This window comes from Stylophora pistillata, chromosome 5 (genome assembly GCF_964205215.1).
Source record: "Stylophora pistillata chromosome 5, jaStyPist1.2, whole genome shotgun sequence".
Lineage (NCBI taxonomy): Eukaryota > Metazoa > Cnidaria > Anthozoa > Scleractinia > Pocilloporidae > Stylophora > Stylophora pistillata.
Window position 1 is genome coordinate 17,904,708 of NC_142523.1, and position 72,089 is coordinate 17,976,796.

The window sequence follows — 72,089 nt, forward strand, 5'->3', positions numbered from 1 at the left end:
TCTTTCCAGCAACATTTGGACAGAGAGTAAAAATTTGCCAAGTCTTGCTCAACTTAAGCTGAAAAGACACTTTTCCACAATGTATCTACGAACAAGCCAAATCCAATTGTTTTGACCAGATTGTAATGAAATCTATAACAAAAAACTAGAGTTTAGTTTAAACACGATGTTTCCTGCGAAATGTGGCCACAGTGAGAAATGGGTTGAGTCTTCTTCAACTCAGGCTAAGAACTCGGATTTGCAAAAGGTATCTGCAAACTTGCCAAAACCAATTGTTTTCAATAGAACATTACAAAACATGTAAGAAAACACTAACATTAGGGTTTAGCGTTAGGGTCAGGGTTTAGGGTTAGGAATATGGATGGCATTTTCCTACATGCTACCTTCAGAGTCTAACCGGGTTCTGTTGGGGCAGCATGCCAGGAAATGGCACGGGGTAGTTGTACGCGGAAAAGACGTGGCTACATAGAGTTTTGTCTGCGTTGGGCAAAATAAGAGAGAAGGCCCGATGGCTGAGCGACCTTTGATGGGGACGCCTTGACGGGGCAGCAACGAGCCAAGGCGCGATCTTTTGGTGGCCATTCGCTGTCTGAGCGTTCGAAAGAACGGAGGGTGCGGCATCGTCCGTTGGTGAGAGAGGCTTGTGGCCGGAGTTTGGGTTGTTTTATTGGCGACTGCCTCCGATATGGGATAGCTACCTCGTGTATCCTACCAGTAGTCATATGTTGGTCTCAAAGATTAAGCCATGCATGTGTAAGTATAAGCACTAGTACTGTGAAACTTCGAATGGCTCATTAAATCAGTTATCGTTTATTTGATTGTACCCTTACTACTTGGATAACCGTGGTAATTCTAGTGGTTACAGTTGCGAAAAGTCCCGACCGTCTTCGGAAGGGATGTATTTATTAGAGTAAAAACCAATGCAGATTTTTCCCGGTGTTGTGGTGAATCAAAGTAACTAATGGAATCGCACGGCCTTTGCGCTGGCGATGTTTCATTGAAATATCTACCCCATCAACTGTCGATGGTAAGGTAGTGGCTTACCATGGTTGCAACGGGTGACACAGAATTAGCGTTCGATTCCAGAGAGGGAGCCTGAGAAACGGCTACCACACCCAAGGAAGGCAGCAGGCGCGCAAATTACCCAATCCTGACTTAGGGAGGTAGTGACAAGAAATAACAATACAAGGCTTTACAATACAACGATTTATATGTTTCCTCCCACTTTCATCATTACATATGCAACCTTCCTTCCATCCCCAAATCCTCATTAACAAAATGGTTACCTTTTTTTCTGAAGCTTATAACTTCATTAAAATAGAAGATTAAGACATGAAATTTATACACAATATAGCCAATTTCATATGGTTTATGCCGCGTGAATTTGTTGTGATTTTATTAAATATTTTTTGTTTTATTAATATTTATCTCTCAACTTTCAGAAAATGAGACGTGAAGATCATGACAAATGTCCAATTATTTTGCCAACATTTTATCAAACTACAACAACTTATATACCATAATAAATATCTAAGTAAGTGGAATACATTGGTGTATTTATGTTCTCTAAAGGTTTGAATCCACATGTGCTGGAGACGCTAACAGATTGAAAGATTTAGGTAGTTACCCACTAGCCATTATGCCAAAAAAAACTCATTAAAAAGTTAGGTTTTAAGTAAAGAAGCCGCTCTTTCACGTATGTATAGACCTGATTACTTACTTTATTTGTACAAGGTTTCGTATCATTTCATATAAAATTTTAGAAGTTATTGCAGTTAAAGTTAAATTTAAGGTAACAACGTTAAAAATGATGCCAAAACAATTCATAAAAAAATTAGGTTTTAAGTAAAGAAGCCGCATTTTCACGTATGTGCAGACAGGTTTACTTACTATATTTATACAAGGTTTTATATCATTTGGTTAAAAAGTGTAGAAATTATCGCAGTTAGGGCTAAATTTTGGGTAACCACCTTAACATCTGTGGAGAATCAGGCTAGAAATATCTCAAAGAAGCCCAAATTTGGTGTGTACATAGTTTGCACCATTCCCCATTCAGTGATTTTAACTAACGTCCATTCCCTCTAATTTTAAAAATCTGACCGAAAGCAAAAACACCTTGGTATAGGTATATACCCTACACAAGGCTTGACACGAAACTCAACCTTGAAACTAGGGCTAGATCGCAAAACTGCTAAAACCTTTATTCTTGGGAGTTGAGAGCTGAAATTTTCAGAGGATGCTTATAGCATACTTTCCATCACGTGCACCAAGTGTCAAGTCATTTCAATCAATAGTTTGGATTTTTTAGCCCATTTTCGTCAAATTTGCATATTTTGAGAAAAGTGAGTGTTAGGGCTTAAGGGCTTTTCGCGTTTTTTTAAGCACCATCTCATTGAATGTAGACAAGTTATACATCGTTGGAGGGTTCGTGTTAAGGACTACAACTTGATGTATTCAAAAGTATTGAAATCATTACTGCGCATGCGCTGGAGACCAAAAAAGCTCGGAAAAAAGGGTTTTTTGAGTCTGTTTTTGCAGGGCTAAGAAACCTTAAAAATCAAACGAAATTGACACAACATGATATACACATGATTGTCCATTTCGTGAACAATTGTTTGCTGTAATTGGTTTAAAAAAGGACTGATTTGAGATGTTTTTATGAATTTTCTTGTAACACGAGTCTCATATGTACGCTGTGCGGACCTATGTTTTTGTCTTTTAAAAATTCGTAAAAAACTCATTTTTTATCGGTTTTTCATGAAACTTACACCGATGTCATTGCAATTAAAAGTATTTTTGATTAAAATTAAAAAATGATTGATTTCTCCAAACTTTTTCGTCTTCTTCTACACGCCATAAATCTTAAGCGTTTCTATCCATTCACCTAATACTTACACATACAATGGAACAGTTTCCGTACTTAATGGATGCTAAGTTTGAAGGCCGGAACAATGAGGGCTTTTGAGTAACAGTAGATTTAATGAGTGCCTGTCCATTTCACCATTACGCTATTTTCGCCTAACTCCTGACGTTTGAAAAATTCTAAAAAATTAACAAAACATTAACTGTACCTTATTTGACCAGCATAAGATAGAACATAAAACGACGTTATCTACCATGTTAAATTTTGTTTAAAATTTTAAAATTAAATATTTGCTGTGATTGACAGAGGTCAACCTTAATTGACAGGTAGCAATCAACCTAATTTGCCTAAATGAAGAACACCATAAGAAAATCAAATGTCTCATCTCTTATGCCTGTAGGTTTGAAGTTGTTCAACAATAAGGTTATTGAGTTACAGTAGAATGAATGAATGCTATCCTTGGCCAAAAAATCCAAGATGGCGGACATCAAATAGGATGCCCTCATGGGTACTGCTCTAACTCCTCAACCTGTGATGCTCTTCACTTGCAATTTATGAGAGTACTACAAGAGGTATAGAACTAGTCACACACCCAATATAAATATATTTCTTCAAGAGAATGGAGTTACGTTAGTTGGAAGATTGACTAGCAAAACATCAAAAATGGGCTAAGGGGTAAAAGTGAGAAAAACTCAGTCTTAAGGTCTGGAGACCACTCAGAAAGCGCTAGAGATTTTTGTTGGGGATCATTGAGCGTATAGCAGGAGTTTCAAAGAAATTCAAAATTTTGACCAAAATGGCCATTTTGTGGCCCTTTGCCAAAACATCCAAGATGGCGGACATCAAATGGGATGCCCTCATGGGAACTGCTCTAATTCCTTAACCTGTCATGCTCTTGACTTGCAATTTAAGAGAGTACTACATGAGGTATAGAACTAGTCACTTACCAAATATGAATACATTTCTTGAAGAGACAATGGAGTTACGCTAGTTTGAAGATTGACTAACAAAATGCTGCCCCAACAAAACCCGGTTAAACTCTCAAGGTAGCATGTAGGAGAATGCTATCCATATTCCTAACCTTAGACCTAACCCTAATTATTCTCGACCTCTACTTTACCCTACCCTTAACCGTTATTTATTCCTTACCCTAACCCTAACCCTAAACCTAACTCTAAACCCTAATGTTAGTGTTATCTTACATATTTTGTAATGATCTATTGAAAAAAATTGGTTTTGGCAAGTTTGCAGATACCTTTTGCAAATCCGAGTTCTTAGCCTGAGTTGAACAAGACTTGCCCCATTTCTCACTGTGGCCATATTTCGCAGGAACCATGGTAAGCCACTACCTTACCATCGACAGTTGATGGGGTACATATTTCAATGAAACATCGCCAGCGCAAAGGCCGTGCGATTCCATTAGTTACTATGATTCACCACAACACCGGGCAAAATCTGCATTGGTTTTTACTCTAATAAATACATCCCTTCCGAAGACAGTCGGGACTTTTCGCAACTGTAACATCTAGAATTACCACGGTTATCCAAGTAGTAAGGGTACAATCAAATAAACGATAACTGATTTAATGAGCCATTCGAAGTTTCACAGTACTAGTGCTTATACTTACACATGCATGGCTTAATCTTTGAGACCAGCATATGACTACTGGCAGGATACACGAGGTAGCTATCCCATATCGGAGGCAGTCGCCAATAAAACAACCCAAACTCCGGCCACAAGCCTCTCTCACCAACGGACGATGCCGCACCCTCCGTTCTTTTGAACGCTCAGACAGCGAACGGCCACCAAAAGATCGCGCCTTGGCTCGTTGCTGCCCCGTCAAGGCGTCCCCATCAAAGGTCGCTCAGCCATCGGGCCTTCTCTCTTATTTTGCCCAACGCAGACAAAACTCTATGTAGCCACGTCTTTTCCGCGTACAACTACCCCGTGCCATGTCCTGGCATGCTGCCCCAACAGAACCCGGTTAGACTCTGAAGGTAGCATGTAGGAAAATGCCATCCATATTCCTAACCCTAAACCCTGACCCTAACGCTAAACCCTAATGTTAGTGTTTTCTTACATGTTTGGTAATGATCTATTGAAAACAATTGGTTTGGGCAAGTTTGCAGATACCTTTTGCAAATCCGAGTTCTTAGCCTGAGTTGAAGAAGACTCAGCCCATTTCTCACTGTGGCCACATTTCGCAGGAAACATCGTGTTTAAACTAAATTCTAGTTTTTTCTTATAGATTTCATTACAATCTGGTCAAAAAAATTGGATTTGGCTTGTTCGTAGATACATTGTGGAAAACTATCTTTTCAGCTTGAGTTGAGCAAGACTTGCCAAATTTTTACTCTCTGTCCAAATGTTGCTGGAAAGATCGGGTATCATCCAAATTTTAGCGTTGTCTTTCAGATTTCGATGGAATCTAGTCAAAAAATTTGTTTTGGCTTTACAGATAGTTTTTGCAAAACCGCGTTTTCGGCGTGAGATGAGCAAGTCTTGACTTATTTCACTGTCTGGCCAAGTTTTGCGGGAAACACCGGGTGTTAAACAAATTTTTGTGTTTTGTTACAGATTGCCATGCAATCTAGTAAAAAAAGTGCTTCTGGGTTGTTTGCAAATACTTTTTGCAAAAGCGTGTTTTCAGAGTGAGCTGAGCAAGACTTCACCCATTTTACTCTCTGGCCAAGTTTTGGAGGAAACACCAGGTATGAAGGAGATTTTAGTGGTTTCTTACAGAGTTCAATAAAATCTAGTCAAACAAATTACTTTTTGGTTGTTTGCAGATACTTTTTGCAAACGCCTGTTGTCAGAGTGAGTTCAGCAAGACTTGACCCATTTCACTCTCTGGCTAAATATCCCAGGAGACATAAAGTATCAACCACATTTTGTTTTTTTAGAAATTTGAACACAATGTCTTCAAAAAACTTGGTTTTGACGTGTTTGCAGATACTTTCTTGCTAAACCGAGTTCTCAGCGAGATTTGAAAAAGACGACCTATTCCACTCTGTGGCCACATTTCGCAGGAAAGAACGTGTTTCATCCAAATTTTAGTGTTTTCTTATAGATTTTAATACAATCTGATAAAAACAGTTGGATTTTGCCTGTTCGTAGATACTTTATCGTAAAGCCGTGGTTTGAGCCACAGCTGAGCAAAATTTGGCACATATCACTCTCTGGCCAAATTTTGCAGGAAAGATCGGGTCTCAACCAAATTTTCGCGATTTCGATGCAATATAGTCAAGAAGATTGCTTTTGGCTTCTTTGCAAATAAATTTTGCAAAATCGTGCTTTTAGGGTGAGTTGAACAAGACTTGACCCTTTTCACTCTCTAACCAAGTTTTGCAGGAAAACCGAGTGTTAAGCAAAGTTTAGTATTTTCTTACAGATTTCAATGCAATCTAGTAAAATAAACTGCTTTTGGGTTGTCTTCGAATACCTTTTGCATAACCGTGTTTTCAGCGTAAACTGAGCAAGACTTGACCCATTTCACTCTCTGGCCAAATTTCCAAGGAAACATCAAGTATCAACCACATTTGATTGTTTCCTTTGAGACTGCCTGACCGACTGGTTGACTGTTTTTGGCCGACAGGTGAGTTACTTGCAAAACAAAGGTGACTGAGTGGCTGACTGACTGGTTGACATACTAGCTGGTATTAGACTGGCTGACTACCTACCGGTTGCTGAGTGACGAGTGAGTCTCTGACTGATTGGTTGAATCAGTGTGTTGAAGCTGACTGGCTGTGACTCGTTACCTAACTTCGTAACAGATTCGTGAATGAGTGTCTAATTGCCTTGTTGACTGCCTACATGACTGAAACGTTGACTGCTCTATGGTACTTGACTGGCCATCTGACTGGGTAACTGACCGGGCTAACGACTGGTGACTGAAGGTCGCAAATAATAGACTGATGACTGACTGGCCGACTGGCCGGTTTACTGACTCGGTTAATGACACTTGACAGGCTAGCTTAATTGCTGACCGACTAGTGACTGAGTGGCTAATTGACTGGTGACTGACTGGCTGACTGGCTGGTTGACTAGTTGAGTGACTAAGAAGTTGTCTGACCCAGTTGTACTTGACTGGCTATCTGACTGGTTGTCTGACCTGCGAAGCGAATGGTGAACGAATGGCTCATTGAATGCTGGATAACTGGCTGACTGCCTGATTGACTGACTGGCCGACTGAAAGGTTGATGGACTTAATGGTGTTGGACTGGATATTTGACTGGCTAACTGACTTGCTGAACAACTGGTGACTGATCCGCTAGTTGACTAATGAGCGAGTGAATCATTGACTGAGTGGCTGATTCAAAGACTGAGTTACTCAATGGTACTTGACTAGCTATCTGTCTGGTTGGTCGACTTGCTGCCCAATTGGTCGCGAATAATAGACTGATGACTGACTGGCCGACTGGCTAGTTTACTGACTCGGTTAATGAATGGTTGACTCGCTCAGGGGCACTTGACTTGCTATCTGACTGACCGACTGGTGATTGAGTGGCTAATTGACTGGTGACTGACTGGCAGACTGGCTGGTTGACTAACCGACTGACTAAGAAGTTGTCTGACCCAGTGGTACTTGAATGGCTATCTGACTGGTTGTCTGACCTGCGAAGCGAATGGTGAACGAATGGCTCATTGAATGCTGGATAACTGGCTGACTGCCTGATTGACTGACTGGCCGACTGAAAGGTTGACGGACTTAATGGTTTTGGACTGGATATTTGACTGTTTAACTGACTTGCTGAACAACTGGTGACTGATCCGCTAGTTGACTAATGAGTAAGTGAATCATTCACTGAGTGGCTGATTGAAAGACTGAGTTACTCAATGGTACTTGACTAGCTATATGCCTGGTTGGTCGACTTGCTGCCCAATTGGTCGCGAGTAATAGACTGATGACTGACTGGCCGACTGGCTGGTTTACTGACTCGGTTAATTAATGGTTGACTCGCTCAGGAGAACTTGACTTGCTATCTGACTGGTTAACTAACTTGGTGACTGACTTGTGACGAAGTGCCTAGTTAAATGGTGATTGAGATTCTGACTGGCTGGTTTACTCAGTGAATGACTGAATGGTTGAATGACTCTATGGTATTTGCTTGGGTATCTAACCGGTTAACTAACTTGCTGACCAACTGCTGACTGAGTATCTAACCGACTAACCTGGTGACTAACTGGCTGTGTCCTGTGGACTCACTGGATAACTCAATGGTACTTAACTGGCTGTCTTACCTGAGTTGCTGATCGACTGGGCACCAAGTGCTCAGCTGAATGGTGATCAAGATGGTGACTGGCAGGTTGACTGAGTAAGTGACTGAGTGATCGGATGACTCAGTGGCACTTGACTATCTGACCATTTACCTGACTTGCTTATCGACTGGTGACTAACGGTCTTGTTGACTGACCGGCTAAAAGAAAGTTTGACTAAACGATTGGGACTTGACAGGCTAACTGACTTGCTCACCGACAGGTGACTGAGTGGCTAATTGACTGGTGACTGACTGGCTGCCTGGCTTGTTGACTGACCGACTGACTGAGAAGTTGTCTGACCCAGTGGTACTTGACTGGCTATCTGATTGGCTGTCTGACTTGCGAACCGACTGGTGAGCGAGTGGGTCATTGATTGCTGACTGACTGGCTGAATGCCTGATTGACTGACTGGTCGACTGAAAGGCTGACTGACTTAATATTACTGGACTGGATATCTGACTGGTTAACTGACTTGGTGTACAACTGGTGACTGGTCAGCTAATTGACTGTTGACTAAGTGACTCGTTGACTGAGTGATTGATTAAAAGAGCGAGTGACTCAATGGTACTTGACTGGCTATCTGTCTGATTAGTCGACTTGCTGATCAAATGAGGACTATGTATGGAATAATTGACTACTGACTGACTGGCCGACTGGCTGGTTGACTGACTCGATTAATGAATGGTTGAGTGGCTCAGTGGCACTTCACTTGCTATCTGACTGGTTAACCAACTTGGTGACCGACTTGTGACTAAGTGCCTAGTTGAATGGTGATTGAGATCCTGACTGGCTGGTTGACTGAGTCACTGACTGAATGGTTGGCTGACTTAGTGGTTCTTGCTTGGCTATCTAACCCGTTCACTAACTTGCTGACCGACTGCTGACTGAGTGACTAACTGCCTGGTGACTAATTGGCTGAGTGTCTTGTGGACTTACTGCATGACACAGTGGTACTTGACGGGCTGTCTGACTAGTTACCTGAGTTGCTGACCGACTGGCGACTAAGTGCCTAGCTGAATGGTGATTGAGATGGTGACTGGCAGGTTGACTGAGTGAGTGACTGAATGGTCGGCTGACTCAGTGGCACTTGACTGGCTATCTGACCATTTACCTGACTTGCTGATCGACTGGTGACTAACTGGCTGAGTGCCTGTTGGACGGACTGGATGACTGAATGGTTGACTTACTTAGTGGTACTTGACTGGTTATCGGACTGGTTAACTGACTTGCTGCCTGAGTGCGATGTTAACCGAGTGGCAACTGAATGGTTACTGACTGATGGTTAACTGGGTGATTGTTAACTTGCTGACTGACTTGTACCTCAACGGCTTACTAACTGGCTAACTGATTGGTTTTGTAACTGCATGAGTGACTGGTTGAGTAAGTGGTTTTCCGACTCACTGAGTTAATGGTTACTGACGGGTAAACTAACTCACCGTCTGAGTGACTGGTTCACTGACTCAGTGGTGCCTCACTAGTTAGATAGCTGGTCTAATATCATTCAGCATGTCAACCTCTCAGTCAGCGAGTTAATCAGCACTCAATTAGCCACACATTCACCAGTCGGTAACTAAGTTAGTTAACTAGTCACATAACAAGTCAGGTACGATTGGGGTAGTCAACCCTTTATTTAGCCAGTAAGACAACCAAGCAGTCAGCCAGTCAGTAACCATTCAATTAGCCACTCAGTAATGAATCGCTCAGCAGGTCAATTAACCAGACAAATATCACTTTAACAGTCTCCCATTCAGAGAGTAAACTGGTCAATCGACCAGTCAGACCGTCAATCACCTGTCAATTGGCCACTCAATCACAAGTCGGCAAGCAAATCAGTTGACCAGTCAGTTAACCACTAAAGGTGGACTGGGTCACTCAAACATTCAGACAACGAGTGAGTAAACCAGCCAGTCATCTGGTAAGTTACGACGAAAAAGGCGACGCAGTCGCGAGTCGTTCGGTAAGTTGGTTAACGAGTCAAGTACCACTTAGTCATTCAACCATTCAGTCATCCAGTCAGTCCACCAGCCATTCACCCAGCCACCCAGTCTCAAGTCGGTAAGCAAGTCAGTCAAACCATAAGTCAACAAATGACATGAGCGTCAGGAACCAATGAGTCAGTCAGCTAGTCAGTCATTTGGTAAGGTACTACTGACGAGGTCCACCAGTCAGTCAGCCAGTCAGCCAGTCACAACTTTGTTAGCTAGTCAGTCACAAGTCGATTATTAAGTCAGTCACCAGTCAATTAGCAAGGTGGTAAACCAATCAGTAAGCTGCTCACTTGTAAGTAAGTCAGATAGTCACTAAGCCGTGCATTCATTAATGGGTCCGCAATCCAGTCAACCATTGAGATACACAGTTGGGTATACCAGTAGTTCACTCAACCAATTGGAGTACCAGTCAATAAGCCAGTCAATCACCTAAGGGTCAGCCAGGTAGCGTAATAGTTTGTCAGCCCATCAAGTACTAGCAAGTCTGTCACTCAGTCTGTCACTCAGCCACTCAGTGAGCAGTTTCCTAACCACTCAGTTAGTCAAACCATTACTAGTCGTTCAGTAAGGTAGTCAACAAGTCAGTCGGTCAGGTACCAGTGATTAGTTCAAACCATTAGACGGTCAGGCAGTGATCACACACCAATAAGTCTGTCAGCAAGTCAACCAAGCAGCCAATCAATTAGTCATTTAACCCGTCAGTTAATCAGTCGCTCAACCAGGAAGTCAGTAGTGAACAATCAGCCAGTAAACCATCTGTCACTAACCCGTCGGTTGCCACTCGGCTAACATCGCACTTAGGGAGCAAGTCAATTAACCAATCTGATAACCAGTCAAGTACGACTAAGAAAATCAACTACTCAGTCATCCAGTCAGTCCGCCAGGCACTTAACCAGCTATTCACAAGTGGGTCAGCAAGTCAGGTAACTGTTCAGATAGCCAGTCGATTGCCACTGAGTAAGCCCACAATTTAGTCACTCACTCAACCTGCAAGTCAGCATCTCAATCACCATTAAGCTAGGCACTTAGTTGCCAGTCAGTCAGCAACTCAGCTAACTAGTCAGACAGCCAGTCAAGTACCATTGAGTCATGCAGTCAGTCCACAAGACACAGCCAGTTAGTCACCCGGCAGTTAGTCACTCAGTCAGCAGTCGGTCAGCAAGTTAGTTAACCGGTTAGATAGCCAAGCAAGGACCACTGAGTCAGCCAAGCGTTCAGTCAGTTACTCAGTTAACCAGCCAGTCAGCATCTGAATTACCATTCAACTAGGCACTTAGTCACAAGTCGGTCACGAACCTAGTTAACCAGTCAGATAACAGGTCAAGTGCCTCTGAGCAAGTCAACCATTCATTAATCGGGTCAGTCAACCAGCCAGTCGACCAGTCAGTCAGTAGTAATTTATTAGTGACGTAAGGTTCATTTAATCAGCACTTCGACTAACCAAACACATAGCCAGTCAATTATTATTGACTTAGTCTTTTAATCAGCTGCTTGGTCAGTGAGTCGCTTAGTCACCAGTGAATTAGCCGACCAGTCACCAGTTGTACACCAAGTCAGTTAACCAGGCAGATATACAGTCCAGTACCATTAAGACAGTTTACCTTTCAGTCCGTCGGTAAGTCAATCAAGCAGTGAGCCAGTCAGTCAGTGCGATGTTAGCCGAGTGGCAACTGACTAGTTACTGACTGATGGTTTACTGACTGATTGTTAACTACTTTAACGGCTGACTAACTGGCTAACTAATTGGTTATTTAGGTGCTTGAGTAACTGCTTGATAGAGAGGTTGTCCGACTGACTGAGTTAATGGTTACTGACTAATTCACGGGTAAACTAACTCACTAATACCGGACTGGCTGACTGACTAGTTGAGTGACTCGCTCGTGCCTCACTAGCCCTCTGACTCTTTGACTAACATGGTGACCGACTACCCAGAAACTAATTGGCTGGTGCTGAAATTCTGATTTAACTAGTTGGTAACTCAGCGAGTTAATAAATGTTTAACTGACTGAATGAGTTAAAGGTTCCTGAGCCTATTTACTGATTAACTGACTTACTAAATGGTAGCTGACTGGCCATTTGACCTCTTGACGGACGCACCGACTGAGAAATGATTGGCTAGGGTCACTCAACCATTCAGACAGAGAGTCAGTAAACCAGCCAATCAGCTGGTCAGTCACGACTAAAAAGCGACGCAGTCGCCAGTCGGTCGTCGAGTCGGTTAACCAGACCGATAACCAGTCAAGTACCACTGAGTCAGTCAACCCTTCAGTCATCCAGGCAGTCCACCAGCCACCAATAACCAGTCACATCAGTCACCAGTCGGAAAGCAAGTCAGTCAACCCATCAGTCAACTAGTCAGATAGGCGTCAGGAACCAATGAGTCAGTCAACTAGTCCGTCAGCTTGTCAGGTACCACTGACGAGGTCGACCAGTCAGTCAGCCAGTCAGCCAGTCACCACTTTGTTAGCTAGTCGGTCACTAGTCGCTTATCCAGTCAGTCACCAGTCCGTTAGCAAGGTGGTAAACCAATCAGTCAACTGGTCACTTTCAGTAAGTCGGATAGTCACTTAGCCGTGCATTTATTAATGGTCCGCAACCCAGTAAACCATTGAGATACAAAGAAGGATACCAGTAATCTACTCAACCACTCAGTAAACTAGTCACTAAGCCAGTCAATCAACTATGGGTCAGCCAGGTAGCGTAACAGTTTGTCAGCCGGTCAAGTACTAGCAAGTCTGTCACTCGGTCAGTCACTCCGCCACTCAGTGAGGAAGTCAGTAACCACTCAGTTCGTCAGTCTATTACCAGTCGCTCAGTAAGGAAGTCAACGAGTCAGTTAGTCGGTCAGGTACCAGTGATTAGGTCAACCCATTAAACGGTCAGATAGTAATCACCCACCAATAAGTCTGTCACCAAGTCAATCACCTAGCCATTCAACCAGTCATTTAACCAGTCAGTCAATAGGTCGCTCAACCAGGAAGTCACCGAGTTAAGTACCAATGAATGAGTCACCAGTCGGTCAGTAAGGCAGTCAACACCTCAGGATTCCAGTTAAGTAACTGTACGTCAGTCAAGCAGTCAGTCAGCCGGCGAGTCATCATTCAGTCAACTAGTTAGTAAACCAGGCAGTCAGTTAGTCAGGTACTAGTGGGTTATTCAATTAGTCAGTGAGCCTATTACTCAATCGTCAGTTAGACAGTCCGTCAGTAGTCGGCCACGAAAAACTTAATTAACAAGTCAGACAGTCACTGAATCAGTCAGTTGCCAGTCAGTAATCTTTAAGTCTTTCAGTCAGTCAACCAGTTAGGGACCCAGTTAGTCAGCCGTTCATGAACCAGTGTGTCAGTCAACCAGTTAGCCAGCGGATCAGGTACCAGTGAATAGTAAACCAAGTAGAACCAGTAAATAGGCTGTGAGTCAGTCAACCATTTAACCAGTCAGTTACCAGTCAATTAGCCAATCGTTTCTCAGTCAGTGCGTCAGTCAACATGTCAGATTGCCAGTCAGCTACCAGTGAGTCAGTCAATCAGTCAGCCACTCGGCTCAGGAACCTTTAACTCAGTCAGTCAGTTAAACATTCAGCAACCCGCTAAGGTAGCAGCCAGTTAGTTCACAAGTCCGTCACCAGTCAATTAGCCCGTCGGTAGTCGGTCACCATGTCGGTCAACAAGTCGGAGGGCTAGTGAGGCACCAACGGGTCACTCAACCAGTCAGTCAGTCCGTCAGAAACCAGTGAGTTAGTTTACCCGTCAATCAGTCAGTAACCATTAACTCAGTCAGTCGGAAAAGCACTCCCTCAACCAGTCACTCAAGCAGTTAGATAATCAATGAGTTAGCCAGTTAGTAAGCCGTTGAGGTACAAGTCAGTCAACAAGTTAACAATCAGCCAGTCAACCATCAGTCAGTAACCAGTCAGTTGCCACTCGGTTAACATCGCACTCAGGCAGCAAGTCAGTTAACCAGTCCGAACACCATTCAAGTACCACTAAGTCAACCATTCAGTCATCTAGTCAGTCCACCAGGCACTCAGCCAGTTAGTCACCAGTCGATCGGCAAGTCAGGTAAATGGTCAGATAGCCAGTCAAGTGCTACTGAGTCAACCGACCATTCAGTCACTCACTCAGTCAACCTGCCAGTCACCATCTCAATCACCATTCAGCTAGGCACTTAGTCGCCAGTCGGTCAGCAACTCAGGTAACTAGTCAGACAGCCAGTCAAGTACCATTGAGTCATGCACTAAGTCCACAAGACACTCAGCCAGTTAGTCACCAGACAGTTAGTCACTCAGTCAGCAGTCGGTCAGAGAGTTAGTTAACTGGTTAGATAGTCAAGCAAGTACAACTGAGTCAGCCAAACATTCAGTCAGTGACTCAGTCAACCAGCCAGTCAGCATCTCAATCACCATTCAACTAGGCACTTAGTCACAAGTCGGTCACCAAGTTCGTTAACCAGTCAGATAGCAAGTGAAGTGCCACTGAGCCAGTCAACCATTCTTTAATCGAGTCAGTCAACCAGCCAGTCGGCCAGTCAGTCAGTAGGCAATTATTCGCGACATAGTCCCCATTTGATCAGGAAGTCGACTAATCAGACAGATAGCCAGTCAAGTACCATTGAGTCACTCGCTCTTTCAATCAGCCACTCAGTCAACGAGTCACTTAGCCACCCGCCAATTAGCTGACCAGTCACAAGTTGTACACCAAGTCAGTTGACCATTCAGATATCCAGTCCAGTAATATTAAGTCAGTCAACCTTTCAGTCTACAAGTCAGTCCATCACGCAGTCAGCCAGTCGGTCAGCAATCAATCACCCACTCGCTCACCCCTCGGTTCGCAAGTCAGACAGCCAATCAGATAGCCAGTCTAGTACCACTGAGTCAGACAACTTTTCAGTCAGTCGGTCAGTCAACAAGCCAGACAGCCAGTCACTCACCAGTCAATTAGCCACTCAGTCACCAGTCGGTCAGCAAGTCACTTAACCTGTCAAGTCCCAATAGTTCGGTCAACCTTTTTGTTAGCCGGTCAGTCAACAAGACGGTTAGTCACCAGTCGATAAGCAAGTCAGGTAAATGGTCAGATAGTCAAGTGCCACTGAGTCAGCCGACCATTCAGTCACTTACTCAGTCAACCTGCCAGTCACCATCTCGATCACCATTCAGCTAAACACTTGGTGGCCAGTCGATCACCAAGTCAGGTAACTAGTCAGACAGCCAGTTAAGTACCATTGAGTCATCCAGTCAGTCCACAAGACACAGCCAGTTAGTCACCAGGTTAGTCGGTTAGATACTCAGTCAGCAGTTGGTCAGCAAGTTAGTTAACCGATTAGATAGCCAAGGAAATACCATTGAGTCATTCAAGCATTCAGTCATTCACTGAGTCAACCAGCCAGTCAGAATCTCAATCACCTTTCAACTAGGCACTTAGTCACGAGTCAGTCACAAAGTTAGTTAACCAGTCAGATAGCAAGTCAAGTACCACTGAGCGAGTCAACCATTCATGAACCAAGTCAGTCAACCAGCCAGTCGGCCAGTCAGTCAGCAGTCTATTATTCGCGACCAATTGGGCAGCAAGTCGACCAACCAGACAGATAGCTAGTCAAGTACCATTGAGTAATTCAGTCTTTCAATCAGCCACTCAGTCAATGATTCACTTACTCATTAGTCAACTAGCGGATAAGTCACCAGTTGTTCAGCAAGTCAGTTAACCAGTCAAATATCCAGTCCAACACCATTGAGTCCGTCAACCTTTGAGTCGGCCAGTCAGTTAATCAGGCAGTCAGCCAGTTATCCAGCATTCAATGAGCCATTCGCTCACCATTCGATTCGCAGGTCAGACAACCAGTCAAGTACCACTGGGTCAGACAACTTCTTAGTCAGTGGGCTAGTCAACCAGCCAGTCAGCAAGTCAGTCGGTCAGCAATTAAGCTAGCCTGTCAAGTGCCAATGGTTCAGTCAACCTCTTCGTTAGTCGGTCAGTCAACAAGCCAGTAACCAGTGAATAATCCCTCAGTCATCAGTCGGTAAGGCGGTCACTTACCCAGTCAGATGGCCAAACTAGTACCATAGAGCAGTCAACGTTTCAGTCATCTAGGCAGTCAACAAGGCAAATAGACACTCATTCACGAATCTGTCACGAAGTTAGGTAACGAGTCACAGCCAGTCAGCTTCAACACACTGATTCAACCAATCAGTCTTAGAGTCACTCGTCACTCAGCAACCGAAAGGTGGTCACCCAGTCTAATACCAGCTAGTATGTCAACCAGTCAGTCAGCCAACCTTTGTTTTGCCAGTCACTCACCTGTCGGCCAACAACTTAGTAAAAAACAGTCAACCAGTCGGTCAAGCAGTCTCTAAGGAAACAATCAAATGTGGTTGATACTTGATGTTTCCTTGGGAATTTGGCCAGAGAGTGAAATGGGTCAAGTCTTGCTCAGTTCACGCTGAAAACACGGTTATGCAAAAGGTATCCGCAGACAACCCAAAAGCAGTTTATTTTACTAGACTGCATTGAAATCTGTAAAAAAATACTAAACTTTGCTTAACACTCGGTTTTCCTGCAAAACTTGGTTAGAGAGTGAAAAGGGTCAAGTCTTGTGTAACTCACCCTTGAAGCACTGTTTTGCAAAATTTATTTCTAAAGAAGCCAAAAGCAATCTTCTTGACCACATTGCATCGAAATCTAAGAGAAAACGCCAAAGTTTGGTTGAGACTCGATCTTTCCTGCAAAATTTGGCCTGAGAGTGATATCTGCCAAATTTTGCTCACCTGTGGCTCAAACCACGGTTTTACGATAAAGTATCTACGAACAAGCCAAATCCAACTGTTTTTATCAAATTGTATGAAAATCTATAAGAAAACACTAATATTTGGATGAAACACGATGTTTCCTTTGAAATATAGCCACAGAGTGGAATAGGTCGTCTTTCTCAAATCTCACTGAGAACTCGGTTTTGCAAAAAAGTATCTGCAAACACGTCAAAACCAATTTTTTTTGGAAAGATTGTGTTCAAATTTCTAAAAAAACAAAGTCTGGTTGATAATTTATGTTTTCTGGGATATTTAGCCAGAGAGTGAAATGGGTCAAGTCTTGCTGAACTCACTCTGACAACAGGCGTTTGCAAAAAGTATCTGCAAACAACCAAAAAGTAATTTATTTGACTAGATTGCATTGAACGCTATAAGAAACCACTAAAACTTCCTTCATACCTGGTGTTTTCTGCAAAACTTGGCCAGAGAGTAAAATGGGTGAAGTCTTGCTCAACTCACTCTGAAAACACGCTTTTGCAAAAAGCATTTGCAAACAACCCAGAAGCACTTTTTTTACTAGATTGCATTGAAATCTGTAACAAAACACAAAAATTTGCTTAACACCCGGTGTTTCCTGCAAAACTTGGCCAGACAGTGAAATAAGTCAAGACTTGCTCATCTCACGCCGAAAACGCGGTTTTGCAAAATTATCCGTAAAGCCAAAAATAATTTTTTGACTAGATTCCATCGAAATCTGAAGGACAACGCTAAAAAATTTGGATGATACCCGATCTTTCCAGCAACATTTGGACAGAGAGTAAAAATTTGCCAAGTCTTGCTCAACTTAAGCTGAAAAGACACTTTTCCACAATGTATCTACGAACAAGCCAAATCCAATTGTTTTGACCAGATTGTAATGAAATCTATAACAAAAAACTAGAGTTTAGTTTAAAAACGATGTTTCCTGCGAAATGTGGCCACAGTGAGAAATGGGTTGAGTCTTCTTCAACTCAGGCTAAGAACTCGGATTTGCAAAAGGTATCTGCAAACTTGCCAAAACCAATTGTTTTCAATAGAACATTACAAAACATGTAAGAAAACACTAACATTAGGGTTTAGCGTTAGGGTCAGGGTTTAGGGTTAGGAATATGGATGGCATTTTCCTACATGCTACCTTCAGAGTCTAACCGGGTTCTGTTGGGGCAGCATGCCAGGAAATGGCACGGGGTAGTTGTACGCGGAAAAGACGTGGCTACATAGAGTTTTGTCTGCGTTGGGCAAAATAAGAGAGAAGGCCCGATGGCTGAGCGACCTTTGATGGGGACGCCTTGACGGGGCAGCAACGAGCCAAGGCGCGATCTTTTGGTGGCCATTCGCTGTCTGAGCGTTCGAAAGAACGGAGGGTGCGGCATCGTCCGTTGGTGAGAGAGGCTTGTGGCCGGAGTTTGGGTTGTTTTATTGGCGACTGCCTCCGATATGGGATAGCTACCTCGTGTATCCTGCCAGTAGTCATATGTTGGTCTCAAAGATTAAGCCATGCATGTGTAAGTATAAGCACTAGTACTGTGAAACTTCGAATGGCTCATTAAATCAGTTATCGTTTATTTGATTGTACCCTTACTACTTGGATAACCGTGGTAATTCTAGTGGTTACAGTTGCGAAAAGTCCCGACCGTCTTCGGAAGGGATGTATTTATTAGAGTAAAAACCAATGCAGATTTTTCCCGGTGTTGTGGTGAATCAAAGTAACTAATGGAATCGCACGGCCTTTGCGCTGGCGATGTTTCATTGAAATATCTACCCCATCAACTGTCGATGGTAAGGTAGTGGCTTACCATGGTTGCAACGGGTGACACAGAATTAGCGTTCGATTCCAGAGAGGGAGCCTGAGAAACGGCTACCACACCCAAGGAAGGCAGCAGGCGCGCAAATTACCCAATCCTGACTTAGGGAGGTAGTGACAAGAAATAACAATACAAGGCTTTACAATACAACGATTTATATGTTTCCTCCCACTTTCATCATTACATATGCAACCTTCCTTCCATCCCCAAATCCTCATTAACAAAATGGTTACCTTTTTTTCTGAAGCTTATAACTTCATTAAAATAGAAGATTAAGACATGAAATTTATACACAATATAGCCAATTTCATATGGTTTATGCCGCGTGAATTTGTTGTGATTTTATTAAATATTTTTTGTTTTATTAATATTTATCTCTCAACTTTCAGAAAATGAGACGTGAAGATCATGACAAATGTCCAATTATTTTGCCAACATTTTATCAAACTACAACAACTTATATACCATAATAAATATCTAAGTAAGTGGAATACATTGGTGTATTTATGTTCTCTAAAGGTTTGAATCCACATGTGCTGGAGACGCTAACAGATTGAAAGATTTAGGTAGTTACCCACTAGCCATTATGCCAAAAAAAACTCATTAAAAAGTTAGGTTTTAAGTAAAGAAGCCGCTCTTTCACGTATGTATAGACCTGATTACTTACTTTATTTGTACAAGGTTTCGTATCATTTCATATAAAATTTTAGAAGTTATTGCAGTTAAAGTTAAATTTAAGGTAACAACGTTAAAAATGATGCCAAAACAATTCATAAAAAAATTAGGTTTTAAGTAAAGAAGCCGAATTTTCACGTATGTGCAGACATGTTTACTTACTATATTTATACAAGGTTTTATATCATTTGGTTAAAAAGTGTAGAAATTATCGCAGTTAGGGCTAAATTTTGGGTAACCACCTTAACATCTGTGGAGAATCAGGCTAGAAATATCTCAAAGAAGCCCAAATTTGGTGTGTACATAGTTTGCACCATTCCCCATTCAGTGATTTTAACTAACGTCCATTCCCTCTAATTTTAAAAATTTGACCGAAAGCAAAAACACCTTGGTATAGGTATATACCCTACACAAGGCTTGACACGAAACTCAACCTTGAAACTAGGGCTAGATCGCAAAACTGCTAAAACCTTTATTCTTGGGAGTTGAGAGCTGAAATTTTCAGAGGATGCTTATAGCATACTTTCCATCACGTGCACCAAGTGTCAAGTCATTTCAATCAATAGTTTGGATTTTTTAGCCCATTTTCGTCAAATTTGCATATTTTGAGAAAAGTGAGTGTTAGGGCTTAAGGGCTTTTCGCGTTTTTTTAAGCACCATCTCATTGAATGTAGACAAGTTATACATCGTTGGAGGGTTCGTGTTAAGGACTACAACTTGATGTATTCAAAAGTATTGAAATCATTACTGCGCATGCGCTGGAGACCAAAAAGCTCGGAAAAAAGGGTTTTTTGAGTCTGTTTTTGCAGGGCAAAGAAACCTTAAAAATCAAACGAAATTGACACAACATGATATACACATGATTGTCCATTTCGTGAACAATTGTTTGCTGTAATTGGTTTAAAAAAGGACTGATTTGAGATGTTTTTATGAATTTTCTTGTAACACGAGTCTCATATGTACGCTGTGCGGACCTATGTTTTTGTCTTTTAAAAATTCGTAAAAAACTCATTTTTTATCGGTTTTTCATGAAACTTACACCGATGTCATTGCAATTAAAAGTATTTTTGATTAAAATTAAAAAATGATTGATTTCTCCAAACTTTTTCGTCTTCTTCTACACGCCATAAATCTTAAGCGTTTCTATCCATTCACCTAATACTTACACATACAATGGAACAGTTTCCGTACTTAATGGATGCTAAGTTTGAAGGCCGGAACAATGAGGGCTTTTGAGTAACAGTAGATTTAATGAGTGCCTGTCCATTTCACCATTACGCTATTTTCGCCTAACTCCTGACGTTTGAAAAATTCTAAAAAATTAACAAAACATTAACTGTACCTTATTTGACCAGCATAAGATAGAACATAAAACGACGTTATCTACCATGTTAAATTTTGTTTAAAATTTTAAAATTAAATATTTGCTGTGATTGACAGAGGTCAACCTTAATTGACAGGTAGCAATCAACCTAATTTGCCTAAATGAAGAACACCATAAGAAAATCAAATGTCTCATCTCTTATGCCTGTAGGTTTGAAGTTGTTCAACAATAAGGTTATTGAGTTACAGTAGAATGAATGAATGCTATCCTTGGCCAAAAAATCCAAGATGGCGGACATCAAATAGGATGCCCTCATGGGTACTGCTCTAACTCCTCAACCTGTGATGCTCTTCACTTGCAATTTATGAGAGTACTACAAGAGGTATAGAACTAGTCACACACCCAATATAAATATATTTCTTCAAGAGAATGGAGTTACGTTAGTTGGAAGATTGACTAGCAAAACATCAAAAATGGGCTAAGGGGTAAAAGTGAGAAAAACTCAGTCTTAAGGTCTGGAGACCACTCAGAAAGCGCTAGAGATTTTTGTTGGGGATCATTGAGCGTATAGCAGGAGTTTCAAAGAAATTCAAAATTTTGACCAAAATGGCCATTTTGTGGCCCTTTGCCAAAACATCCAAGATGGCGGACATCAAATGGGATGCCCTCATGGGAACTGCTCTAATTCCTTAACCTGTCATGCTCTTGACTTGCAATTTAAGAGAGTACTACATGAGGTATAGAACTAGTCACTTACCAAATATGAATACATTTCTTGAAGAGACAATGGAGTTACGCTAGTTTGAAGATTGACTAACAAAATGCTGCCCCAACAAAACCCGGTTAAACTCTCAAGGTAGCATGTAGGAGAATGCTATCCATATTCCTAACCTTAGACCTAACCCTAATTATTCTCGACCTGTACTTTACCCTACCCTTAACCGTTATTTATTCCTTACCCTAACCCTAACCCTAAACCTAACTCTAAACCCTAATGTTAGTGTTATCTTACATATTTTGTAATGATCTATTGAAAAAAATTGGTTTTGGCAAGTTTGCAGATACCTTTTGCAAATCCGAGTTCTTAGCCTGAGTTGAACAAGACTTGCCCCATTTCTCACTGTGGCCATATTTCGCAGGAACCATGGTAAGCCACTACCTTACCATCGACAGTTGATGGGGTACATATTTCAATGAAACATCGCCAGCGCAAAGGCCGTGCGACTCCATTAGTTACTATGATTCACCACAACACCGGGCAAAATCTGCATTGGTTTTTACTCTAATAAATACATCCCTTCCGAAGACAGTCGGGACTTTTCGCAACTGTAACATCTAGAATTACCACGGTTATCCAAGTAGTAAGGGTACAATCAAATAAACGATAACTGATTTAATGAGCCATTCGAAGTTTCACAGTACTAGTGCTTATACTTACACATGCATGGCTTAATCTTTGAGACCAGCATATGACTACTGGCAGGATACACGAGGTAGCTATCCCATATCGGAGGCAGTCGCCAATAAAACAACCCAAACTCCGGCCACAAGCCTCTCTCACCAACGGACGATGCCGCACCCTCCGTTCTTTTGAACGCTCAGACAGCGAACGGCCACCAAAAGATCGCGCCTTGGCTCGTTGCTGCCCCGTCAAGGCGACCCCATCAAAGGTCGCTCAGCCATCGGGCCTTCTCTCTTATTTTGCCCAACGCAGACAAAACTCTATGTAGCCACGTCTTTTCCGCGTACAACTACCCCGTGCCATTTCCTGGCATGCTGCCCCAACAGAACCCGGTTAGACTCTGAAGGTAGCATGTAGGAAAATGCCATCCATATTCCTAACCCTAAACCCTGACCCTAACGCTAAACCCTAATGTTAGTGTTTTCTTACATGTTTGGTAATGATCTATTGAAAACAATTGGTTTGGGCAAGTTTGCAGATACCGTTTGCAAATCCGAGTTCTTAGCCTGAGTTGAAGAAGACTCAACCCATTTCTCACTGTGGCCACATTTCGCAGGAAACATCGTGTTTAAACTAAGTTCTAGTTTTTTCTTATAGATTTCATTACAATCTGGTCAAAAAAATTGGATTTGGCTTGTTCGTAGATACATTGTGGAAAACTATCTTTTCAGCTTGAGTTGAGCAAGACTTGCCAAATTTTTACTCTCTGTCCAAATGTTGCTGGAAAGATCGGGTATCATCCAAATTTTAGCGTTGTCTTTCAGATTTCGATGGAATCTAGTCAAAAAATTTGTTTTGGCTTTACAGATAGTTTTTGCAAAACCGCGTTTTCGGCGTGAGATGAGCAAGTCTTGACTTATTTCACTGTCTGGCCAAGTTTTGCGGGAAACACCGGGTGTTAAGCAAATTTTTGTGTTTTGTTACAGATTGCCATGCAATCTAGTAAAAAAAGTGCTTCTGGGTTGTTTGCAAATACTTTTTGCAAAAGCGTGTTTTCAGAGTGAGCTGAGCAAGACTTCACCCATTTTACTCTCTGGCCAAGTTTTGGAGGAAACACCAGGTATGAAGGAGATTTTAGTGGTTTCTTACAGAGTTCAATAAAATCTAGTCAAACAAATTACTTTTTGGTTGTTTGCAGATACTTTTTGCAAACGCCTGTTGTCAGAGTGAGTTCAGCAAGACTTGACCCATTTCACTCTCTGGCTAAATATCCCAGGAGACATAAAGTATCAACCACATTTTGTTTTTTTAGAAATTTGAACACAATGTCTTCAAAAAACTTGGTTTTGACGTGTTTGCAGATACTTTCTTGCTAAACCGAGTTCTCAGCGAGATTTGAAAAAGACGACCTATTCCACTCTGTGGCCACATTTCGCAGGAAAGAACGTGTTTCATCCAAATTTTAGTGTTTTCTTATAGATTTTAATACAATCTGATAAAAACAGTTGGATTTTGCCTGTTCGTAGATACTTTATCGTAAAGCCGTGGTTTGAGCCACAGCTGAGCAAAATTTGGCACATATCACTCTCTGGCCAAATTTTGCAGGAAAGATCGGGTCTCAACCAAATTTTCGCGATTTCGATGCAATATAGTCAAGAAGATTGCTTTTGGCTTCTTTGCAAATAAATTTTGCAAAATCGTGCTTTTAGGGTGAGTTGAACAAGACTTGACCCTTTTCACTCTCTAACCAAGTTTTGCAGGAAAACCGAGTGTTAAGCAAAGTTTAGTATTTTCTTACAGATTTCAATGCAATCTAGTAAAATAAACTGCTTTTGGGTTGTCTTCGAATACCTTTTGCATAACCGTGTTTTCAGCGTAAACTGAGCAAGACTTGACCCATTTCACTCTCTGGCCAAATTTCCAAGGAAACATCAAGTATCAACCACATTTGATTGTTTCCTTTGAGACTGCCTGACCGACTGGTTGACTGTTTTTGGCCGACAGGTGAGTTACTTGCAAAACAAAGGTGACTGAGTGGCTGACTGACTGGTTGACATACTAGCTGGTATTAGACTGGCTGACTACCTACCGGTTGCTGAGTGACGAGTGAGTCTCTGACTGATTGGTTGAATCAGTGTGTTGAAGCTGACTGGCTGTGACTCGTTACCTAACTTCGTAACAGATTCGTGAATGAGTGTCTAATTGCCTTGTTGACTGCCTACATGACTGAAACGTTGACTGCTCTATGGTACTTGACTGGCCATCTGACTGGGTAACTGACCGGGCTAACGACTGGTGACTGAAGGTCGCAAATAATAGACTGATGACTGACTGGCCGACTGGCCGGTTTACTGACTCGGTTAATGACACTTGACAGGCTAGCTTAATTGCTGACCGACTAGTGACTGAGTGGCTAATTGACTGGTGACTGACTGGCTGACTGGCTGGTTGACTAGTTGAGTGACTAAGAAGTTGTCTGACCCAGTTGTACTTGACTGGCTATCTGACTGGTTGTCTGACCTGCGAAGCGAATGGTGAACGAATGGCTCATTGAATGCTGGATAACTGGCTGACTGCCTGATTGACTGACTGGCCGACTGAAAGGTTGATGGACTTAATGGTGTTGGACTGGATATTTGCCTGGCTAACTGACTTGCTGAACAACTGGTGACTGATCCGCTAGTTGACTAATGAGCGAGTGAATCATTGACTGAGTGGCTGATTGAAAGACTGAGTTACTCAATGGTACTTGACTAGCTATCTGTCTGGTTGGTCGACTTGCTGCCCAATTGGTCGCGAATAATAGACTGATGACTGACTGGCCGACTGGCTAGTTTACTGACTCGGTTAATGAATGGTTGACTCGCTCAGGGGCACTTGACTTGCTATCTGACTGACCGACTGGTGATTGAGTGGCTAATTGACTGGTGACTGACTGGCAGACTGGCTGGTTGACTAACCGACTGACTAAGAAGTTGTCTGACCCAGTGGTACTTGAATGGCTATCTGACTGGTTGTCTGACCTGCGAAGCGAATGGTGAACGAATGGCTCATTGAATGCTGGATAACTGGCTGACTGCCTGATTGACTGACTGGCCGACTGAAAGGTTGACGGACTTAATGGTTTTGGACTGGATATTTGACTGTTTAACTGACTTGCTGAACAACTGGTGACTGATCCGCTAGTTGACTAATGAGTAAGTGAATCATTCACTGAGTGGCTGATTGAAAGACTGAGTTACTCAATGGTACTTGACTAGCTATATGCCTGGTTGGTCGACTTGCTGCCCAATTGGTCGCGAGTAATAGACTGATGACTGACTGGCCGACTGGCTGGTTTACTGACTCGGTTAATTAATGGTTGACTCGCTCAGGAGAACTTGACTTGCTATCTGACTGGTTAACTAACTTGGTGACTGACTTGTGACGAAGTGCCTAGTTAAATGGTGATTGAGATTCTGACTGGCTGGTTTACTCAGTGAATGACTGAATGGTTGAATGACTCTATGGTATTTGCTTGGGTATCTAACCGGTTAACTAACTTGCTGACCAACTGCTGACTGAGTATCTAACCGACTAACCTGGTGACTAACTGGCTGTGTCCTGTGGACTCACTGGATAACTCAATGGTACTTAACTGGCTGTCTTACCTGAGTTGCTGATCGACTGGGCACCAAGTGCTCAGCTGAATGGTGATCAAGATGGTGACTGGCAGGTTGACTGAGTAAGTGACTGAGTGATCGGATGACTCAGTGGCACTTGACTATCTGACCATTTACCTGACTTGCTTATCGACTGGTGACTAACGGTCTTGTTGACTGACCGGCTAAAAGAAAGTTTGACTAAACGATTGGGACTTGACAGGCTAACTGACTTGCTCACCGACAGGTGACTGAGTGGCTAATTGACTGGTGACTGACTGGCTGCCTGGCTTGTTGACTGACCGACTGACTGAGAAGTTGTCTGACCCAGTGGTACTTGACTGGCTATCTGATTGGCTGTCTGACTTGCGAACCGACTGGTGAGCGAGTGGGTCATTGATTGCTGACTGACTGGCTGAATGCCTGATTGACTGACTGGTCGACTGAAAGGCTGACTGACTTAATATTACTGGACTGGATATCTGACTGGTTAACTGACTTGGTGTACAACTGGTGACTGGTCAGCTAATTGACTGTTGACTAAGTGACTCGTTGACTGAGTGATTGATTAAAAGAGCGAGTGACTCAATGGTACTTGACTGGCTATCTGTCTGATTAGTCGACTTGCTGATCAAATGAGGACTATGTATGGAATAATTGACTACTGACTGACTGGCCGACTGGCTGGTTGACTGACTCGATGAATGAATGGTTGAGTGGCTCAGTGGCACTTCACTTGCTATCTGACTGGTTAACCAACTTGGTGACCGACTTGTGACTAAGTGCCTAGTTGAATGGTGATTGAGATCCTGACTGGCTGGTTGACTGAGTCACTGACTGAATGGTTGGCTGACTTAGTGGTTCTTGCTTGGCTATCTAACCCGTTCACTAACTTGCTGACCGACTGCTGACTGAGTGACTAACTGCCTGGTGACTAATTGGCTGAGTGTCTTGTGGACTTACTGCATGACACAGTGGTACTTGACGGGCTGTCTGACTAGTTACCTGAGTTGCTGACCGACTGGCGACTAAGTGCCTAGCTGAATGGTGATTGAGATGGTGACTGGCAGGTTGACTGAGTGAGTGACTGAATGGTCGGCTGACTCAGTGGCACTTGACTGGCTATCTGACCATTTACCTGACTTGCTGATCGACTGGTGACTAACTGGCTGAGTGCCTGTTGGACGGACTGGATGACTGAATGGTTGACTTACTTAGTGGTACTTGACTGGTTATCGGACTGGTTAACTGACTTGCTGCCTGAGTGCGATGTTAACCGAGTGGCAACTGAATGGTTACTGACTGATGGTTAACTGGGTGATTGTTAACTTGCTGACTGACTTGTACCTCAACGGCTTACTAACTGGCTAACTGATTGGTTTTGTAACCGCATGAGCGACTGGTTGAGTAAGTGGTTTTCCGACTCACTGAGTTAATGGTTACTGACGGGTAAACTAACTCACCGTCTGAGTGACTGGTTCAGTGACTCAGTGGTGCCTCACTAGTTAGATAGCTGGTCTAATATCATTCAGCATGTCAACCTCTCAGTCAGCGAGTTAATCAGCACTCAATTAGCCACACATTCACCAGTCGGTAACTAAGTTAGTTAACTAGTCACATAACAAGTCAGGTACGATTGGGGTAGTCAACCCTTTATTTAGCCAGTAAGACAACCAAGCAGTCAGCCAGTCAGTAACCATTCAATTAGCCACTCAGTAATGAATCGCTCAGCAGGTCAATTAACCAGACAAATATCACTTTAACAGTCTCCCATTCAGAGAGTAAACTGGTCAATCGACCAGTCAGACCGTCAATCACCTGTCAATTGGCCACTCAATCACAAGTCGGCAAGCAAATCAGTTGACCAGTCAGTTAACCACTAAAGGTGGACTGGGTCACTCAAACATTCAGACAACGAGTGAGTAAACCAGCCAGTCATCTGGTAAGTTACGACGAAAAAGGCGACGCAGTCGCGAGTCGTTCGGTAAGTTGGTTAACGAGTCAAGTACCACTTAGTCATTCAACCATTCAGTCATCCAGTCAGTCCACCAGCCATTCACCCAGCCACTCAGTCTCAAGTCGGTAAGCAAGTCAGTCAAACCATAAGTCAACAAATGACATGAGCGTCAGGAACCAATGAGTCAGTCAGCTAGTCAGTCATTTGGTAAGGTACTACTGACGAGGTCGACCAGTCAGTCAGCCAGTCAGCCAGTCACAACTTTGTTAGCTAGTCAGTCACAAGTCGATTATTAAGTCAGTCACCAGTCAATTAGCAAGGTGGTAAACCAATCAGTAAGCTGCTCACTCGTAAGTAAGTCAGATAGTCACTAAGCCGTGCATTCATTAATGGGTCCGCAATCCAGTCAACCATTGAGATACACAGTTGGGTATACCAGTAGTTCACTCAACCAATTGGAGTACCAGTCAATAAGCCAGTCAATCACCTAAGGGTCAGCCAGGTAGCGTAATAGTTTGTCAGCCCATCAAGTACTAGCAAGTCTGTCACTCAGTCTGTCACTCAGCCACTCAGTGAGCAGTTTCCTAACCACTCAGTTAGTCAAACCATTACTAGTCGTTCAGTAAGGTAGTCAACAAGTCAGTCGGTCAGGTACCAGTGATTAGTTCAAACCATTAGACGGTCAGGCAGTGATCACACACCAATAAGTCTGTCAGCAAGTCAACCAAGCAGCCAATCAATTAGTCATTTAACCCGTCAGTTAATCAGTCGCTCAACCAGGAAGTCAGTAGTGAACAATCAGCCAGTAAACCATCTGTCACTAACCCGTCGGTTGCCACTCGGCTAACATCGCACTTAGGGAGCAAGTCAATTAACCAATCTGATAACCAGTCAAGTACGACTAAGAAAATCAACTACTCAGTCATCCAGTCAGTCCGCCAGGCACTTAACCAGCTATTCACAAGTGGGTCAGCAAGTCAGGTAACTGTTCAGATAGCCAGTCGATTGCCACTGAGTAAGCCCACAATTTAGTCACTCACTCAACCTGCAAGTCAGCATCTCAATCACCATTAAGCTAGGCACTTAGTTGCCAGTCAGTCAGCAACTCAGCTAACTAGTCAGACAGCCAGTCAAGTACCATTGAGTCATGCAGTCAGTCCACAAGACACAGCCAGTTAGTCACCCGGCAGTTAGTCACTCAGTCAGCAGTCGGTCAGCAAGTTAGTTAACCGGTTAGATAGCCAAGCAAGGACCACTGAGTCAGCCAAGCGTTCAGTCAGTTACTCAGTTAACCAGCCAGTCAGCATCTGAATTACCATTCAACTAGGCACTTAGTCACAAGTCGGTCACGAACCTAGTTAACCAGTCAGATAACAGGTCAAGTGCCTCTGAGCAAGTCAACCATTCATTAATCGGGTCAGTCAACCAGCCAGTCGACCAGTCAGTCAGTAGTAATTTATTAGTGACGTAAGGTTCATTTAATCAGCACTTCGACTAACCAAACACATAGCCAGTCAATTATTATTGACTTAGTCTTTTAATCAGCTGCTTGGTCAGTGAGTCGCTTAGTCACCAGTGAATTAGCCGACCAGTCACCAGTTGTACACCAAGTCAGTTAACCAGGCAGATATACAGTCCAGTACCATTAAGACAGTTTACCTTTCAGTCCGTCGGTAAGTCAATCAAGCAGTGAGCCAGTCAGTCAGTGCGATGTTAGCCGAGTGGCAACTGACTAGTTACTGACTGATGGTTTACTGACTGATTGTTAACTACTTTAACGGCTGACTAACTGGCTAACTAATTGGTTATTTAGGTGCTTGAGTAACTGCTTGATAGATTGATAGAGAGGTTGTCCGACTGACTGAGTTAATGGTTACTGACTAATTCACGGGTAAACTAACTCACTAATACCGGACTGGCTGACTGACTAGTTGAGTGACTCGCTCGTGCCTCACTAGCCCTCTGACTCTTTGACTAACATGGTGACCGACTACCCAGAAACTAATTGGCTGGTGCTGAAATTCTGATTTAACTAGTTGGTAACTCAGCGAGTTAATAAATGTTTAACTGACTGAATGAGTTAAAGGTTCCTGAGCCTATTTACTGATTAACTGACTTACTAAATGGTAGCTGACTGGCCATTTGACCTCTTGACGGACGCACCGACTGAGAAATGATTGGCTAGGGTCACTCAACCATTCAGACAGAGAGTCAGTAAACCAGCCAATCAGCTGGTCAGTCACGACTAAAAAGCGACGCAGTCGCCAGTCGGTCGTCGAGTCGGTTAACCAGACCGATAACCAGTCAAGTACCACTGAGTCAGTCAACCCTTCAGTCATCCAGGCAGTCCACCAGCCACCAATAACCAGTCACATCAGTCACCAGTCGGAAAGCAAGTCAGTCAACCCATCAGTCAACTAGTCAGATAGGCGTCAGGAACCAATGAGTCAGTCAACTAGTCCGTCAGCTTGTCAGGTACCACTGACGAGGTCGACCAGTCAGTCAGCCAGTCAGCCAGTCACCACTTTGTTAGCTAGTCGGTCACTAGTCGCTTATCCAGTCAGTCACCAGTCCGTTAGCAAGGTGGTAAACCAATCAGTCAACTGGTCACTTTCAGTAAGTCGGATAGTCACTTAGCCGTGCATTTATTAATGGTCCGCAACCCAGTAAACCATTGAGATACAAAGAAGGATACCAGTAATCTACTCAACCACTCAGTAAACTAGTCACTAAGCCAGTCAATCAACTATGGGTCAGCCAGGTAGCGTAACAGTTTGTCAGCCGGTCAAGTACTAGCAAGTCTGTCACTCGGTCAGTCACTCCGCCACTCAGTGAGGAAGTCAGTAACCACTCAGTTCGTCAGTCTATTACCAGTCGCTCAGTAAGGAAGTCAACGAGTCAGTTAGTCGGTCAGGTACCAGTGATTAGGTCAACCCATTAAACGGTCAGATAGTAATCACCCACCAATAAGTCTGTCACCAAGTCAATCACCTAGCCATTCAACCAGTCATTTAACCAGTCAGTCAATAGGTCGCTCAACCAGGAAGTCACCGAGTTAAGTACCAATGAATGAGTCACCAGTCGGTCAGTAAGGCAGTCAACACCTCAGGATTCCAGTTAAGTAACTGTACGTCAGTCAAGCAGTCAGTCAGCCGGCGAGTCATCATTCAGTCAACTAGTTAGTAAACCAGGCAGTCAGTTAGTCAGGTACTAGTGGGTTATTCAATTAGTCAGTGAGCCTATTACTCAATCGTCAGTTAGACAGTCCGTCAGTAGTCGGCCACGAAAAACTTAATTAACAAGTCAGACAGTCACTGAATCAGTCAGTTGCCAGTCAGTAATCTTTAAGTCTTTCAGTCAGTCAACCAGTTAGGGACCCAGTTAGTCAGCCGTTCATGAACCAGTGTGTCAGTCAACCAGTTAGCCAGCGGATCAGGTACCAGTGAATAGTAAACCAAGTAGAACCAGTAAATAGGCTGTGAGTCAGTCAACCATTTAACCAGTCAGTTACCAGTCAATTAGCCAATCGTTTCTCAGTCAGTGCGTCAGTCAACATGTCAGATTGCCAGTCAGCTACCAGTGAGTCAGTCAATCAGTCAGCCACTCGGCTCAGGAACCTTTAACTCAGTCAGTCAGTTAAACATTCAGCAACCCGCTAAGGTAGCAGCCAGTTAGTTCACAAGTCCGTCACCAGTCAATTAGCCCGTCGGTAGTCGGTCACCATGTCGGTCAACAAGTCGGAGGGCTAGTGAGGCACCAACGGGTCACTCAACCAGTCAGTCAGTCCGTCAGAAACCAGTGAGTTAGTTTACCCGTCAATCAGTCAGTAACCATTAACTCAGTCAGTCGGAAAAGCACTCCCTCAACCAGTCACTCAAGCAGTTAGATAATCAATGAGTTAGCCAGTTAGTAAGCCGTTGAGGTACAAGTCAGTCAACAAGTTAACAATCAGCCAGTCAACCATCAGTCAGTAACCAGTCAGTTGCCACTCGGTTAACATCGCACTCAGGCAGCAAGTCAGTTAACCAGTCCGAACACCATTCAAGTACCACTAAGTCAACCATTCAGTCATCTAGTCAGTCCACCAGGCACTCAGCCAGTTAGTCACCAGTCGATCGGCAAGTCAGGTAAATGGTCAGATAGCCAGTCAAGTGCTACTGAGTCAACCGACCATTCAGTCACTCACTCAGTCAACCTGCCAGTCACCATCTCAATCACCATTCAGCTAGGCACTTAGTCGCCAGTCGGTCAGCAACTCAGGTAACTAGTCAGACAGCCAGTCAAGTACCATTGAGTCATGCACTAAGTCCACAAGACACTCAGCCAGTTAGTCACCAGACAGTTAGTCACTCAGTCAGCAGTCGGTCAGAGAGTTAGTTAACTGGTTAGATAGTCAAGCAAGTACAACTGAGTCAGCCAAACATTCAGTCAGTGACTCAGTCAACCAGCCAGTCAGCATCTCAATCACCATTCAACTAGGCACTTAGTCACAAGTCGGTCACCAAGTTCGTTAACCAGTCAGATAGCAAGTGAAGTGCCACTGAGCCAGTCAACCATTCTTTAATCGAGTCAGTCAACCAGCCAGTCGGCCAGTCAGTCAGTAGGCAATTATTCGCGACATAGTCCCCATTTGATCAGGAAGTCGACTAATCAGACAGATAGCCAGTCAAGTACCATTGAGTCACTCGCTCTTTCAATCAGCCACTCAGTCAACGAGTCACTTAGTCACCCGCCAATTAGCTGACCAGTCACAAGTTGTACACCAAGTCAGTTGACCATTCAGATATCCAGTCCAGTAATATTAAGTCAGTCAACCTTTCAGTCTACAAGTCAGTCCATCACGCAGTCAGCCAGTCGGTCAGCAATCAATCACCCACTCGCTCACCCCTCGGTTCGCAAGTCAGACAGCCAATCAGATAGCCAGTCTAGTACCACTGAGTCAGACAACTTTTCAGTCAGTCGGTCAGTCAACAAGCCAGACAGCCAGTCACTCACCAGTCAATTAGCCACTCAGTCACCAGTCGGTCAGCAAGTCACTTAACCTGTCAAGTCCCAATAGTTCGGTCAACCTTTTTGTTAGCCGGTCAGTCAACAAGACGGTTAGTCACCAGTCGATAAGCAAGTCAGGTAAATGGTCAGATAGTCAAGTGCCACTGAGTCAGCCGACCATTCAGTCACTTACTCAGTCAACCTGCCAGTCACCATCTCGATCACCATTCAGCTAAACACTTGGTGGCCAGTCGATCACCAAGTCAGGTAACTAGTCAGACAGCCAGTTAAGTACCATTGAGTCATCCAGTCAGTCCACAAGACACAGCCAGTTAGTCACCAGGTTAGTCGGTTAGATACTCAGTCAGCAGTTGGTCAGCAAGTTAGTTAACCGATTAGATAGCCAAGGAAATACCATTGAGTCATTCAAGCATTCAGTCATTCACTGAGTCAACCAGCCAGTCAGAATCTCAATCACCTTTCAACTAGGCACTTAGTCACGAGTCAGTCACCAAGTTAGTTAACCAGTCAGATAGCAAGTCAAGTACCACTGAGCGAGTCAACCATTCATGAACCAAGTCAGTCAACCAGCCAGTCGGCCAGTCAGTCAGCAGTCTATTATTCGCGACCAATTGGGCAGCAAGTCGACCAACCAGACAGATAGCTAGTCAAGTACCATTGAGTAATTCAGTCTTTCAATCAGCCACTCAGTCAATGATTCACTTACTCATTAGTCAACTAGCGGATAAGTCACCAGTTGTTCAGCAAGTCAGTTAACCAGTCAAATATCCAGTCCAACACCATTGAGTCCGTCAACCTTTGAGTCGGCCAGTCAGTTAATCAGGCAGTCAGCCAGTTATCCAGCATTCAATGAGCCATTCGCTCACCATTCGATTCGCAGGTCAGACAACCAGTCAAGTACCACTGGGTCAGACAACTTCTTAGTCAGTGGGCTAGTCAACCAGCCAGTCAGCAAGTCAGTCGGTCAGCAATTAAGCTAGCCTGTCAAGTGCCAATGGTTCAGTCAACCTCTTCGTTAGTCGGTCAGTCAACAAGCCAGTAACCAGTGAATAATCCCTCAGTCATCAGTCGGTAAGGCGGTCACTTACCCAGTCAGATGGCCAAACTAGTACCATAGAGCAGTCAACGTTTCAGTCATCTAGGCAGTCAACAAGGCAAATAGACACTCATTCACGAATCTGTCACGAAGTTAGGTAACGAGTCACAGCCAGTCAGCTTCAACACACTGATTCAACCAATCAGTCTTAGAGTCACTCGTCACTCAGCAACCGAAAGGTGGTCACCCAGTCTAATACCAGCTAGTATGTCAACCAGTCAGTCAGCCAACCTTTGTTTTGCCAGTCACTCACCTGTCGGCCAACAACTTAGTAAAAAACAGTCAACCAGTCGGTCAGGCAGTCTCTAAGGAAACAATCAAATGTGGTTGATACTTGATGTTTCCTTGGGAATTTGGCCAGAGAGTGAAATGGGTCAAGTCTTGCTCAGTTCACGCTGAAAACACGGTTATGCAAAAGGTATCCGCAGACAACCCAAAAGCAGTTTATTTTACTAGACTGCATTGAAATCTGTAAAAAAATACTAAACTTTGCTTAACACTCGGTTTTCCTGCAAAACTTGGTTAGAGAGTGAAAAGGGTCAAGTCTTGTGTAACTCACCCTTGAAGCACTGTTTTGCAAAATTTATTTCTAAAGAAGCCAAAAGCAATCTTCTTGACCACATTGCATCGAAATCTAAGAGAAAACGCCAAAGTTTGGTTGAGACTCGATCTTTCCTGCAAAATTTGGCCTGAGAGTGATATCTGCCAAATTTTGCTCACCTGTGGCTCAAACCACGGTTTTACGATAAAGTATCTACGAACAAGCCAAATCCAACTGTTTTTATCAAATTGTATGAAAATCTATAAGAAAACACTAATATTTGGATGAAACACGATGTTTCCTTTGAAATATAGCCACAGAGTGGAATAGGTCGTCTTTCTCAAATCTCACTGAGAACTCGGTTTTGCAAAAAAGTATCTGCAAACACGTCAAAACCAATTTTTTTTGGAAAGATTGTGTTCAAATTTCTAAAAAAACAAAGTCTGGTTGATAATTTATGTTTTCTGGGATATTTAGCCAGAGAGTGAAATGGGTCAAGTCTTGCTGAACTCACTCTGACAACAGGCGTTTGCAAAAAGTATCTGCAAACAACCAAAAAGTAATTTATTTGACTAGATTGCATTGAACGCTATAAGAAACCACTAAAACTTCCTTCATACCTGGTGTTTTCTGCAAAACTTGGCCAGAGAGTAAAATGGGTGAAGTCTTGCTCAACTCACTCTGAAAACACGCTTTTGCAAAAAGCATTTGCAAACAACCCAGAAGCACTTTTTTTACTAGATTGCATTGAAATCTGTAACAAAACACAAAAATTTGCTTAACACCCGGTGTTTCCTGCAAAACTTGGCCAGACAGTGAAATAAGTCAAGACTTGCTCATCTCACGCCGAAAACGCGGTTTTGCAAAATTATCCGTAAAGCCAAAAATAATTTTTTGACTAGATTCCATCGAAATCTGAAGGACAACGCTAAAAAATTTGGATGATACCCGATCTTTCCAGCAACATTTGGACAGAGAGTAAAAATTTGCCAAGTCTTGCTCAACTTAAGCTGAAAAGACACTTTTCCACAATGTATCTACGAACAAGCCAAATCCAATTGTTTTGACCAGATTGTAATGAAATCTATAACAAAAAACTAGAGTTTAGTTTAAACACGATGTTTCCTGCGAAATGTGGCCACAGTGAGAAATGGGTTGAGTCTTCTTCAACTCAGGCTAAGAACTCGGATTTGCAAAAGGTATCTGCAAACTTGCCAAAACCAATTGTTTTCAATAGAACATTACAAAACATGTAAGAAAACACTAACATTAGGGTTTAGCGTTAGGGTCAGGGTTTAGGGTTAGGAATATGGATGGCATTTTCCTACATGCTACCTTCAGAGTCTAACCGGGTTCTGTTGGGGCAGCATGCCAGGAAATGGCACGGGGTAGTTGTACGCGGAAAAGACGTGGCTACATAGAGTTTTGTCTGCGTTGGGCAAAATAAGAGAGAAGGCCCGATGGCTGAGCGACCTTTGATGGGGACGCCTTGACGGGGCAGCAACGAGCCAAGGCGCGATCTTTTGGTGGCCATTCGCTGTCTGAGCGTTCGAAAGAACGGAGGGTGCGGCATCGTCCGTTGGTGAGAGAGGCTTGTGGCCGGAGTTTGGGTTGTTTTATTGGCGACTGCCTCCGATATGGGATAGCTACCTCGTGTATCCTGCCAGTAGTCATATGTTGGTCTCAAAGATTAAGCCATGCATGTGTAAGTATAAGCACTAGTACTGTGAAACTTCGAATGGCTCATTAAATCAGTTATCGTTTATCTGATTGTACCCTTACTACTTGGATAACCGTGGTAATTCTAGTGGTTACAGTTGCGAAAAGTCCCGACCGTCTTCGGAAGGGATGTATTTATTAGAGTAAAAACCAATGCAGATTTTTCCCGGTGTTGTGGTGAATCAAAGTAACTAATGGAATCGCACGGCCTTTGCGCTGGCGATGTTTCATTGAAATATCTACCCCATCAACTGTCGATGGTAAGGTAGTGGCTTACCATGGTTGCAACGGGTGACACAGAATTAGCGTTCGATTCCAGAGAGGGAGCCTGAGAAAGGGCTACCACACCCAAGGAAGGCAGCAGGCGCGCAAATTACCCAATCCTGACTTAGGGAGGTAGTGACAAGAAATAACAATACAAGGCTTTACAATACAACGATTTATATGTTTCCTCCCACTTTCATCATTACATATGCAACCTTCCTTCCATCCCCAAATCCTCATTAACAAAATGGTTACCTTTTTTTCTGAAGCTTATAACTTCATTAAAATAGAAGATTAAGACATGAAATTTATACACAACATAGCCAATTTCATATGGTTTATGCCGCGTGAATTTGTTGTGATTTTATTAAATATTTTTTGTTTTATTAATATTTATCTCTCAACTTTCAGAAAATGAGACGTGAAGATCATGACAAATGTCCAATTATTTTGCCAACATTTTATCAAACTACAACAACTTATATACCATAATAAATATCTAAGTAAGTGGAATACATTGGTGTATTTATGTTCTCTAAAGGTTTGAATCCACATGTGCTGGAGACGCTAACAGATTGAAAGATTTAGGTAGTTACCCACTAGCCATTATGCCAAAAAAAACTCATTAAAAAGTTAGGTTTTAAGTAAAGAAGCCGCTCTTTCACGTATGTATAGACCTGATTACTTACTTTATTTGTACAAGGTTTCGTATCATTTCATATAAAATTTTAGAAGTTATTGCAGTTAAAGTTAAATTTAAGGTAACAACGTTAAAAATGATGCCAAAACAATTCATAAAAAAATTAGGTTTTAAGTAAAGAAGCCGAATTTTCACGTATGTGCAGACATGTTTACTTACTATATTTATACAAGGTTTTATATCATTTGGTTAAAAAGTGTAGAAATTATCGCAGTTAGGGCTAAATTTTGGGTAACCACCTTAACATCTGTGGAGAATCAGGCTAGAAATATCTCAAAGAAGCCCAAATTTGGTGTGTACATAGTTTGCACCATTCCCCATTCAGTGATTTTAACTAACGTCCATTCCCTCTAATTTTAAAAATCTGACCGAAAGCAAAAACACCTTGGTATAGGTATATACCCTACACAAGGCTTGACACGAAACTCAACCTTGAAACTAGGGCTAGATCGCAAAACTGCTAAAACCTTTATTCTTGGGAGTTGAGAGCTGAAATTTTCAGAGGATGCTTATAGCATACTTTCCATCACGTGCACCAAGTGTCAAGTCATTTCAATCAATAGTTTGGATTTTTTAGCCCATTTTCGTCAAATTTGCATATTTTGAGAAAAGTGAGTGTTAGGGCTTAAGGGCTTTTCGCGTTTTTTTAAGCACCATCTCATTGAATGTAGACAAGTTATACATCGTTGGAGGGTTCGTGTTAAGGACTACAACTTGATGTATTCAAAAGTATTGAAATCATTACTGCGCATGCGCTGGAGACCAAAAAAGCTCGGAAAAAAGGGTTTTTTGAGTCTGTTTTTGCAGGGCTAAGAAACCTTAAAAATCAAACGAAATTGACACAACATGATATACACATGATTGTCCATTTCGTGAACAATTGTTTGCTGTAATTGGTTTAAAAAAGGACTGATTTGAGATGTTTTTATGAATTTTCTTGTAACACGAGTCTCATATGTACGCTGTGCGGACCTATGTTTTTGTCTTTTAAAAATTCGTAAAAAACTCATTTTTTATCGGTTTTTCATGAAACTTACACCGATGTCATTGCAATTAAAAGTATTTTTGATTAAAATTAAAAAATGATTGATTTCTCCAAACTTTTTCGTCTTCTTCTACACGCCATAAATCTTAAGCGTTTCTATCCATTCACCTAATACTTACACATACAATGGAACAGTTTCCGTACTTAATGGATGCTAAGTTTGAAGGCCGGAACAATGAGGGCTTTTGAGTAACAGTAGATTTAATGAGTGCCTGTCCATTTCACCATTACGCTATTTTCGCCTAACTCCTGACGTTTGAAAAATTCTAAAAAATTAACAAAACATTAACTGTACCTTATTTGACCAGCATAAGATAGAACATAAAACGACGTTATCTACCATGTTAAATTTTGTTTAAAATTTTAAAATTAAATATTTGCTGTGATTGACAGAGGTCAACCTTAATTGACAGGTAGCAATCAACCTAATTTGCCTAAATGAAGAACACCATAAGAAAATCAAATGTCTCATCTCTTATGCCTGTAGGTTTGAAGTTGTTCAACAATAAGGTTATTGAGTTACAGTAGAATGAATGAATGCTATCCTTGGCCAAAAAATCCAAGATGGCGGACATCAAATAGGATGCCCTCATGGGTACTGCTCTAACTCCTCAACCTGTGATGCTCTTCACTTGCAATTTATGAGAGTACTACAAGAGGTATAGAACTAGTCACACACCCAATATAAATATATTTCTTCAAGAGAATGGAGTTACGTTAGTTGGAAGATTGACTAGCAAAACATCAAAAATGGGCTAAGGGGTAAAAGTGAGAAAAACTCAGTCTTAAGGTCTGGAGACCACTCAGAAAGCGCTAGAGATTTTTGTTGGGGATCATTGAGCGTATAGCAGGAGTTTCAAAGAAATTCAAAATTTTGACCAAAATGGCCATTTTGTGGCCCTTTGCCAAAACATCCAAGATGGCGGACATCAAATGGGATGCCCTCATGGGAACTGCTCTAATTCCTTAACCTGTCATGCTCTTGACTTGCAATTTAAGAGAGTACTACATGAGGTATAGAACTAGTCACTTACCAAATATGAATACATTTCTTGAAGAGACAATGGAGTTACGCTAGTTTGAAGATTGACTAACAAAATGCTGCCCCAACAAAACCCGGTTAAACTCTCAAGGTAGCATGTAGGAGAATGCTATCCATATTCCTAACCTTAGACCTAACCCTAATTATTCTCGACCTCTACTTTACCCTACCCTTAACCGTTATTTATTCCTTACCCTAACCCTAACCCTAAACCTAACTCTAAACCCTAATGTTAGTGTTATCTTACATATTTTGTAATGATCTATTGAAAAAAATTGGTTTTGGCAAGTTTGCAGATACCTTTTGCAAATCCGAGTTCTTAGCCTGAGTTGAACAAGACTTGCCCCATTTCTCACTGTGGCCATATTTCGCAGGAACCATGGTAAGCCACTACCTTACCATCGACAGTTGATGGGGTACATATTTCAATGAAACATCGCCAGCGCAAAGGCCGTGCGATTCCATTAGTTACTATGATTCACCACAACACCGGGCAAAATCTGCATTGGTTTTTACTCTAATAAATACATCCCTTCCGAAGACAGTCGGGACTTTTCGCAACTGTAACATCTAGAATTACCACGGTTATCCAAGTAGTAAGGGTACAATCAAATAAACGATAACTGATTTAATGAGCCATTCGAAGTTTCACAGTACTAGTGCTTATACTTACACATGCATGGCTTAATCTTTGAGACCAGCATATGACTACTGGCAGGATACACGAGGTAGCTATCCCATATCGGAGGCAGTCGCCAATAAAACAACCCAAACTCCGGCCACAAGCCTCTCTCACCAACGGACGATGCCGCACCCTCCGTTCTTTTGAACGCTCAGACAGCGAACGGCCACCAAAAGATCGCGCCTTGGCTCGTTGCTGCCCCGTCAAGGCGTCCCCATCAAAGGTCGCTCAGCCATCGGGCCTTCTCTCTTATTTTGCCCAACGCAGACAAAACTCTATGTAGCCACGTCTTTTCCGCGTACAACTACCCCGTGCCATGTCCTGGCATGCTGCCCCAACAGAACCCGGTTAGACTCTGAAGGTAGCATGTAGGAAAATGCCATCCATATTCCTAACCCTAAACCCTGACCCTAACGCTAAACCCTAATGTTAGTGTTTTCTTACATGTTTGGTAATGATCTATTGAAAACAATTGGTTTGGGCAAGTTTGCAGATACCTTTTGCAAATCCGAGTTCTTAGCCTGAGTTGAAGAAGACTCAACCCATTTCTCACTGTGGCCACATTTCGCAGGAAACATCGTGTTTAAACTAAATTCTAGTTTTTTCTTATAGATTTCATTACAATCTGGTCAAAAAAATTGGATTTGGCTTGTTCGTAGATACATTGTGGAAAACTATCTTTTCAGCTTGAGTTGAGCAAGACTTGCCAAATTTTTACTCTCTGTCCAAATGTTGCTGGAAAGATCGGGTATCATCCAAATTTTAGCGTTGTCTTTCAGATTTCGATGGAATCTAGTCAAAAAATTTGTTTTGGCTTTACAGATAGTTTTTGCAAAACCGCGTTTTCGGCGTGAGATGAGCAAGTCTTGACTTATTTCACTGTCTGGCCAAGTTTTGCGGGAAACACCGGGTGTTAAGCAAATTTTTGTGTTTTGTTACAGATTGCCATGCAATCTAGTAAAAAAAGTGCTTCTGGGTTGTTTGCAAATACTTTTTGCAAAAGCGTGTTTTCAGAGTGAGCTGAGCAAGACTTCACCCATTTTACTCTCTGGCCAAGTTTTGGAGGAAACACCAGGTATGAAGGAGATTTTAGTGGTTTCTTACAGAGTTCAATAAAATCTAGTCAAACAAATTACTTTTTGGTTGTTTGCAGATACTTTTTGCAAACGCCTGTTGTCAGAGTGAGTTCAGCAAGACTTGACCCATTTCACTCTCTGGCTAAATATCCCAGGAGACATAAAGTATCAACCACATTTTGTTTTTTTAGAAATTTGAACACAATGTCTTCAAAAAACTTGGTTTTGACGTGTTTGCAGATACTTTCTTGCTAAACCGAGTTCTCAGCGAGATTTGAAAAAGACGACCTATTCCACTCTGTGGCCACATTTCGCAGGAAAGAACGTGTTTCATCCAAATTTTAGTGTTTTCTTATAGATTTTAATACAATCTGATAAAAACAGTTGGATTTTGCCTGTTCGTAGATACTTTATCGTAAAGCCGTGGTTTGAGCCACAACTGAGCAAAATTTGGCACATATCACTCTCTGGCCAAATTTTGCAGGAAAGATCGGGTCTCAACCAAATTTTCGCGATTTCGATGCAATATAGTCAAGAAGATTGCTTTTGGCTTCTTTGCAAATAAATTTTGCAAAATCGTGCTTTTAGGGTGAGTTGAACAAGACTTGACCCTTTTCACTCTCTAACCAAGTTTTGCAGGAAAACCGAGTGTTAAGCAAAGTTTAGTATTTTCTTACAGATTTCAATGCAATCTAGTAAAATAAACTGCTTTTGGGTTGTCTTCGAATACCTTTTGCATAACCGTGTTTTCAGCGTAAACTGAGCAAGACTTGACCCATTTCACTCTCTGGCCAAATTTCCAAGGAAACATCAAGTATCAACCACATTTGATTGTTTCCTTTGAGACTGCCTGACCGACTGGTTGACTGTTTTTGGCCGACAGGTGAGTTACTTGCAAAACAAAGGTGACTGAGTGGCTGACTGACTGGTTGACATACTAGCTGGTATTAGACTGGCTGACTACCTACCGGTTGCTGAGTGACGAGTGAGTCTCTGACTGATTGGTTGAATCAGTGTGTTGAAGCTGACTGGCTGTGACTCGTTACCTAACTTCGTAACAGATTCGTGAATGAGTGTCTAATTGCCTTGTTGACTGCCTACATGACTGAAACGTTGACTGCTCTATGGTACTTGACTGGCCATCTGACTGGGTAACTGACCGGGCTAACGACTGGTGACTGAAGGTCGCAAATAATAGACTGATGACTGACTGGCCGACTGGCCGGTTTACTGACTCGGTTAATGACACTTGACAGGCTAGCTTAATTGCTGACCGACTAGTGACTGAGTGGCTAATTGACTGGTGACTGACTGGCTGACTGGCTGGTTGACTAGTTGAGTGACTAAGAAGTTGTCTGACCCAGTTGTACTTGACTGGCTATCTGACTGGTTGTCTGACCTGCGAAGCGAATGGTGAACGAATGGCTCATTGAATGCTGGATAACTGGCTGACTGCCTGATTGACTGACTGGCCGACTGAAAGGTTGATGGACTTAATGGTGTTGGACTGGATATTTGCCTGGCTAACTGACTTGCTGAACAACTGGTGACTGATCCGCTAGTTGACTAATGAGCGAGTGAATCATTGACTGAGTGGCTGATTGAAAGACTGAGTTACTCAATGGTACTTGACTAGCTATCTGTCTGGTTGGTCGACTTGCTGCCCAATTGGTCGCGAATAATAGACTGATGACTGACTGGCCGACTGGCTAGTTTACTGACTCGGTTAATGAATGGTTGACTCGCTCAGGGGCACTTGACTTGCTATCTGACTGACCGACTGGTGATTGAGTGGCTAATTGACTGGTGACTGACTGGCAGACTGGCTGGTTGACTAACCGACTGACTAAGAAGTTGTCTGACCCAGTGGTACTTGAATGGCTATCTGACTGGTTGTCTGACCTGCGAAGCGAATGGTGAACGAATGGCTCATTGAATGCTGGATAACTGGCTGACTGCCTGATTGACTGACTGGCCGACTGAAAGGTTGACGGACTTAATGGTTTTGGACTGGATATTTGACTGTTTAACTGACTTGCTGAACAACTGGTGACTGATCCGCTAGTTGACTAATGAGTAAGTGAATCATTCACTGAGTGGCTGATTGAAAGACTGAGTTACTCAATGGTACTTGACTAGCTATATGCCTGGTTGGTCGACTTGCTGCCCAATTGGTCGCGAGTAATAGACTGATGACTGACTGGCCGACTGGCTGGTTTACTGACTCGGTTAATTAATGGTTGACTCGCTCAGGAGAACTTGACTTGCTATCTGACTGGTTAACTAACTTGGTGACTGACTTGTGACGAAGTGCCTAGTTAAATGGTGATTGAGATTCTGACTGGCTGGTTTACTCAGTGAATGACTGAATGGTTGAATGACTCTATGGTATTTGCTTGGGTATCTAACCGGTTAACTAACTTGCTGACCAACTGCTGACTGAGTATCTAACCGACTAACCTGGTGACTAACTGGCTGTGTCCTGTGGACTCACTGGATAACTCAATGGTACTTAACTGGCTGTCTTACCTGAGTTGCTGATCGACTGGGCACCAAGTGCTCAGCTGAATGGTGATCAAGATGGTGACTGGCAGGTTGACTGAGTAAGTGACTGAGTGATCGGATGACTCAGTGGCACTTGACTATCTGACCATTTACCTGACTTGCTTATCGACTGGTGACTAACGGTCTTGTTGACTGACCGGCTAAAAGAAAGTTTGACTAAACGATTGGGACTTGACAGGCTAACTGACTTGCTCACCGACAGGTGACTGAGTGGCTAATTGACTGGTGACTGACTGGCTGCCTGGCTTGTTGACTGACCGACTGACTGAGAAGTTGTCTGACCCAGTGGTACTTGACTGGCTATCTGATTGGCTGTCTGACTTGCGAACCGACTGGTGAGCGAGTGGGTCATTGATTGCTGACTGACTGGCTGAATGCCTGATTGACTGACTGGTCGACTGAAAGGCTGACTGACTTAATATTACTGGACTGGATATCTGACTGGTTAACTGACTTGGTGTACAACTGGTGACTGGTCAGCTAATTGACTGTTGACTAAGTGACTCGTTGACTGAGTGATTGATTAAAAGAGCGAGTGACTCAATGGTACTTGACTGGCTATCTGTCTGATTAGTCGACTTGCTGATCAAATGAGGACTATGTATGGAATAATTGACTACTGACTGACTGGCCGACTGGCTGGTTGACTGACTCGATGAATGAATGGTTGAGTGGCTCAGTGGCACTTCACTTGCTATCTGACTGGTTAACCAACTTGGTGACCGACTTGTGACTAAGTGCCTAGTTGAATGGTGATTGAGATCCTGACTGGCTGGTTGACTGAGTCACTGACTGAATGGTTGGCTGACTTAGTGGTTCTTGCTTGGCTATCTAACCCGTTCACTAACTTGCTGACCGACTGCTGACTGAGTGACTAACTGCCTGGTGACTAATTGGCTGAGTGTCTTGTGGACTTACTGCATGACACAGTGGTACTTGACGGGCTGTCTGACTAGTTACCTGAGTTGCTGACCGACTGGCGACTAAGTGCCTAGCTGAATGGTGATTGAGATGGTGACTGGCAGGTTGACTGAGTGAGTGACTGAATGGTCGGCTGACTCAGTGGCACTTGACTGGCTATCTGACCATTTACCTGACTTGCTGATCGACTGGTGACTAACTGGCTGAGTGCCTGTTGGACGGACTGGATGACTGAATGGTTGACTTACTTAGTGGTACTTGACTGGTTATCGGACTGGTTAACTGACTTGCTGCCTGAGTGCGATGTTAACCGAGTGGCAACTGAATGGTTACTGACTGATGGTTAACTGGGTGATTGTTAACTTGCTGACTGACTTGTACCTCAACGGCTTACTAACTGGCTAACTGATTGGTTTTGTAACCGCATGAGCGACTGGTTGAGTAAGTGGTTTTCCGACTCACTGAGTTAATGGTTACTGACGGGTAAACTAACTCACCGTCTGAGTGACTGGTTCAGTGACTCAGTGGTGCCTCACTAGTTAGATAGCTGGTCTAATATCATTCAGCATGTCAACCTCTCAGTCAGCGAGTTAATCAGCACTCAATTAGCCACACATTCACCAGTCGGTAACTAAGTTAGTTAACTAGTCACATAACAAGTCAGGTACGATTGGGGTAGTCAACCCTTTATTTAGCCAGTAAGACAACCAAGCAGTCAGCCAGTCAGTAACCATTCAATTAGCCACTCAGTAATGAATCGCTCAGCAGGTCAATTAACCAGACAAATATCACTTTAACAGTCTCCCATTCAGAGAGTAAACTGGTCAATCGACCAGTCAGACCGTCAATCACCTGTCAATTGGCCACTCAATCACAAGTCGGCAAGCAAATCAGTTGACCAGTCAGTTAACCACTAAAGGTGGACTGGGTCACTCAAACATTCAGACAACGAGTGAGTAAACCAGCCAGTCATCTGGTAAGTTACGACGAAAAAGGCGACGCAGTCGCGAGTCGTTCGGTAAGTTGGTTAACGAGTCAAGTACCACTTAGTCATTCAACCATTCAGTCATCCAGTCAGTCCACCAGCCATTCACCCAGCCACTCAGTCTCAAGTCGGTAAGCAAGTCAGTCAAACCATAAGTCAACAAATGACATGAGCGTCAGGAACCAATGAGTCAGTCAGCTAGTCAGTCATTTGGTAAGGTACTACTGACGAGGTCGACCAGTCAGTCAGCCAGTCAGCCAGTCACAACTTTGTTAGCTAGTCAGTCACAAGTCGATTATTAAGTCAGTCACCAGTCAATTAGCAAGGTGGTAAACCAATCAGTAAGCTGCTCACTTGTAAGTAAGTCAGATAGTCACTAAGCCGTGCATTCATTAATGGGTCCGCAATCCAGTCAACCATTGAGATACACAGTTGGGTATACCAGTAGTTCACTCAACCAATTGGAGTACCAGTCAATAAGCCAGTCAATCACCTAAGGGTCAGCCAGGTAGGGTAATAGTTTGTCAGCCCATCAAGTACTAGCAAGTCTGTCACTCAGTCTGTCACTCAGCCACTCAGTGAGCAGTTTCCTAACCACTCAGTTAGTCAAACCATTACTAGTCGTTCAGTAAGGTAGTCAACAAGTCAGTCGGTCAGGTACCAGTGATTAGTTCAAACCATTAGACGGTCAGGCAGTGATCACACACCAATAAGTCTGTCAGCAAGTCAACCAAGCAGCCAATCAATTAGTCATTTAACCCGTCAGTCAATCAGTCGCTCAACCAGGAAGTCAGTAGTGAACAATCAGCCAGTAAACCATCTGTCACTAACCCGTCGGTTGCCACTCGGCTAACATCGCACTTAGGGAGCAAGTCAATTAACCAATCTGATAACCAGTCAAGTACGACTAAGAAAATCAACTACTCAGTCATCCAGTCAGTCCGCCAGGCACTTAACCAGCTATTCACAAGTGGGTCAGCAAGTCAGGTAACTGTTCAGATAGCCAGTCGATTGCCACTGAGTAAGCCCACAATTTAGTCACTCACTCAACCTGCAAGTCAGCATCTCAATCACCATTAAGCTAGGCACTTAGTTGCCAGTCAGTCAGCAACTCAGCTGACTAGTCAGACAGCCAGTCAAGTACCATTGAGTCATCCAGTCAGTCCACAAGACACAGCCAGTTAGTCACTCGGCAGTTAGTCACTCAGTCAGCAGTCGGTCAGCAAGTTAGTTAACCGGTTAGATAGCCAAGCAAGGACCACTGAGTCAGCCAAGCGTTCAGTCAGTTACTCAGTTAACCAGCCAGTCAGCATCTGAATTACCATTCAACTAGGCACTTAGTCACAAGTCGGTCACGAACCTAGTTAACCAGTCAGATAACAGGTCAAGTGCCTCTGAGCAAGTCAACCATTCATTAATCGGGTCAGTCAACCAGCCAGTCGACCAGTCAGTCAGTAGTAATTTATTAGTGACGTAAGGTTCATTTAATCAGCACTTCGACTAACCAAACACATAGCCAGTCAATTATTATTGACTTAGTCTTTTAATCAGCTGCTTGGTCAGTGAGTCGCTTAGTCACCAGTGAATTAGCCGACCAGTCACCAGTTGTACACCAAGTCAGTTAACCAGGCAGATATACAGTCCAGTACCATTAAGACAGTTTACCTTTCAGTCCGTCGGTAAGTCAATCAAGCAGTGAGCCAGTCAGTCAGTGCGATGTTAGCCGAGTGGCAACTGACTAGTTACTGACTGATGGTTTACTGACTGATTGTTAACTACTTTAACGGCTGACTAACTGGCTAACTAATTGGTTATTTAGGTGCTTGAGTAACTGCTTGATAGAGAGGTTGTCCGACTGACTGAGTTAATGGTTACTGACTAATTCACGGGTAAACTAACTCACTAATACCGGACTGGCTGACTGACTAGTTGAGTGACTCGCTCGTGCCTCACTCAACGTGCCTCAACGTTCAGTTTTGTCTAAATGAAGACCTAGAAAACGTCTTCAACTGGCTACAAGCGAACAAACTCACGTTGAACATGACTAAAACCGAATTCATGCTAATAGGGTCGAGGCAGAGACTGAATACTCTCACAGCTTCTCCAACAATTAGAATGAACAATACTCAAGTGAGCCAGGTTTCAGCTACAAAATCGCTTGGTGTAATAATAGACGATAAACTCGATTGGCATAGTCACATCGAAAAACTAACGAAAAAGATCGCCTCTGGTATCGGGGCCCTAAAGCGAATTAGGCACCTGATCCCAGCATCAACCTTACATCTCATCTACCAAGCTTTAGTAAAACCTCACTTTGATTACTGTGACATTGTTTGGGGTAGCTGTGGGAAAACGCTACGAGACAAACTGCAGAAATTGCAGAATAGAGCAGCCCGTGTGTTGACATTCTCTAACTATGATGCTGATGCAACTGAGCTACTCGAGTTTTTAGGGTGGAAAAATCTTGCACGCCAGCAGGAAATCCATAAAGCCACCATGATGTTTAGATGTCTGCACGGGCTAGCTCCAAGGTATCTATATTCAAAGTTTACGTGGCGTGACTCTGCTTATGACCTCAGGGACTCTGAAAATAAGCTTAATGTTCCACTACCGCGCACTAATTATTACAGAAAAAGCTTTAGCTACAATGGCGCCACATTATGGAACAGTTTACCACGCGATATAAGGAACACAGAGTCTCTGGGGTTATTTAAACGTAAGATCAATGACATTTTTAAAGTCTAACGCACGGCATTCACGGAAAACAGCTTTAGTGTTATAGTATGTAGTTTTAATTTTAAATATCTTAGCGTATGTGATATGTATTTTTATAGGCTGATGAATTGATCGTGTCTAAATAAAGATTACAATACAATACTAGCCCTCTGACTCTTTGACTAACATGGTGACCGACTACCCAGAAACTAATTGGCTGGTGCTGAAATTCTGATTTAACTAGTTGGTAACTCAGCGAGTTAATAAATGTTTAACTGACTGAATGAGTTAAAGGTTCCTGAGCCTATTTACTGATTAACTGACTTACTAAATGGTAGCTGACTGGCCATTTGACCTCTTGACGGACGCACCGACTGAGAAATGATTGGCTAGGGTCACTCAACCATTCAGACAGAGAGTCAGTAAACCAGCCAATCAGCTGGTCAGTCACGACTAAAAAGCGACGCAGTCGCCAGTCGGTCGTCGAGTCGGTTAACCAGACCGATAACCAGTCAAGTACCACTGAGTCAGTCAACCATTCAGTCATCCAGGCAGTCCACCAGCCACCAATAACCAGTCACATCAGTCACCAGTCGGAAAGCAAGTCAGTCAACCCATCAGTCAACTAGTCAGATAGGCGTCAGGAACCAATGAGTCAGTCAACTAGTCCGTCAGCTTGTCAGGTACCACTGACGAGGTCGACCAGTCAGTCAGCCAGTCAGCCAGTCACCACTTTGTTAGCTAGTCGGTCACTAGTCGCTTATTCAGTCAGTCACCAGTGCGTTAGCAAGGTGGTAAACCAATCAGTCAACTGGTCACTTTCAGTAAGTCGGATAGTCACTTAGCCGTGCATTTATTAATGGTCCGCAACCCAGTAAACCATTGAGATACAAAGAAGGATACCAGTAATCTACTCAACCACTCAGTAAACTAGTCACTAAGCCAGTCAATCAACTATGGGTCAGCCAGGTAGCGTAACAGTTTGTCAGCCGGTCAAGTACTAGCAAGTCTGTCACTCGGTCAGTCACTCCGCCACTCAGTGAGGAAGTCAGTAACCACTCACTTCGTCAGTCTATTACCAGTCGCTCAGTAAGGAAGTCAACGAGTCAGTTAGTCGGTCAGGTACCAGTGATTAGGTCAACCCATTAAACGGTCAGATAGTAATCACCCACCAATAAGTCTGTCACCAAGTCAATCACCTAGCCATTCAACCAGTCATTTAACCAGTCAGTCAATAGGTCGCTCAACCAGGAAGTCACCGAGTTAAGTACCAATGAATGAGTCACCAGTCGGTCAGTAAGGCAGTCAACACCTCAGGATTCCAGTTAAGTAACTGTACGTCAGTCAAGCAGTCAGTCAGCCGGCGAGTCATCATTCAGTCAACTAGTTAGTAAACCAGGCAGTCAGTTAGTCAGGTACTAGTGGGTTATTCAATTAGTCAGTGAGCCTATTACTCAATCGTCAGTTAGACAGTCCGTCAGTAGTCGGCCACGAAAAACTTAATTAACAAGTCAGACAGTCACTGAATCAGTCAGTTGCCAGTCAGTAATCTTTCAGTCTTTCAGTCAGTCAACCAGTTAGGGACCCAGTTAGTCAGCCGTTCATGAACCAGTGTGTCAGTCAACCAGTTAGCCAGCGGATCAGGTACCAGTGAATAGTAAACCAAGTAGAACCAGTAAATAGGCTGTGAGTCAGTCAACCATTTAACCAGTCAGTTACCAGTCAATTAGCCAATCGTTTCTCAGTCAGTGCGTCAGTCAACATGTCAGATTGCCAGTCAGCTACCAGTGAGTCAGTCAATCAGTCAGCCACTCGGCTCAGGAACCTTTAACTCAGTCAGTCAGTTAAACATTCAGCAACCCGCTAAGGTAGCAGCCAGTTAGTTCACAAGTCCGTCACCAGTCAATTAGCCCGTCGGTAGTCGGTCACCATGTCGGTCAACAAGTCGGAGGGCTAGTGAGGCACCAACGGGTCACTCAACCAGTCAGTCAGTCCGTCAGAAACCAGTGAGTTAGTTTACCCGTCAATCAGTCAGTAACCATTAACTCAGTCAGTCGGAAAAGCACTCCCTCAACCAGTCACTCAAGCAGTTAGATAATCAATGAGTTAGCCAGTTAGTAAGCCGTTGAGGTACAAGTCAGTCAACAAGTTAACAATCAGCCAGTCAACCATCAGTCAGTAACCAGTCAGTTGCCACTCGGTTAACATCGCACTCAGGCAGCAAGTTAGTTAACCAGTCCGAACACCATTCAAGTACCACTAAGTAAGTCAACCATTCAGTCATCTAGTCAGTCCACCAGGCACTCAGCCAGTTAGTCACCAGTCGATCGGCAAGTCAGGTAAATGGTCAGATAGCCAGTCAAGTGCTACTGAGTCAACCGACCATTCAGTCACTCACTCAGTCAACCTGCCAGTCACCATCTCAATCACCATTCAGCTAGGCACTTAGTCGCCAGTCGGTCAGCAACTCAGGTAACTAGTCAGACAGCCAGTCAAGTACCATTGAGTCATGCACTAAGTCCACAAGACACTCAGCCAGTTAGTCACCAGACAGTTAGTCACTCAGTCAGCAGTCGGTCAGAGAGTTAGTTAACTGGTTAGATAGTCAAGCAAGTACAACTGAGTCAGCCAAACATTCAGTCAGTGACTCAGTCAACCAGCCAGTCAGCATCTCAATCACCACTCAACTAGGCACTTAGTCACAAGTCGGTCACCAAGTTCGTTAACCAGTCAGATAGCAAGTGAAGTGCCACTGAGCCAGTCAACCATTCTTTAATCGAGTCAGTCAACCAGCCAGTCGGCCAGTCAGTCAGTAGGCAATTATTCGCGACATAGTCCCCATTTGATCAGGAAGTCGACTAATCAGACAGATAGCCAGTCAAGTACCATTGAGTCACTCGCTCTTTCAATCAGCCACTCAGTCAACGAGTCACTTAGTCACCCGCCAATTAGCTGACCAGTCACAAGTTGTACACCAAGTCAGTTGACCATTCAGATATCCAGTCCAGTAATATTAAGTCAGTCAACCTTTCAGTCTACAAGTCAGTCCATCACGCAGTCAGCCAGTCGGTCAGCAATCAATCACCCACTCGCTCACCACTCGGTTCGCAAGTCAGACAGCCAATCAGATAGCCAGTCTAGTACCACTGACTCAGACAACTTTTCAGTCAGTCGGTCAGTCAACAAGCCAGACAGCCAGTCACTCACCAGTCAATTAGCCACTCAGTCACCAGTCGGTCAGCAAGTCACTTAACCTGTCAAGTCCCAATAGTTCGGTCAACCTTTTTGTTAGCCGGTCAGTCAACAAGACGGTTAGTCACCAGTCGATAAGCAAGTCAGGTAAATGGTCAGATAGTCAAGTGCCACTGAGTCAGCCGACCATTCAGTCACTTACTCAGTCAACCTGCCAGTCACCATCTCGATCACCATTCAGCTAAACACTTGGTGGCCAGTCGATCACCAAGTCAGGTAACTAGTCAGACAGCCAGTTAAGTACCATTGAGTCATCCAGTCAGTCCACAAGACACAGCCAGTTAGTCACCAGGTTAGTCGGTTAGATACTCAGTCAGCAGTTGGTCAGCAAGTTAGTTAACCGATTAGATAGCCAAGGAAATACCATTGAGTCATTCAAGCATTCAGTCATTCACTGAGTCAACCAGCCAGTCAGAATCTCAATCACCTTTCAACTAGGCACTTAGTCACGAGTCAGTCACCAAGTTAGTTAACCAGTCAGATAGCAAGTCAAGTACCACTGAGCGAGTCAACCATTCATGAACCAAGTCAGTCAACCAGCCAGTCGGCCAGTCAGTCAGCAGTCTATTATTCGCGACCAATTGGGCAGCAAGTCGACCAACCAGACAGATAGCTAGTCAAGTACCATTGAGTAATTCAGTCTTTCAATCAGCCACTCAGTCAATGATTCACTTACTCATTAGTCAACTAGCGGATAAGTCACCAGTTGTTCAGCAAGTCAGTTAACCAGTCAAATATCCAGTCCAACACCATTGAGTCCGTCAACCTTTGAGTCGGCCAGTCAGTTAATCAGGCAGTCAGCCAGTTATCCAGCATTCAATGAGCCATTCGCTCACCATTCGATTCGCAGGTCAGACAACCAGTCAAGTACCACTGGGTCAGACAACTTCTTAGTCAGTGGGCTAGTCAACCAGCCAGTCAGCAAGTCAGTCGGTCAGCAATTAAGCTAGCCTGTCAAGTGCCAATGGTTCAGTCAACCTCTTCGTTAGTCGGTCAGTCAACAAGCCAGTAACCAGTGAATAATCCCTCAGTCATCAGTCGGTAAGGCGGTCACTTACCCAGTCAGATGGCCAAACTAGTACCATAGAGCAGTCAACGTTTCAGTCATCTAGGCAGTCAACAAGGCAAATAGACACTCATTCACGAATCTGTCACGAAGTTAGGTAACGAGTCACAGCCAGTCAGCTTCAACACACTGATTCAACCAATCAGTCTTAGAGTCACTCGTCACTCAGCAACCGAAAGGTGGTCACCCAGTCTAATACCAGCTAGTATGTCAACCAGTCAGTCAGCCAACCTTTGTTTTGCCAGTCACTCACCTGTCGGCCAACAACTTAGTAAAAAACAGTCAACCAGTCGGTCAGGCAGTCTCTAAGGAAACAATGAAATGTGGTTGATACTTGATGTTTCCTTGGGAATTTGGCCAGAGAGTGAAATGGGTCAAGTCTTGCTCAGTTCACGCTGAAAACACGGTTATGCAAAAGGTATCCGCAGACAACCCAAAAGCAGTTTATTTTACTAGACTGCATTGAAATCTGTAAAAAAATACTAAACTTTGCTTAACACTCGGTTTTCCTGCAAAACTTGGTTAGAGAGTGAAAAGGGTCAAGTCTTGTGTAACTCACCCTTGAAGCACTGTTTTGCAAAATTTATTTCTAAAGAAGCCAAAAGCAATCTTCTTGACCACATTGCATCGAAATCTAAGAGAAAACGCCAAAGTTTGGTTGAGACTCGATCTTTCCTGCAAAATTTGGCCTGAGAGTGATATGTGCCAAATTTTGCTCACCTGTGGCTCAAACCACGGTTTTACGATAAAGTATCTACGAACAAGCCAAATCCAACTGTTTTTATCAAATTGTATGAAAATCTATAAGAAAACACTAATATTTGGATGAAACACGATGTTTCCTTTGAAATATAGCCACAGAGTGGAATAGGTCGTCTTTCTCAAATCTCACTGAGAACTCGGTTTTGCAAAAAAGTATCTGCAAACACGTCAAAACCAATTTTTTTTGGAAAGATTGTGTTCAAATTTCTAAAAAAACAAAGTGTGGTTGATAATTTATGTTTTCTGGGATATTTAGCCAGAGAGTGAAATGGGTCAAGTCTTGCTGAACTCACTCTGACAACAGGCGTTTGCAAAAAGTATCTGCAAACAACCAAAAAGTAATTTATTTGACTAGATTGCATTGAACTCTATAAGAAACCACTAAAACTTCCTTCATACCTGGTGTTTTCTGCAAAACTTGGCCAGAGAGTAAAATGGGTGAAGTCTTGCTCAACTCACTCTGAAAACACGCTTTTGCAAAAAGCATTTGCAAACAACCCAGAAGCACTTTTTTTACTAGATTGCATTGAAATCTGTAACAAAACACAAAAATTTGCTTAACACCCGGTGTTTCCTGCAAAACTTGGCCAGACAGTGAAATAAGTCAAGACTTGCTCATCTCACGCCGAAAACGCGGTTTTGCAAAATTATCCGTAAAGCCAAAAATAATTTTTTGACTAGATTCCATCGAAATCTGAAGGACAACGCTAAAAAATTTGGATGATACCCGATCTTTCCAGCAACATTTGGACAGAGAGTAAAAATTTGCCAAGTCTTGCTCAACTTAAGCTGAAAAGACACTTTTCCACAATGTATCTACGAACAAGCCAAATCCAATTGTTTTGACCAGATTGTAATGAAATCTATAACAAAAAACTAGAGTTTAGTTTAAACACGATGTTTCCTGCGAAATGTGGCCACAGTGAGAAATGGGTTGAGTCTTCTTCAACTCAGGCTAAGAACTCGGATTTGCAAAAGGTATCTGCAAACTTGCCAAAACCAATTGTTTTCAATAGAACATTACAAAACATGTAAGAAAACACTAACATTAGGGTTTAGCGTTAGGGTCAGGGTTTAGGGTTAGGAATATGGATGGCATTTTCCTACATGCTACCTTCAGAGTCTAACCGGGTTCTGTTGGGGCAGCATGCCAGGAAATGGCACGGGGTAGTTGTACGCGGAAAAGACGTGGCTACATAGAGTTTTGTCTGCGTTGGGCAAAATAAGAGAGAAGGCCCAATGGCTCAGCGACCTTTGATGGGAACGCCTTGACGGGGCAGCAGCGAGCCAAGGCGCGATCTTTTGGTGGCCGTTCGTTGTCTGAGCGTTCGAAAGAACGGAGGGTGCGGCATCGTCCGTTGGTGAGAGAGGCTTGTGCTCGGAGTTTGAGTTGTTTTATTGGCGACTGACTCCGATATGGGATAGCTACCTCGTGTATCCTGCCAGTATTTATATGCTGGTCTCAAAGATTAAGCCATGCATGTGTAAGTATAAGCACTAGTACTGTGAAACTTCGAATGGCTCATTCAATCAGTTATCGTTTATTTGATTGTACCCTTACTACTTGGATAACCGTGGAAATTCTAACGCTAAACCCTAATGTTAGTGTTTTCTTACATGTTTTGTAATGATCTATTGAAAACAATTGGTTTTGGCAAGTTTGCAGATACCTTTTGCAAATCCAAGTTCTTAGCCTGAGTTGAAGAAGACTCAACCCATTTCTCACTGTGGCCACATTTCGCAGGAAACATCGTGTTTAAACTAAATTCCTGTTTTTCCTTATAGATTTCATTACAATCTGGTCAAAAAAATTGGATTTGGCTTGTTCGTAGATACATTGTGGAAAAGTGTCTTTTCAGCTTAAGTTGAGCAGGACTTGGCAAATTTTTACTCTCTGTCCAAATGTTGCTGGAAAGATCGGGTATCATCCAAATTTTAGCGTTGTCTTTCAGATTTCGATGCAATCTAGTCAAAATATTTGTTTTGGCTTTACAGATAATTTTTGCAAAACCGCGTTTTATGGCGTGAAATGAGCCAGTCTTGACTTATTTCACTGTCTGGCCAAGTTTTGCGGGAAACACCGGGTGTAAAGCAAATTTTTGTGTTTTGTTACAGATTTCAATGCAATCTAGTAAAAAAGTGCTTCTGGGTTGCTTGCAAATACTTTTTGCAAAAGCGTGTTTTCAGAGTGAGTTGAGCAAGACTTCACCCATTTTATTCTCTGGCCAAGTTTTGCAGGAAACACCAGGTATGAAGGAGATTTTAGTGGTTTCTTACAGAGTTCAATGCAATCTAGTCAATCAAATTGCTTTTTGGTTGTTTGCAGATACTTTTTGCAAACGCCTGTTGTCAGAGTGAGTTCAGCAAGACTTGACCCATTTCACTCTCTGGCTAAATATCCCAGGAAACATAAATTATCAACCACATTTTGTTTGTTTAGAAATTTTAACACAATCTCTCCAAAAAACTTGCTTTTGACGTGTTTGCAGATACTTTCTTGCAAAACCGAGTTCTCAGCGAGATTTTAAAAAGACGACCTATTCCACTCTGTGGCCACATTTCGCAGGAAACATCGTGTTTCATTCAAATTTTAGTGTTTTCTTATAGATTTTAATACAATGAGATGAAAACAGTTGGATTTTGCCTGTTCGTAGATACTTTATAGTAAAACCGTGGTTTGAGCCACAGCTGAGAAAAATTTGGCACATATCATTCTCTTGCCAAATGTTGCAGGAGAGATCGGGTCTCAACCAAATTTTGGCGTTTTCTTTTAGATTTCGATGCAATGTAGTCAAGAAGATTGCTTTTGGCTTCTTTGCAAATAAATTTTGCAAAAGCGCGCTTTTAGGGTGAGTTGAACAAGACTTGACCCTTTTCACTCTCTAACCAAGTTTTGCAGGAAAACCGAGTGTTAAGCAAAGTTTAGTATTTTTTTACAGATTTCAATGCAATCTAGTAAAATAAACTGCTTTTGGGTTGTCTGCGGATACCTTTTGCATAACCGTGTTTTCAGCGTGAACTGAGCAAGACTTGACCCATTTCACTCTCTGGCCAAATTTCAAAGGAAACATCAAGTATCAACCACATTTCATTGTTTCCTTAGAGACTACCTGACCTACTGGTTGACTGTTTTTTACTAAGTTGTTGGCCGACAGGTGAGTGACTGGCAAAACAAAGGTGACTGAGTGGCTGACTGACTGGTTGACATACTAGCTGGTATTAGCCTGGCTGACCATCTACCGGTTGCTGAGTGACGAGTGACTCTCTGACTGATTGGTTGAATCAGTGTGTTGAAGCTGACTGGCTGTGACTCGTTACCTAACTTCGTGACAGATTTGTGAATGAGTGTCTAATTGCCTTGTTTACTGCCTAGATGACTAAAACATTGACTGCTTAATGGTACTTGACTGGCCATCTGACTGGGTAAGTGACTGGGTTACCGACTGATGACTGAGGGTAATTGACTGGTTACTGGCTTGTTGACTGACTCGCTAACGAAAAGGTTGACTGAACCACTGGCACTTGACAGGCTAGCTTAATTGCTGACCGACTGGTGACTGAGTGGCTAATTGACTGGTGACTGACTGGCTGACCGGCGGGTTGACTAGCCGACTGACTAAGAAGTTGTCTGACCCAGTGGTACTTGACTGGCTATCTGACTGGTTGTCTGACCTCCGAATCGAATGGTGAGCGAATGGCTCATTGCATGCTGGATAACTGGCTGACTGCCTGATTGACTGACTGGAAGAATGAAAGGTTGACGGACTTAATGGGGTTGGACTGGATATTTGACTGGTTAACTGACTTGCTGAACAACTGGTGACTGGTCGGCTAGTTGACTAATGAGTAAGTGAATCATTGACAAAGTGACTGATTGAAAGACTGAGTTACTCAATGGTACTTGACTAGCTATCTGTCTGGTTGGTCGACTTGCTGCCCAATTGGTCGCGAATAATAGACTGCTGACTGATTGGCCGACTAGCTGGTTGACTGACTCGGTTCATGAATGGTTGACTCGCCCAGTGGCACTTGACTTGACTTGATCCTACTGGTTAACTAACTTGGTAATCGACTTTTGATTAAGTGCCTAGTTGAATGGTGATTGAGATTCTGACTGGCTGGTTGACTCAGTGAATGACTGACTGCTTGAATGACTTAATGGTATTTGCTTGGCTATCTAACCGGTTACCTAACTTGCTGACCAACTGCTGACTGAGTATCTAACCGACTAACCTGGTGACTAACTGGCTGTGTCTTGTGGACTGACTGGATGACTCAATGGTACTTAACTGGCTATCTGACTAGTTACCTGAGTTGCTCATCGACTGGCCACCAAGTGCTTAGCTGAATGGTGATCGAGATGGTGACTGGTAGGTTGACTGAGTAAGTGACTGAATGGTCGGCTGACTCAGTGGCACTTGTGTATCTGAACATTTACCTGACTTGCTTATCGACTGGTGACTAACTGTCTTATTGACTGACCGGCTAACTAAAAGGTTGACTAAACTATTGGGACTTGACAGGTTAACTGAGTTGCTGACCGAGTGGTGACTGAGTGGCTAATTGACTCGTGACTGACTGGCTGTCTGGCTTGTTGACTGACCGACTGACTGAAAAGTTGTCTGACCCAGTGGTACTTGACTGGCTATCTGATTGGCTGTCTGACTTGCGAACCGACTGGTGAGCGAGTGGGTCATTGATTGCTGACTGACTGGCTGACTGCGTGATTGACTGACTGGTCGACTGAAAGGTTGACTGACTTAATATTACTGGACTGGATATCTGACTGGTTAACTGACTTGTTGTACAACTTGTGACTGGTCAGCTAGTTGACTGGTGACTAAGTCACTCGTTGACGGAGTGACTGATTGAAAGAGCGAGTGACTCAATGGTACTTGACTGGCTATCTGTCTGATTAGTCGACTTGCTGATCAAATGGGGACTATGTATGGAATAATTGACTACTGACTGACTGGCCAACTGGCTGGTTGACTGACTCGATTAATGAATGGTTGACTGGCTCAGTGGCACTTCACTTGCTATCTGACTGGTTAACCAACTTGGTGACCGACTGGTGACTAAGTGCCTAGTTGAATGGAGATTGAGATGCTGACTGGCTGGTTGACTGAGTCACTGACTTAGCTGAGTTGGCTGACTTAGTGGTACTTGCTTGACTATCTAACTAGTTATCTAACTTGCTGACCGACTGCTGACTGAGTGACTAACTGCCTGGTGACTAACTGGCTGAGTGTCTTGTGGACTTACTGCATGACTAAATGGTACTTGACTGGCTGTCTGACTAGTTACCTGAGTTGCTGACCGACTGGCGTCTAAGTTCCTAGCTGAATGGTGATTGAGATGGTGACTGGCAGGCTGAGTGTGTGAGTGACTGAATGGTCGGCTGACTCAGTGGCACTTGACTGGCTATCTGATCATTTACCTGACTTGCTGATCGACTGGTGACTAACTGGCTGAGTGCCTGGTGGACTGACTAGATGACTGAATGGTTGACTTACTTAGTGGTACTTGAGTGGTTATCGGACTGGTTGACTGACTTGCTGCCTGAGTGCGATGTTAACCGAGTGCCAACTTACTGGTTACTGACTGATTGTTAACTGGCTGATTGTTAACTTGCTTCCTGACTTGTACCTCAAGGGTTGCTAACTGGCTAACTGATTGATTATCTAACTGCTTGAGTGACTGGTTGAGGGAGTGGTTTTCCGACTGACAGAGTTAATGGTTACTGACTGATTGACGGGTAAACTAACTTACTGGTTTCTGACCGGCTGACTGACTGGTTGAGTGACTCGTTGGTGCCTCACTAGCCCTCCGACCTGTTGACCGACATGGTGACCGACTACCGATGGGTTAACTGACTGGTGACGGAGTTGTGAACTAAATGGTTGCTACCTGAGCGGGTTGCTGAATGTTTAACTGACTGACTGAGTTAAAGGTTCCTGAGGCGAGTGGCTGACTGATTGACTTACTCACTGGTACCTGACTGGCAATCTGACTTGTTGACTGACGCACTGACTTAGAAACGATTGGCTAATTGACTGGTAACTGACTGGTTAAGTAGTTGACTGACTCACTACTAGCTGACTAGCCTATTTACTGGTTCTACTTGGTTTACTATTCACTGGTACCTGATCCGCTGGCTAACTGGTTGACTGACACACTGATTAATGAACGGCTGACTAACTGGGTCCCTAACTGGTTGACTGATTGGAAGACTTCAAGATTACTGACTGGCGACTGACTGATTCAGTGATTGTCTGACTTGTTAATTAAGTCACTCGTGGCCGACTACTGACGGACTGTCTAACTGACGATTGAGTAATAGGCTCACTGACTAATTGAATGACCCACTAGTACCTGACTAACTGACTGACTGGTTTACTAACTAGTTGACTGAATGATGACTCGCCGGCTGACTGACTGCTTGACTGACTCAATGATATTTGACTGGCTGACTGACGGCTTGACCGACCTACTGTTACTTAACTGGAATCCTGAGGTGTTGACTGCCTTACTGACCGACTGGTGAGTCATTCATTTGTACTTAACTCGGTGACTTCCTGGTTGAGCGACCTATTGACTGACTGGTTAAATGACTGGTTGACTGGCTAGGTGATTGACTTGGTGACAGACTTATTGCTGGGTGATTACTGTCTGACCGTTTAATGGGTTGACCTAATCACTGGTACCTGACCGACTAACTGACTCGTTGACTACCTTACTGAGCGACTGGTAATAGACTGACGAAGTGAGTGGTTACTGACTTGCTCACTGAGTGGCCTAGTGACTTACTGAGTGACAGACTTGCTAGTACTTGACCGGCTGACAAACTGTTACGCTACCTGGCTGACCCATAGGTGATTGACTGGCTTAGTGACTAGTTTACTGAGTGGTTGAGTAAATTACTGGTATCCTTCTGTGTATCTCAATGGTTGACTGGGTTGCGGACCATTAATAAATGCACGGCTAAGTGACTATCCGACTTACTGAAAGTGACCAGTTGACTGATTGGTTTACCACCTTGCTAACGGACTGGTGACTGACTGAATAAGCGACTAGTAACCGACTAGCTAACAAAGTGGTGACTGGCTGACTGGCTGACTGACTGGTCGACCTCGTCAGTGGTACCTGACAAGCTGACGGACTAGTTGACTGACTCATTGGTTCCTGACGCCTATCTGACTAGTTGACTGATGGGTTGACTGACTTGCTTTCCGACTGGTGACTGATGTGACTGGTGACTGGTGGCTGCTGGACTGACTGGATGACCGAATGGTTGACTGTTTCAGTGGTACTTGACTGGTTATCGGACTGGGTAACCGACTCGACGACCGACTGGCGACTGCGTCGCTTTTTGAGTCGTCACTGACCAGCTGATTGGCTGCTTTACTGACTCTCTGTCTGAATGGTTGAGTGACCCTAGCCAATCATTTCTCAGTCGGTGCGTCCGTCAACAGGTCAAATGGCCAGTCAGCTACCATTGACCCAATCAGTAAATCGCCTCAGGAACCTTTAATTCATTCAGTCAGTTAAACATTCACTAACTCGCTGAGTTACGAACTAGTTAAATCAGAATTCCGTCACCAGCCAAATAGTTTGTGGGTAGTCGGTCACCATGTCAGTCAACAAGTCAGAGGGCTAGTGAGGCACGAGGGAGTCACTCAACCAGGCAGTCAGCCAGTCAGGTATTCGTGAGTTAGTTTACCCGTCAATTAGTCAGTAACCACTAACTCAGTCAATCGGAAAACCACTCCCTCAACCAGTCACTCAAGCAGTTAGATAATCAATCAGTTAGCCAGTTAGTAAGCCGTTGAGGTACAAGTCAGTCAGCAAGTTAACAATCAGCCAGTCAACCATCAGTAAGTAACCAGTCAGTTGCCACTCGGTTAACATCGCACTCAGGCAGCAGGTCAGTTAACCAGTCCGATAACCAGTCAAGTACCATTAAGTAAGTCAACCATTCAGTCATCCAGTCAGTCCACCAGGCACTCTGCCAGTTAGTCACCAGTCGATCAGCAAGTGAGGTAAATGGTCAGATAGCCAGTCAAGTGCCACTGAGTCAGCCGACCATTCAGTCACTCACTCAGTCAACCTGCCAGTCACCATCTCAATCACCATTCAGCTAGGCACTTAGTCGCCAGTCGGTCAGCAACTCAGGTAACTAGTCAGACAGCCAGTCAAGTACCATTTAGTCATGCACACAAGACACTCAGCCAGCTAGTCACCAGGCAGTTAGTCACTCAGTCAGCGGTCGGTCAGCAAGTTAGTTAACTGGTTAGATAGTCAAGCAAGTACCACTGAGTCAGCCAACCATTCAGTCAATGACTCAGTCAACCAGCCAGTCAGTATCTCAATCACCATTCAACTAAGCACTTAGTCACAAGTCGGTCACCAAGTTGGTTAACCAGCCAGATAGCAAGTGAAGTGCCACTGAGCCAGTCACCCATTCATTAATCGAGTCAGTCAACCAGCCAGTCGGCCAGTCAGTCAGTAGTCAATTATTCCATACATAGTCCCCATTTGATCAGCAAGTCGACTAATCAGACAAATAGCCAGTCAAGTACCATTGGGTCACTCGCTCTTTCAATCAGCCACTCAGTCAACGAGTCACTTAGTCACTAGTCAATTAGCTGACCAGTCACAAGTTGTACACCAGGTCAGTTAACCATTCAGATATCCAGTCCAGTAATATTAAGTCAGTCAACCTTTCAGTCTACCAGTCAGTCAATCAGGCAGGCAGCCAGTCAGTCAGCAATCAATGACCCACTCGCTCACCAGTCGGTTTGCAAGTCAGACAGCCAATCAGATAGCCAGTCTAGTACCACTGAGTCAGACAACTTTTCAGTCAGTCGGTCAGTCAACAAGCCAGACAGCCAGTCACTCACCAGTCAATTAGCCACTCAGTCACCAGTCGGTCAGCAAGTCAGTTAACCTGTCAAGTCCCAATAGTTCAGTCAACCTTTTTGTTAGCCGGTCAGTCAACAAGACAGTTAGTCACCAGTCGATAAGCAAGTGAAGTAAGTGGTCAGATAGTCAAGTGCCACTGAGTCAGCCGACCATTCAGTCACTTACTCAGTCAACCTGCCAGTCACCATCTCGATCACCATTCAGCTAAGCACTTGGTGGCCAGTCGTTCAGCAACTCAGGTAACTAGTCAGACAGCCAGTTAAGTACCATTGAGTCATCCAGTCAGTCCACAAGACACAGCCAGTTAGTCACCAGGTTAGTCGGTTAGATACTCCCTCAGCAGTTGGTTAGCAAGTTAGTTAACCGGTTAGATAGCCAAGCAAATACCATTGAGTCATTCAAGCATTCAGTCATTCACTGAGTCAACCAGCCAGTCAGAATCTCAATCACCATTCAACGAGGCACTTAGTCACAAGTCAGTCACCAAGTTAGTTAACCAGTCAGATAGCAAGTCAAGTGCCACTGAGCGAGTCAACCATTCATGAACCAAGTCAGTCAACCAGCCAGTCGGCCAGTCCGTCAGCAGTCTATTATTCGCGACCAATTGGGCAGCAAGTCGACCAACCAGACAGATAGCTAGTCAAGTACCATTGAGTAACTCAGTCTTTCAATCAGCCACTCAGTCAATGATTCACTTACTCATTAGTCAACTAGCCGATCAGTCACCAGTTGTTCAGCAAGTCAGTTAACCAGTCAAATATCCAGTCCAACACCATTAAGTCCGTCAACCTTTGATTCGGCCAGTCAGTCAATCAGGCAGTCAGCCAGTTATCCAGCATTCAATGAGCCATTCGCTCACCATTCGATTCGCAGGTCATATAACCAGTCAAGTACCACTGGGTCAGACAACTTCTTAGTCAGTGGCTAGTCAACCAGCCAGTCAGCAAGTCAGTCACCAGTCAATTAGCCGCTCAGTCACCAGTCGGTCAGCAATTAAGCTAGCCTGTCAAGTGCCAATGGTTCAGTCAACCTTTTCGTTAGCCGGTCAGTCAACAAGCCAGTAACCAGTCAATTACCCTCAGTCATCAGTCGGTAACCCAGTCACTTACCCAGTCAGATGGCCAAACAAGTACCATAGAGCAGTCAACCTTTCAGTCATCTAGGCAGTCAACAAGGCAAATAGACACTCATTCACGAATCTGTCACGAAGTTAGGTAACGAGTCACAGCCAGTCAGCTTCAACACACTGATTCAACAAATCAGTCAGAGAGTCACTCGTCACTCAGCCACCGGTAGGTGGTCAGCCAGTCTAATACCAGCTAGTATGTCAACCAGTCAGTCAGCCACTCAGTCACCTTTGTTTTGCCAGTCACTCACCTGTCGGCCAACAACTTAGTAAAAAACAGTCAACCAGTCGGTCAGGCAGTCTCTAAGGAAACAATCAAATGTGGTTGATACTTGATATTTCCTTGGAAATTTGGCCAGAGAGTGAAATGGGTCAAGCCTTCCTCAGTTCACGCTGAAAACACGGTTATGCAAAAGGTATCCGCAGACAACCCAAAAGCAGTTTATTTGACTAGATTGCATTGAAATCTGTAAGAAAATACTAAACTTTGCCTAACACCCGGTTTTCCTGCAAAACTTGGTTAGAGAGTGAAAAGGGTCAAGTCTTGTTCAACTCACCCTTAAAGCACGGTTTTGCAAAATTTATTTGTAAAGAAGCCAAAAGCAATCTTCTTGACTACATTGCATCGAAATCTAAGAGAAAACGCCAAAATTTGGTTGAGACTCGATCTTTCCTGCAAAATTTGGCCAGAGAGTGATATGTCCCAAATTTTGCTCAGCTGTGGCTCAAAGCACGGTTTTACAATAAAGTATCTACGAACAAGCCAAATCCAACTGTTTTCATCAGATTGTATTAAAATCTATAAGAAAACACTAAAATTTGGATGAAACACGATGTCTCCTTCGAAATGTGGCCATAGAGTGGAATAGGTCGTCTTTTTCAAATCTCACTGAAAAGTCGGTTTTGCAAAAAAGTATCTGCAAACACGTCAAAACCAATTTTTTGGAGAGATTCTGTTCAAATTTCTAAAAAAACAAAATGTGGTTGATAATTTATGTTTTCTGGGATATTTAGCCAGAGAGTGAAATGGGTCAAGTCTTGCTGAACTCACTCTGACAACAGGCGTTTGCAAAAAGTATCTGCAAACAACCAAAAAGTAATTTGTTTGACTAGATTGCATTGAACTCTATAAGAAACCACTAAAATTTCCTTCATACCTGGTGTTTTCTGCAAAACTTGGCCAGAGAGTAAAATGGGTGAAGTCTTGCTCAACTCACTCTCAAAACACGCTTTTGCAAAAAGTATTTGCAAACAAATCAGAAGCACTTTTTCCACTAGATTGCATTGAAATCTGTAACAAAAAACAAAAATTTGCTTAACACCCGGTGTTTCCTGCAAAACTTGGCCAGACAGTGAAATAAGTCAAGACTTACTCATCTCACGCCGAAAACGCGGTTTTGCAAAAATTATCTCTAAAGCAGAAACAAATTTTTTGACTAGATTCCATCGAAATCTGAAAGACAACGCTAAAAGTTGGATGATACCCGATCTTTCCAGCAACATTTGGACAGAGAGTAAAAATTTGGCAAGTCTTGCTCAACTCAAGCTGAAAAGATGGTTTTCCACAATGTATCTACGAACAAGCCAAATCCAATTTTTTTGACCAGATGGTAATGAAATCTATAAGAAAAAAACTAGAATTTAGTTTAAACACGATGTTTCCTACGAAATGTGGCCACAGTGAGAAATGGGTCGAGTCTTCTTCAACTCAGGCTAAGAACTCGGATTTGCAAAAGGTATCTGCAAACTTGCCAAAACCAATTGTTTTCAATAGATCATTACAAAACATGTAAGAAAACACTAACACTAGGGTTTAGCGTTAGGGTCAGGGTTTAGGGTTAGGAATATGGATGGCATTTTACTACATGCTACCTTCAGAGTCTAACCGGGTTCTGTTGGGGCAGCATGCCAGGAAATGGCACGGGGTAGTTGTACGCGGAAAAGACGTGGCTACATAGAGTTTTGTCTGCATTGGGCAAAATAAGAGAGAAGGCCCGATGGCTCAGCGACCTTTGATGGGGACGCCTTGACGGGGCAGCAACGAGCCAAGGCGCGATCTTTTGGTGGCCGTTCGCTGTCTGAGCGTTCGAAAGAACGGAGGGTGCGGCATCGTCCGTTGGTGAGAGAGGCTTGTGGCCGGAGTTTGGGTTGTTTTATTGGCGACTGCCTCCGATATGGGATAGCTACCTCGTGTATCCTGCCAGTAGTCATAAGTTGGTCTCAAAGATTAAGCCATGCATGTGTAAGTATAAGCACTAGTACTGTGAAACTTCGAATGGCTCATTAAATCAGTTATCGTTTATTTGATTGTACCCTTACTACTTAGATAACCGTGGTAATTCTAGAGGTTACAGTTGCGAAAAGTCCCGACTGTCTTCGGAAGGGATGTATTTATTAGAGTAAAAACCAATGCAGATTTTTCCCGGTGTTGTGGTGAATCATAGTAACTAATGGAATCGCACGGCCTTTGCGCTGGCGATGTTTCATTGAAATATCTACCCCATCAACTGTCGATGGTAAGGTAGTGGCTTACCATGGTTGCAACGGGTGACACAGAATTAGCGTTCGATTCCAGAGAGGGAGCCTGAGAAACGGCTACCACATCCAAGGAAGGCAGCAGGCGCGCAAATTACCCAATCCTGACTTAGGGAGGTAGTGACAAGAAATAACAATACAAGGCTTTACAATACAACGATTTATATGTTTTCCCCCACTTTCATCATTACATATGCAACCTTCCTTCCATCCCCAAATCCTCATTAACAAAATGGTTACCTTTTTTTCTGAAGCTTATAACTTCCTTAAAATAGAAGATTAAGACATGAAATTTATACACAATATAGCCAATTTCATATGGTTTATGCCGCGTGAATTTGTTGTGATTTTATTAAATACTTTTTTATTTTATTAATATTTATCTTTCAACTTTCAGAAAATGAGACGTGAAGATCATGACAAATGTCCAATTATTTTGCCAACATTTTATCAAACTACAACAACTTATATACCATAATAAATATCTAAGTAAGGGGAATACATTGGTGTATTTATGTTCTCTAAAGGTTTGAATCCACATGTGCTGGAGACGCTAACAGATTGAAAGGTTTAGGTAGTTACCCACTAGCCATTATGCCAAAAAAAACTCATTAAAAAGTTAGGTTTTAAGTAAAGAAGCCGCTCTTTCACGTATGTATAGACCTGATTACTTACTATATTTGTACAAGGTTTCGTATCATTTGATATAAAATTTTAGAAGTTATCGCAGTTAAAGTTAAATTTAAGGTAACAACGTTAAAAATGATGCCAAAAAAATTCATAAAAAAATTAGGTTTTAAGTAAAGAAGCCGCACTCTCGTGTATGTGGAGAAATGTTTACTTACTATATTTATACAAGGTTTCATATCATTTGGTTAAAAAGTGTAGAAATTATCGCAGTTAGGGCTAAATTTTGGGTAACCACCTTAACATCTGTGGAGAATCAGGCTAGAAATATCTCAAAGAAGCCCAAATTTGGCGTGTACATAGTTTGCACCATTCCCCATTCAGTGATTTTAACTAACGTCCATTCCCTCTAATTTTAAAAATCTGACCGAAAGCAAAAACACCTTGGTATAGGTATATACCCTACACAAGGCTTGACACGAAACTCAACCTTGAAACTAGGGCTAGATCGCAAAACTGCTAAAACCTTTATTCTTGGGAGTTGAGAGCTGAAATTTTCAGAGGATGCTTATAGCATACTTTCCATCACGTGCACCAAGTGTCAAGTCATTTCAATCAATAGTTTGGATTTTTTATCCCATTTTCGTCAAATTTGCATATTTTGAGAAAAGTGAGTGTTAGGGCTTAAGGGCTTTTCGCGTTTTTTTAAGCACCATCTCATTGAATGTAGACAAGTTATACATCGTTGGAGGGTTCGTGTTAAGGACTACAACTTGATGTATTCCAAAGTATTGAAATCATTACTGCGCATGCGCTGGAGACCAAAAAAGCTCGGAAAAAAGGGTTTTTTGAGTCTGTTTTTGCAGGGCTAAGAAACCTTAAAAATCAAACGAAATTGACAAAACATGATATACACATGATTGTCCATTTCGTCAACAATGGTTTGCTGTAATTGGTTTAAAAAAGGACTGCTTTGAGATGTTTTTATGAATTTTCTTGTAACACGAGTCTCATATGTACGCTGTGCGGACCTATGTTTTTGTCTTTTAAAAATTCGTAAAAAACTCATTTTTTATCAGTTTTTCATGAAACGTACACCGATGTCATTGCAATTAAAAGTATTTTTGATTAAAATTAAAAAATGATTGATTTTTCCAAACTTTTTCGTCTTCTTCTACACGCCATAAATCTTAAGCGTTTCTATCCATTCACCTAATACTTACACATGCAATGGAACAGTTTCCGTACTTAATGGATGCTAAGTTTGAAGGCCGGAACAATGAGGGCTTTTGAGTAACAGTAGATTTAATGAGTGCCTGTCCATTTCACCATTACGCTATTTTCGCCTAACTCCTGACGTTTGAAAAATTCTAAAAAATTAACAAAACATTAACTGTACCTTATTTGACCAGCATTAGATAGAACATAAAACGACGTTATCTACCATGTTAAATTTTGTTTAAAATTTTAAAATTAAATATTTGCTGTGATTGACAGAGGTCAACCTTAATTGACAGGTAGCAATCAACCTAATTTGCCTAAATGAAGAACACCATAAGAAAATCAAATGTCTCATCTCTTATGCCTGTAGGTTTGAAGTTGTTCAACAATAAGGTTATTGAGTTACAGTAGAATGAATGAATGCTATCCTTGGCCAAAAAATCCAAGATGGCGGACATCAAATAGGATGCCCTCATGGGTACTGCTCTAACTCCTCAACCTGTGATGCTCTTCACTTGCAATTTATGAGAGTACTACAAGAGGTATAGAACTAGTCACACACCCAATATAAATATATTTCTTCAAGAGAATGGAGTTACGTTAGTTGGAAGATTGACTAGCAAAACATCAAAAATGGGCTAAGGGGTAAAAGTGAGAAAAACTCAGTCTTAAGGTCTGGAGACCACTCAGAAAGCGCTAGAGATTTTTGTTGGGGATCATTGAGCGTATAGCAGGAGTTTCAAAGAAATTCAAAATTTTGACCAAAATGGCCATTTTGTGGCCCTTTGCCAAAACAGCCAAGATGGCGGACATCAAATGGGATGCCCTCATGGGAACTGCTCTAATTCCTTAACCTGTCATGCTCTTGACTTGCAATTTAAGAGAGTACTACATGAGGTATAGAACTAGTTACTTACCAAATATGAATACATTTCTTGGAGAGACAATGGAGTTACGCTAGTTTGAAGATTGACTAACAAAATGCTGCCCCAACAAAACCCGGTTAAACTCTCAAAGTAGCATGTAGGAGAATGCTATCCATATTCCTAACCTTAGACCTAACCCTAACCCTAACCCTAACCCTAATTATTCTCGACCTCTAGTTTACCCTACCCTTAACCGTTATTTATTCTTTACCCTAACCCTAACCCTAACCCTAACTCTAAACCCTAATGTTCGTGTTATCTTACATATTTTGTAATGATCTATTGAAAACAATTGGTTTTGGCAAGTTTGCAGATACCTTTTGCAAATCCGAGTTCTTAGCCTGAGTTGAAGAAGACTCAACCCATTTCTCACTGTGGCCATATTTCGCAGGAACTATCGTGTTTAAACTAAATTCTAGTTTTTTCCTATAGATTTCATTACAATCTGGTCAAAACAATTGGAGTTGGTCTGTTCGCGGATACATTGTGGAAAATTGTCTTTTCAGCTTGAGTTGAGAAAGACTTAACAAATTTTTACTCTCTGTCTAAATGTTGCTGGAGAGATTAAGTATCATCCAAATCTTAGCGTTCTCTTTCAGATTTCAATGCAATCTAGTCAACCGTGTTTTCGGCGTGAGATGAGCAAGTCTTGACTTACTTCACTGTCTGGCCAAGTTTTGCAGGAAACACCGGGTGTTAAGCGCATTTTTGTGTTTTGTTACAGATTGCAATGCAATCTACTAAAAAAAAGTGCTTTTGAGTTGTTTGCAAATACTTTTTGCAATAGCGTGTTTTCAGAGTGAGTTGAGCAAGACCTCACCCATTTCACTCTCTGGCCAAATTTGCAGGAAACACCAGGTATGAAGGAAATTATAGTGGTTTCTTACAGAGTTCAATGCAATCTAGTCAAACAAATTACTTTTTGGTTGTTTGCAGATACTTTTTGCAAACGCCTGTTGTCAGAGTGAGTTCAGCAAGACTTGACCCATTTCACTCTCTGGCTAAATATCCCAGGAAACATAAAGTATCAACCACATTTTGTTTTTTAAGAAATTTGAACAATAGCTCTCCAAAAAGCTTGGTTTTGACGTGTTTGCAGCTACTTTTTTGCAAAACCGAGTTCTCAGCGAGATTTGAGAAAGACGACCTATTCCATTCTGTGGCCACATATCGCAGGAAACATCGTGTTTCATTCAAATTTTAGTGTTTTCTTACAGATTTTAATACAATCTGATGAAAGCAGTTGTATTTAGCTTGTTCGTAGATACTTTATCATAAAACCGTGGTTTGAGCCACAGCTGAGCAAAATTTGGCACATATCACTCTCTGGCCAAATTTTGCAGGAAAGATCGGGTCTTAACAAAATTTTGGCGTTTTCTCTTAGATTTCGCGTCAATGCAGTCAAAAGGATTTCTTTTGGCTTCTTTGCAGATAAATTTTGCAAAACCGTGCTTTCAGCGTGAGTTGAGCAAGACTTGACCCTTTTCACCCTCTAACCAAGTTTTGCAGAAAACCGGGTATTAAGCAAAGTTTAGTATTTTCTTACAGATTTCAATGCAATCTAGTAAAATAAACTGCTTTTGGGTTGTTTGCGGATACCTTTTGCATAACCATGTTTTCAGCGTGAACTGAGCAAGACTTGACCCATTTCACTCTCTGGCCAAATTCCCAAGGAAACATCAAGTATCAACAACATTTCATTGTTTCCTTAGAGACTGCCTGACCGACTGGTTGACTGTTTTTTACTGAGTTGTTGTCCGACAGGTAAAATGACTGGCAAAGCAAAGGTGACTGACTGGCTGACTGACTGGTTGACATACTAGCTGGTATCACACTGGCTGACCATCTACCGGTTGCTGAGTGACGAGTGACTCTCTGACTGATTGGTTGAATCAGTGTGTTGAAGCTGACTGGCTGTGACTCGTTACCTAACTTCGTGACAGATTCGTGAATGAGTGTCTAATTGCCTTGTTGACTGCCTAGATGACTGAAACGTTGACTGCTCAATGGTACTTGACTGGCCATCTGACTGGGTAACTGACCGGGCTACCGACTGGTGACTGAAGGTAATTGACTGGTGACTGGCTTGTTGACTGACCGGCTAAAGAGAAAGTTGACTGAACCACTGGCACTTGACAGGCTAGCTTAATTGCTGACCGACTGGTGACTGAGTGGCTAATTGACTAGTGACTGATTGGCTGGTTGACTGGCCGACTGTTTAAGAAGTTGTCTGACCAAGTGGTACTTGGCTGCCTATGTGACTGGTTGTCTTACCTGCGAATCGACTGGTGAGGGAATGGCTCATTGAATGCTGACTAACTGACTGACTGTCTGATTGACTGACTGGCCGACTGAAATGTTGACGGATTTATTGGTTTTGGACTGGATATCTGACTGGTTAACTGACTTGCTGAAGTAACTTAGCAGGCATTAAGTACGGAAACTGTTCCATTGTATGTGTAAGTATTAGGTGAATGGATAGAAACGCTTAAGATTTATGGCGTGTAGAAGAAGACGAAAAAGTTTGAAAAATCAATAATTTTTTAATTTTAATCAAAAATAATTTTAATTTCAATGACATCAGTGTAAGTTTCATGAAAAACCGATAAAAAATGAGTTTTTTACGAATTTTTAAAAGACAAAAACATAGGTCCGCACAGCGTACATATGAGACTCGTGTTACAAGAAAATTCATAAAAACATCTCAAATCAGTCCTTTTTTAAACCAATTACAGCAAACCATTGTTGACGAAATGGACAATCATGTGTATATCATGTTGTGTCAATTTCGTTTGATTTTTAAGGTTTCTTAGCCCTGCAAAAACAGACTCAGAAAACCCTTTTTTTCGAGCTTTTTTGGTCTCCAGCGCATGCGCAGTAATGATTTCAATACTTTTGAATACATCAAGTTGTAGTCCTTAATACGAACCCTCCAACGATGTATAACCTGTATACATTCAATGAGATGGTGCTTAAAAAAACGCGAAAAGCCCTTAAGCCCTAACACTCACTTTTCTCAAAATATGCAAATTTGACGAAAATGGGCTAAAAAATCCAAAATGTTGATTGAAATGACTTGACACTTGGTGCACGTGATAGAGAGTATGCCATAAGCATCCTCTGAAAAGTTCAGCTCTCAACTCCCAAGAATAAAGGTTTTAGCAGTTTTGCGATCTAGCCCTAGTTTCAAGGTTGAGTTTCGTGTCAAGCCTTGTGTAGGGTATATACCTATACCAAGGTTTTTTTGCTTTCGGTCAGATTTTCAAAATTAGAGGGAATGGACGTTAGTTAAAATCACTGAATGGGGAATGGTGCAAACTATGTACACACCAAATTTGGGCTTCTTTGAGATATTTCTAGCCTGATTCTCCACAGATGTTAAGGTGGTTACCCAAAATTTAGCCCTAACTGCGATAATTTCTACACTTTTTAACCAAATGATATGAAACCTTGTATAAATATAGTAAGTAAACATGTCTGCACATACGTGAAAGTGCGGCTTCTTTACTTAAAACCTATTTTTTTTTTGAATTTTTTTGGCATCATTTTTAACGTTGTTACCTTAAATTTAACTTTAACTGCGATAACTTCT